The following is a 65,252-nucleotide window of genomic DNA, read 5'->3' on the forward strand; positions in this document are numbered from 1 at the left end:
CAGTCCATAAAGCTTTACCAACATTTAACTTCTGATAACAGCTTCAGTCTGTACAAATATTAGAATTTAATCAGTTGTAGATCTTGACTTGGCTTCATCTTCTGATCTCTCTGATGTCAGGAGTTGTTCTGAGGTAGTTCTTCAACAAACATCTCTCAGCATATCTAAGTTCATCAATCATCCTCCTTTTAGCATCTTTAAGCTCTGCATTATCTTCACCAATTTGAAAAATTGCAGCCCTGAGATTATTAATCTTTGCTTTTCTTATATCCGGATCTAGTCTGATCAAATAAGCTTTATCAGACTCAAGATTGAATTCCACAACCCTGTAACCCAGAAAGGTAGTTATAATTTTAGCAGTGTTGGGCTTCATTTCAACTATATCACCCTTGTGATCTCTGTACTTTGGAACATATGTGCTGTCAGACTTAACAGAATAAAGCCTTTTCTGTCTCTGAATCTGATCCTTCAAATAAGTTTGCAGCACTTCCTGTCAATCTGTCATCCACTTGAAGTAAGAATAGTACATGCTCCAATTCTTCAAAATACTTCAATGGAATGGCATTTTGCCTTATATGATAAACCCTACCATCTGTCATGAAGTACAATAAGATGTGTTCTTTCAAGTAGGTATGGTAAACCATTTGTACAGATTCCAGTTGATTCAATCTCTCAGGAGTTGCTCCAATACCTGGTTCACTCAAGGAAGTTGGATCATTGGTAGTGTTCTGTATTCTTCTTTCATCAGCACTTCCCAATCCAGTTTTATCTCTTACTTCCTTTCCAGTAACTACTCTTGCTTCAAAACCACTTGCAGCAGTCTTCAAAGGTTGAGTCTGTTTTGCTTTAGTGAATCCTGGTAGGAGTGTCTTTGATCTATCTTCTGATATCAAGTTAACTTGAGCTATGTTAGAGGTTACTTGCTTCTTTGGAATATCAGAACTTACTGTCTCTTGACTCTGAACAACTTGAGCCATGTCAGAGGTTGTTTTAAGAACTTTTCTTGAAGTCAGAGCAAGATCATCCTTTTCATCAGTGATTTCTTCATTCTCAGGAGGCACATAAACCTTGATAGGTTCACCAACCTTTTCTTTACCCTTGGATCTTGGATCTATCTGCGGTTGTGATTTATCCAATGTTGCTTCAGTATTTGTCCTTTCTTTTGTCACAATGCCTTTGAGTTTTGGAAGTGTCTTTTTACCAGAAGCTTCAGATTTAGATGTGACCTTCTCTGATTTAAGTCTGGCTTCTTCTTCCATTAAACTCTCCAAGTCCATTCCTGGATTTTCCCGAAGAAATAACTGTCTTGACATTTCTTCATCAAGATCTAAAAGTTCATCAGAACTTATCCTTTTACCAGTAGCAGAACTAATTATTTTCCCAGTATCAGAACTTGTCCTGTAACTTGTGATTTCAGCTTTTCTTGATGAGAAACCTCTACCTTGACTATGACCTCTACCCATTCCAGAGTTTCCTTGATCATCCTTTTCATCATCCTTTCCTTTCAGTGTCTTGGCAGTCTTGCATTTGGACTTAATTACTCTCTCCCCCTTTTTAGCATCAGCAGGTAGTAGAAGAGAGACAAGCAATTCCACTAAGGCTTGGATTTCAGTAAGTTGAGATTGCTGAGAAGCTTGAGTTTTCAGAATATCATTAATCTGAGCTTGTTGTGTCTCTTGAGTCTTCTCAATATAAGCAATCTTGTCAAAGGTAGGTTGGGAGAACTTTTTCTTATCAATCTTTTGAACTTGTTCTTGCTTCATTAGTTCTTCCCTTAAGAGATGTAACTCTGCATGAGTATGTGAATGAAGACCTTGTAAATGTTTAGTACTCAATGCAGTGACTCTAAGCTGTGTTTTGAAATCATCAGTATTTAACATTTCATCAGCTTTTATCAAGTGCTCAGCCAGATTCTGTGCAGAAGGAGCACAGGTGACTGAGTTCCACTCCTTAGTCCACTCATGTCCTGCAGGAGTTTTACTCCAAGGTACCGGTGCTTCTCTTGTAACAAACTTCCTAACAATTTCAGTTTTAAGAACAGTTTGTTGAGGGGCATGTCCTGAAGGACCTGCTTCATCAGCATCTGCAGTCGGAGCAGCATCACCAGTATCACCAGCATTTGCAGTATCAGAACTTACAGAATCAGAATCATCTGATAGAACAACAGTGTGAGTAGCAATGGAGGCTTCAGCATCCTCTAATTGCTGATCTGGTGCTAAGTTCTGATCAACAGCCATATCCTGATGCTCACCTAAATTCTGATCATCAACATCTAGATGCAGAGAAGGTGTAGTAGATAACTCTGGAGTTTGAACAGCATCAGTAACAGGTGTTGTTGATGGATTAGTTGCTATTGGAGCTTCTAAGAGAATTACTTCAGGTACAACCAAGGTCTGGATATCAATATCAGCACTTGTGCCTATATTAACAGGAGATACAGACTTTTGAACAGGAGACACAGATGGTGTGTTGGCCTGGTCAGGAATAGCGTCCTGAGTTGGAGTTGATGGAGAAGTAGTGACTTTAGCAAATTCTTTTTCTTGTGAGATCAGAGATTCCTGATCTCCTTCTTTAGCTGCTGCTTCTTCATCATCTGAAACTGGCCTTTTTTCCCTCTGTTTCTTGTATCTCTTTATAGATATGGATTCATTGGGAGTTTCAGGAAGCCTCTTGAGAAGCCTAGAGCCCCCAATTCCAGAATCCTTCTGAGAAGTCATTTTCTCAGCTTCTTTAACAACAGGTTCTGAAGAAGGAACCTGTTCCTCAGTATCAGATTCATCTCTCAAAGCAATCTTCCTTCTCTATTGAGGTGTTTGAGGAACAGTCTTTGTCCTCTTTGGCTTGGAAGATGAAGGCTTCACAGTAGGTGCTGAGGATGAGGGTTGAACTGTCTATGAAGTGGAGAGATAGGATTTGATATATTGCCTGAGGGTTGGTTGAGTAGAATGAGTAGTATGTTCTGAAGGTTGTTGTGATGTTTGGGAGGTGGTGGTTGGCTGGACATCAGAATAAACAGATCTATAGGAATCAGGATGAGCATTTACTAAGATCTGTTTTACAGACTGAGGAATCTGTAAAGGTCTAACCACTGGTTTCTTAGTGTCAGCATTTACCAGGTCATTAAAGTATCATTTTGCAACCTTAAAAGGTGGAGTTAAGGAACTGATTAAGTGAGGTGCATCAGTACAAAAAGTATATATAAGTTGACAGAATCTAACAAAGTAGACAACATTCCTATCCTCTATCATCCTATCCCCAATAAAACCTATTATAGCCGTTGCAAAATAAAAATGAGTTTGGTTTATGATGGCATACCCGATGTGCTGACTCATTATGGGGATGGCATCAAAATTCGAACACTTGTTCCCAATAGCTTTAGTGATGCAATCGAAGAAGAAACTCCATTCCCTTCTGATATGAGCCCGTTTCAACTGCCCAAGCTTTGCCAAACTCTGTTCATACCCCAAACTGGCCATTAACTCCTGAAGAGCCGATACCTCTGGAATTGAAAAAGTACATCCTTCTGGGAGATGTAGAGCCTTGCGTATTGTACCAGGAGTGACTGCATATGAAGAATCACCCACTTCGAAAACAATACTAGGAGTACCATTTGGACCACCATTATCAAAGTTTCCAGTCCTCCAAAGTGTCAGAACTTGTTGGCTTGAGAATACTGAAGGTTGGGTCAATGCATACCCGATTTCACTGTGTGCAAGAAGGGCTTGCACAAAATGCAATTCAGACGGAGCTTCAGCATTATCAAGAATAACAGCATAATTGTTTGGAACAAATTTAGCTCCATCAATGATTAAATCTTTAGGTGCCATGAAAGTAATCGAGAGGTTTAAGTGCATGTTAGGTGTTTGATAGAATGTTTATATGAAAAACCAACGTTAGACGAAGAAAGAGAGTAAAAGCAAGTAGAGAGAAAAAGTATGAAAGGAAATAAAAGATTAAAAAATCTTCTCTCTGTCTTACTTATACTTTTGAAAGAAAAAAAAATATAACCGTTGGACACCTGTCAGACATGCAGTAAAAACGAATAGTTAATGGGCACGAGAAAACAGTAATCATTACTTACCCACTTGTAGTTTTTCAAGGAAAAACCGTTCCACTTACCCAGTTATTCCATTAATCAAGGTGAAACAGTTTTAATTCAAAATTGAAACTGTTCCCACTTATTTAATTATTTTTCACTGCAACATCAATATTCTGATAAAAAAAAATATCGAGTGAAAATGACCATAATAAATCAGATGAGCAAGTACTGATAAAATAAACTCAGAACTTAAGTTAAACCAGAATTTATATGGTCATCAGAATATGAATATGTATCAGGATTTATCAATACATTACAAAATATCTCAGAGACAAGATCTTGAAACAAAAACAAATTTCATTAATATATCAAGAGAATACATTCATGAAATTTAACTTACATCAGAACTTGTACAAGATTTTCCTAAGCTGCTAAACCTAACGTCAACAGCCTTTGTCCTAACTCAAGAAGCAGGGCAAGGCTGATGATGAAGAAAAATAGGAAGAAGAAAATAAATTATTTCTTCTTCCTACTCTCGACAAACAGAATAGCGAGTCGAATGATTCGCTCTTGCTGGCGGAGAGCTTCCAGCCTTTCCTCCTCCAATCGCTCCAGATGGCGATGGTAGTCCATGTAGAAGAACAGGAGGTGGGTGAGTACCTCCTGGGGAACGGAGTCCCATATCTCATCAGGAATGGCAGTAACGTGCCATTCCTGCTGCCAATCGGCACAGCTCAGCTCCATGTTGAATGTTTCATAGTTCAAAAACATATTGTATCTGACCATGGTGATTTTTTTTATATAAATATTATGAAGGTGAGTTTTTGATAAAAGATTTGATGGGAAGGCTGATGTGAAGTGGTTGCTTATATAGGCAAGAGAATGCCAGGAGACGCAAAGAAATTTAATGCTGACAGGTAGAATTAATTCTACCTCGTCTCCCCAGACTTGGAAAAAGAAAAACATTCATTGGAAAGAGAAAACATGGTTTAATGCGCACAAGATGCAAGTAAAAGTTGACTGTTCATGTACGAGTACCACTATCCCTAACTATAGTGACTATTAATCTTCCACTTCAACATATTCTGGTTTAATCTGAGACTGTTGTCAAATTTTATCCACAAATAAGTCAAGTAAAGAATCAGACTGTAATATCAGAACTTAGACTTATATCAGAACTTAACAGTCATCAGAACATAATTTCTTAACTCGAAAAAGGAATGCCAATTTTAGTAACTCCTCACACAAATTCTGATTTATATTCTTCAGAACTTAATAATCAGAACATGCAATCAGAACTTGTCCTCAGAATTTGTGCAATATGACATAATGACTGTTCATCTAAAACAACATAGATCACCACAGTGATTTTCATCATTCATATGGAGTGGTTAGTGTGTGCAGTAAGCTAAATAACAGACAAGGAGTCAAGTCTGATTCACTTCAGTACATCTTAAAAATAAGGCATAACTAAAACTTTGCTAAAGAGCTGTCATTATTCTGAAACCTACTATTGAATGAATCCATGATTGAGTCCACCTCAACTATTTTGTGCTAATTTTGTGCATCTTTTTAAATTCTATTTTACAGTGGCTTCTCAGTGTAAGTGAGTCACGACTGCTTATCAGAATTTATGCTATTATCAGAGTAGTTCTCCAGTAATCATAGAGTGTGAAAAGTCACCAAGAAAATATTTGATTTGCTTCTCTGATGCATATTACTTAATACCAGCAATGCACTTGGGTCTTCCCTTCCACATTTTTACTCTAGATCTCAAAGGAGTACCTGATTTTTAATCATTGTTTCTCTTTCTTTTTCTTTTGATAAGTGAGGTTTATCAGCACTTAGTACATTCAACAGATTTACTAGCATCAGAACTTAACAGATGAGTAGCATTATTCTAGTTTGTGACTTAGTAATAAGATAGACAAAGTAAACTCAACTAAGCTCAATTATCAGAATTTGCTTGTGTCAATAGATTTCCACATGAAATAATTACTTCTTACATGGGATCCCTTGTTTATTGAAGACTACTAGGTCACCATCTAGCACATTTATCCTCATAGGATTGAATAGTTACCTAAATAGACATATCACTATCAGAGTTTAGAAACATATATCAGACAATAGTCATTACTTAAACACATTTTTCAATTAAGCACAGAATACACAAAGAGATTAAATTCTGTAAATACTGATCATAAAGTCTGATGCATCAGAACAAAACTAAGCAGATTTAGAGAAAGAACCTGAAACCATTCCAAGTTCATTTACCAATCTTGTAAAAGTAGCTTCACAGAATGGTTTTGTGAAGATATCTGCTAGTTGTTGATCTGTTGGAACAAAGTGCAATTCCACTGTACCTTCATCTACATGTTCCCTGATGAAGTGATACCTGATGCTGATGTGTTTTGTCATAGAGTGTTGAACTGGATTACCTGTCATAGCAATAGCACTTTGATTATCACAGTAAATAGGGATTTTGAAATATGTTAACCCATAATCCAGTAACTGATTCTTCATCCAGAGAATCTGTGCACAACAGTTTCCTGCAGCAATATATTCTGCTTCTGCAGTTGATGTGGAAATTGACTTTTGTTTCTTGCTAAACCAAGAAACCAATCTGCCTCCAAGAAATTGGCAGCTTCCACTTGTGCTTTTCCTGTCAATTTTGCAACCTGCAAAATCTGTATCTGAGTAACCTATTAGTTTAAAATCTGATTCTCTAGGATACCATAATCCCAGATCAGCTGTTCCCTTAAGATATTTGAAAATTCTTTTCACAGCTATAAGGTGAGGTTCTCTTGGATCTGCTTGAAATCTTGCACAAAGACAGGTAGCATACATGATATCAGGTCTACTAGCAGTTAGATAGAGTAGAGAGCCAATCATACCTCTGTAATCAGTAATATCTACTGATTTACCAGTATCCTTATCCAGTTTTGTTACAGTGGCCATGGGAGTAGATGCACTTGAACTATCTTGCATTCCAAATTTCTTCAGCAAGTTTCTGGTGTACTTAGTTTGACAAATAAAAGTGCCTTCTTCATTCTGCTTGACTTGAAGGCCCAGAAAATAGCTAAGTTCCCCCATCATACTCATCTGATACCTTGACTGCATCAGTTTGGCAAACTTCTTGCAAAGTCTGTCATTTGTAGACCCAAAAATGATATCATCAACATAAATATGGACCAGAAGTAAGTCTTTTCCATGGTTGAGGTAGAACAGTGTTTTGTCTATTATTCCTCTGTTAAATCCACTTTCTAGAAGAAACTGAGCTAATGTCTCATACCATGCTCTGGGAGCTTGCTTAAGTCCATAAAGTGCTTTATCAAGCCTGTAGACATAATCTGGATGTTTGGAATCTACAAAGCCTGGAGGCTGTTCAACATATACTTCCTCCTCCAATTATCCATTGAGAAAAGCACTTTTCACATCCATTTGAAAGACAGTAAACTTTTTGTGAGCAGCATAAGCCAAAAATATCCTTATGGCTTCTAACCTAGCAATTGGTGCAAATGTTTCATCGTAATCAATTCCCTCTTGTTGAGAATATCCTTTTGCAACCAGCCTTGCCTTATTCCTTGTAATTATGCCATCACTGTCAGTTTTGTTTCTGAATACCCACTTTGTGCCAACAACAGATCTATTCTTTGGTCTTGGCACTAGGGTCCAGACTTTGTTTCTTTCAAATTCATTTAACTTTTCCTGCATTGCTTGCACCCAATCAGCATCTTGAAGAGCTTCTTCCACTTTCTTTGGCTCAGTCTGAGAGAGAAAAGAATTGTAAAGACATTCGTTTGAAGTACCTGTTCTAGTTCTGACACCTGCATCAGGATTTCCAATTATTAAATCAGGTGTATGTGATTTAGTCCACTTCCTTGCAGATGGAAGGTTTTCTCTAGAACTGGATGCTCCCCCATGATCCATGTTGTCTTCATTTTCATTTTCTGATGCTCCCCCTGAAACTATGCTCTCTGAGTTGGATTCTTCAGAATTTAGATTTTCAGAACTATCAGAACTTGGCTTATCAGAATTTGACGAATCAGAACTTGAAGAGCCAGATGTATGTTCTGATACTTCTTGAGATGTGGTATGTTCTTGAGTATGCTCCCCCTGCATAGGTGCATCTTCCTTTGGCGTAGTCACCACAGTTTCAATAACATCAGAGTTTAATCCATCAGAGTTTACAGTATCAGGACTTAGACTGTCAGGATTTTCAGTATCAGAATTTGAGTCTTCATTTTCAAATCTCAGCTGATCATGATCAATAAAATCTTCAAGACCAGTAATATTCTTGTCATCAAAAGAGACATTGATAGATTCCATGACCACTCTTGTTCTCAAATTATAGACTCTGAATGCTTTTGTGGAAAGTGGATATCCAACAAAGATTCCTTCATCAGCTTTTAGATCAAATTTAGATAGCTATTCAGGATGAGTCTTGAGAACAAAACACTTGCATCCAAATACATGAAAGTACTTTAGATTTGGCTTCTTTTTTTTTACCATCTCATATGGTGTTTTTCCTTGCTTGTTAATGAGTGTTGCATTTTGAGTAAAACAAGCAGTCTGCACAGCTTCAGCCCAGAAATAGGTTGGAAGCTTTGCTTCTTCTAGCATTGTATGTGCAGCTTCAATGAGAGTTCTATTCTTCCTTTCAACAACTCCATTTTGCTGTGGAGTTCCAGGAGCAGATATTCCTGTTTAATTCCATGGTTTTTGCAGAACTCTTCCATTATCAAATTCTTGAATTCAGTGCCATTATCACTCCTTATGGTTTTCACAGAATCTTTGACCAATTTATCCAGATGTTTGACATGATCAATCAAGATAGATGCAGTTTCACTTTTTGTGTGCAAGAAATACACCCATGTGTATCTGGTGAACTCATCCACTATGACCAACGCATATTTCTTCTTTGCAATAGATATGATATTCACTGGACCAAATAGATCAACATGTAGTAGATGATAAGGCTCAAGAATTGATGATTCAGACTTGCTCTTGAATGAAGATTTTCTTTGTTTGGCCTTCTGACAAGAATCACAAAGGCCATCAGGAGCAAATACTGACTTTGGAAGTCCTCTCACAAGATCTTTCTTGACTAGTTCATTTATATTGTTGAAATTTAAATGAGAGAGTTTCTTGTGCCAATTCCAGCTTTCTTCAATTGATGCTCTACTCATCAGACAGATTGCAGAACCATCAGTACTTGTTGAAAGCTTAGCTTTATAAATGTTACCACGCTTATATCCTCTTAGAACAACTTTGCCTTTGGATTTACTCACAACTTCACACTGTTCTTCAAAGAAATCAACACGATAACCTCTGTCACATATTTGACTTATACTCAGCAGATTGTGTTTAAGTCCTGAGACCAGAGCTATTTCTTTAATGATGACATTCCCAAGATTAATATTGCCATATCCTAATGTTTTTCCAATGTTGCCATCTCCATAAGAAACACTTAGGCTAGCTTTCTCTACAAAGTCTGATAGCAGGGCTTTATTTCCAGTCATATGTCCTGAACATCCACTGTCCAGAACTAGAATATTTTTCCTGTTGCCCTACAATCACAAAGACCACTAATGATTAGTTTTAAGGACCCATACTTGCTTGGATCCTTTGGCCTCATCAAGTTTGTTAACATTTGCAGCGGATTTAGCATCAGAGTTTATGTTAACATTTTTCTTATCAGAACTTACACTATCAGACTTTGAATCAGAATTTACACTAGAAGGAACAATGGAAACTTTCTTTAAAGAAGGTTTTATTTGATAATAATCATAGTACAAACTATGATATTCTTTACAAGTATAAATGGAATGCCATAAACTACCACAATGAAAACAAGGATTTTGTGGTTTATATCTAACAGACTGACTCTTAACTCCTGATTTTGAAGGTAAGGAGTTTATGTTCTTATTCTTCCTGCAAAAAGAAGCCAGATGGTTAGAACTTCCACAGTTATGACATGTTTTCCTAGGAGCATCAGGAACAGGCTTATAATCATTTCTTTTATTCACACCTTCCTTTCCATTCCTATTTTTCCTAGGTGATTTTACCTTGTTTGCATTCTTAACATCTTTCAGCTTATGCTTAAGTTGCTTCTTAGTCATTAAGCCTATGTTTACTTCAACAGTCTTTTCCTGTTTTAGTTTGTCAGAAGTTAATTCCTCTTTAACTTCTGATTTCTCATTATCAGACTTTACAGTTACAAACTTAACAGGTTTTAATTTTGGCTTTTGCTTAATAACAGACTTAATTTCTACAGTTCCTTTATCATTCTTATCATCTCCATAACCTAAGCCCTCTTTCCAATTTTCACTACTTAGCAAATTTTGAGTTGTTCTGCCAGAGTTAGTCCAAGTCCTGATAATCTCTCTTTCCTTTTCTAACTCAGTTTTTGGAGATTCATTCATTTTTAGCACTTCATCCCTAACATAAAAAGCATCATCTCTATCTTTCTGAGTTTGATGGAACATAACTAACTCTTTTTCTAAGAAATCATTTCTTTTCTTAAAAGCAAGATTTTCAGAAGTTAATCTTTCACATGTTAAAGTTTGATCTCTATAACTAACAAACATGGTTTTAAGATATCTTCTCAACTCATTAATATCATCAGTATGAAAAGCATAAGTAGTCTGAGGTACCTTTATTTCAGCAGCTTCAGAACTGCTCTCAGCACTTTCTTTATCAGCATTTGCCATCAACGCATAGTTCTCCTCACTTTCAGAGTCTGAGGTGTCTTTCCAGCTTTTCTTCTTTGTGATAAGAGCCTTGCCTTTGTCACCCTTTACTTTCTTGCAATCAGGAGATATGTGGCCTTTCTCACCACAGTTATAGCATTTGACATTGGTATAATCTCCTCTATCAGACTTTCCTCCTCTGCCTTCAGATCTTCTGAAATTCTTCTTATCAGAACTTGTGCCTTTCCTGGAAAACTTCTTTCCCTTCCTGAACTTCCTGTATGCAATCTTTGTGATCCCTTTCACCATAAGAGCACACAGCTTCATCATCTCCTCATCAGCATCAGTCTCAGGCAAGCTTTCAGAATCTGAGTCATCATCACTTTTAGAACTTGATGACTCAGTATCAGACTTTGTGACAAGAGCTTTACCCTTGTCTTTCTTTGAGGTAGCTGCTTTGGGGGATTCTTCTTCAGCCTTAAGAGCAACTGTCCCTGACTTTCCTCCTTTCCTCTTGCTTCTTTGTTCCATCTCAAGTTCATGAGTCTTGAGCATTCCATAAATTTCATCAAGAGTTGTTTCATCAAGATTGTAGTTGTCTCTTATTGTTGTTGCCTTCAAATCCCAACATTCAGGAAGAGCTAACAGGAATTTAAGGTTTGAATCTTCAAGATCATACTCCTTATCAACCAATGACAAATCATTCAAGAGTTTGACAAATCTATCATATAAATCAGTCAATGACTCATTAGACTTTGAGTCAAAGTGTTCATACTCTTGAGTGAGTATTGTCTTCCTGTTCTTCTGAATTGTATCAGTTCCCTGACACCTTGTTTCCAGAGCATCTCATATCTCCTTAGCAGTCTTGCAGTTAATTACCCTGTTTGACATTACATTATCAATGGCACTATACAATAAGTGTCGTACCTTAGCATCCTTAGCAATTGATGCGATATCTTCAGCAGTATAATCACTCTTCTCGTTTGGTACGGTCTTTACTACTTCACCTGCAACTGCAACTGCGAGCTTGGTTGGTTTGTGAGGCCCTTCCTTGATTCTATCAAGATATTCTGGATCTGTTGCTTCCAGGAACATGGTCATCCTCACCTTCCATATGGGATATTCAGATGGTCTCAGTATGGGAACTCTGTTGGTCTCATACCGACTTTGAATTTGTGTCTTTGGTGGTTCTTCAGTTTTGGTAGGCTTAGTTGGAGTTTCTGTGTCAGACATGATTGTGTTTGGATCTTTAACTGTATGTGCGTTAATAGATTGGCTCTGATACCACTTGTTAGGTCACACACACTGTAGAGGGGTGAATACAGTGTAAAGTACAATCAAATCGAACTTTAATATCTCAAGTAACAGAAAACAAACTTTATTGAAACAATAAACTTTGTTACATTATAGAACTGTTACCTCTCAGTGATGAACAAATATCACGAGAGCTGCTAGGGTTACTACAAATAATCTCCTCGAATATGATAACACTTATAGTGTAAACCCCATGTCTGTGTTTATATACTACACAGTTACAAGATAATCGCTAATTTATATGGAATATAATTCTGCTTCCTAAAATATATCAATCAAATATCTTTTCTTCCAAGTATTCTATTCTTTATAGAATTCCTTCTTCATGCATATCTCTTCTTATGTTTATCTCGATCTTCTTTCCTTTAATCAGCTACTGTCCTTATCTGAACGTCCTTCAGCACTTAAGTTCTGATATCCATCTTCTGATAATTATCTCCTGATAATATAAGTACTGATATCCTTAAGTCCTGACTTCCAGTAAGTACTGATTTATCCTGTTTAAGTAAGAACTGAAAACTAAACATAAATCATATTAGTCATGACATTATCAAATATATCTAACATAAATTTACCAAAAAAATATTTAGTGTTAGAAAATATTATACAACTATTTTAAATTATTTGAAAAAAGGTTAAAACTATAATGTATTGTACTATTTGATTTAATCCATGTTATGATATCTAAATAAAAAAATAATAATAGTCGATATATTGAAAGAATTAACAAGTTCAAATAATATTTAAAAAAAACATCAAATTAAAAATATTTAATTTTAGAAAAATCATATACAATGTTATCAAGTTACTATAAAAAGAAATATTAGAATCATAAATAAAAGAAACTTCAAAATGATTTGAATGATGATATTAGTACAAATTTATCTTCAGATTCTTGAAAAAAAAACTTCTGAATATCAGTAGTTAGTCTTTACGATTTATGAATTACTTTTATGTCACATCCATGACTGATTCTTTATTGAGTAAAAATAGATTTATGAATTATTTTTATGTCACGTCCATGACTGATTCTCTACTGAGTAAAAATAGATATTCTCTACTGACTAATCCGCCTCCTCCAAGACCTTCGATCTAATACCATTTCACTCTGAAGGTTAAAAAATGCAAATCTAGTGAAAGTAGGTTATCCCAAGTTCTTCTCGGTCTTCTTTCCTTCTCACACCCGGTAACACCAAACCTTCAATTCTCCGGACTGGGGCCGATATACATCTCCTCCTTACATGCCCAAACCAGCGCAGCCTACTTTCCCTTACTTTTTTTATTATAGAAACAACTCGTAGTTGCCTTCTGAAAAAACCAATCGGTAATCTATCTAACAAGGTATGACCACAAATCCAACGCAACATCCTCAATTCCACTACCTCGAGCCGATGTTCTTGAGCTTTCGTTATCGCCCAACATTCCGCCCCATACAATAAAGCTGGTCTAATCGCCACTCGATAAATTCTTCCTTTTAACCTTAAAGGAATTTTTCTATCACGCAGTACTCCTCAAGCCGCCCTCCACTTTAACCATCCAGACTGAATACGATGAGTTACATATGCATCTATCTTACCATCTTTATGAATCATAGATCCCAAATACTTGAACCTTTCTTTCGGAACTAATAAATGCCCTCCAATTCTAACATCAACTCCCTCTTCGACTAAATCACTACCAAAGTTACACCACATGTATACAGTTTTTGAATGACTAACACGCAAGCCTGAAGTCTCCAATGTCACCCTCCATTGTTCTAACTTCTCATTTATCATCGACTTTGTCTCACTAATAATAACTATATCATCCACAAAAAGCATACACCATGAGACAACATCCTGAATTCCTCTAGTGAGCATATCCATAATTATAGCGAATAAAAAAGGACTTAATGTTGATCCTTGATGAAGTCCTATCTTGACCGGAAAATACTGAGTATCTCTAACTGGAGTCCTGACACAAGTCATCACTTGAGAATACATTGCTTGAATTGCCCTCACATATATCCAGGACACGCCTTTACTATCCAAACTTGTCCAGATTACGTTACGCGGAACACTATCATAAGCTTTTTCCAAATCGATAAACACCAAGTGCAAGTCCCTACTACGTTCCCTATATTTCTCCATTAAACGCCTAAGAAGATGAATCGCCTCCGTCGTCGACCTACCAGGCATGAAACCAAATTATTTTCTGACATTATAACCCAGCGTCTAAGCCTAATTTCAATCACTCTCTCCCATAATTTCATAGTATGACTTAAGAGTTTAATACCACGAAAAAAAAACCTCCAAATACAATAAAGAATAATAAAAAAAAAAGAATAAACTGATAATATATATTACTAACACCTCCAAATACAAAATCCATCTATCCCAAAAGTTAATCAACTACTCTAATCCGCCTCCTCCAAGACCTTCGATCTAATACCATTTCACTCCGAAGGTTTAAAAAATGAAAATCTAGTGAAAGTAGGTTATCCCAAGTTCTTATCGGTCTTCCTTTCCTTCTCACACCCGGTAACACCAAACCTTCAATTCTCCGGACTGGGGCAGATATACATCTCCTCCTTACATGACCAAACCAGCGCAACCTACTTTCCCTTACTTTTTTATTATAGAAACAACTCGTAGTTGCCTTTTGAAAAAACCAATCGACAATCTATCTAACAAGGTACGACCATAAATCCAACGCAACATCCTCAATTCTGCTACCTCGAGTCGATGTTCTTGAGCTTTCGTTATCGCCCAACATTCCGCCCCATACAATAAAGCTGGCCTAATCGCAACTCGATAAAATCTTCCTTTTAACCTTAAAGGAATTTTTCTATCACACAGTACTCCTGAAGCCGCCCTCCACTTTAACCATCCAGACTGAATACGATGAGTTACATCTACATCTATCTTACCATCTTTATGAATCATAGATCCGAAATACTTAAATAATTGTAATTTATTTATTAAATAATTATAATTTTTAAATAATCATAAATACATGTTATTTGAGTAATTTACTGAATAACAATTAGATATATACATGACCAAGATATCTAGCATATAAATAAACGAGAACAACAAATTTACTCAAAAATATAATAAATAATAATTTACATATATACATACACATTTGACTTTATCTTTACCAATATTAAAAGATTCAATATTAATGGTATATTTCAGAGTTATTAATATATATACTAGAAGAAGATAAATAAATTCTTTTATGTTCTGAAAATAAGAATGATCAATTATATTTAAGTTTTTTTCAATGTGCTAAAAACTAAATAGATTATGTCAATTTAAATTTATGAATTAACAATTATCTGACATCTTATAAATTTAACTTTGTATAATAGAGAGGATTAAAAGCTAAGTACACGGTCGAGATCAACTTTAGTTAATGAATTAAGAAATTAACAATGATATTAAATCAACATAAACATTGAATTAAAAAAATAACCTTTTTCTTAAAAAATAAACTTATATTAATTATAGTGTAAATTCTACTTTGTTGAATATTACGAGCTGACCACTTTAATTATGCATTACTAATCCTTTTAAATTAAGAAAGATAATTATAAATTAGTAATGACTTTAATAATAAAATATCCCATTCCTCCAGGTTTGTTTGACCAAAACTCATAAAAATTAGTAATGACTTTAGTAATAAAATATCTCATTCCTCCGGGTTTGTTTGACCAAAACTCATAAAATTTACTCGACTCTGCAATATACATATATGTTAATTTTTAGTTTTTTTTTATAAACATTTTGACAATATTTGATAGATTAACTTCAATCTTTTCCTTTTACTACAAATTTGCGACAGAAATAGGAAAATATGTATTATGATTAATGAGATATATTAAAAACGTTATGAGCAGTATTAATGTTTCACATGAAAATCATACACATTGATATATACTCAACTTGTATTTGATATGTTTTAGATGTTATACAATATTATGTGCGATGCACGGGTTCCCGTTAATATTTAAAAATTTTATTTATCCCATCATATTATAATTTTAATATATTTTTATAAATATATAATAATTATAAATTTATAAAAATAATAGGATAACCTGTAGTCGTAATTTAGTAGGATAAGTATATTATATCTAGTAGTTTAAGTAGACTATGTGGGTAGTAGTTTAATAATTTAATTATTTACAGGATATATAATAGGGTAATGGACAAATATAGCCGATTTTTAAACAAAAATTACCAAAATAACCGATCCTGAATAGTTGGCCAATTTTAGTCGACAGATTACGCATATCAAAACGGAGTATTGCGCTATACGCATTTGGGAGTGTAGTAACCTGAATTACGCAATCTCAAGTGAGGTATTACAAAATATATAACAAAAGATACGCATTTGGCACCATAGTATATAAACTTAAATATGCATTTACTTAATGCGTATTACTATTAGTTATAACAAACCTAAGGAACAACCCACGTGAGTTGTGGGTCCAACATCACTTCTTTTAGCACCTGTACTCTTACCTCTTTGCAAGTATCAGCTGACAAACAGAAACACACCACAGAATCCACAGAATCGTCATACACAAAATAGCATTTGTTATTAGATACGCAAGTAGTAGTAATGTATTAAATATTAGCATATACGCATCTGGCAATGACAGGTTGGATCGATCATTATTGGCCAACTTTATGATCTCGGCTATTTTGGTATTATTTAATAAAAAATCAGCTATTTATGTCATTTTTACTATATAATACTATTTATTTATATTTTTTAATAATCCAAATTGGGGAATAACCGTTGAACAAAATTATTGCGAGAGTCAAGGAAAGCTGGTGTCCTGGCTCCCTTCATTGATGTTGTGATACGGCTAATGCCATAAGCATGAGAGAGAGAATCTTTACGTATGAAATTATAATATGGCAAATTCCAATATCGGCATATGGACGTCGTATCACTATGACGTCTTTGCTCCCCTTATGCACACGGCACACTGTATGCCATGGCGCTATAAGTCTATAACAATAATGGGTAAAATAACAGTAATATACTACCAGTAAAGCTAATAATTCCTTCTTCACACAAATGCCTATGCACATGTGTTACATTCAGCAGCAAAAACAAGAATGTTACTCTTTGCAGTAACAATGAGATTCCAACTAGTGCTCTCAGTGGTCCTACTGACTGTACCGTTAGCCTTTGTTTGTTAAAGTTAATGAGTTGTCTCCTGTACCAACATTGATCCTTTCTGCTATATATGCAGCTTGTACCCTTTGTTTTCCATTATCAATCTTACTTGATCAATAAGAAACAATGTTCCCTTCTCCTTTGTGCTCTCTCTTTTCTTACATTTTTTTACATTTATAAAATTGTCATGGTATCAGAGCCAGGTTCCAAAAACTGTGCTTACTCTTGTTGATAATCTTGAATCTTATTTGATTACCTCCTTTCGTCAAAATGGCTCATTCGTATGTTGTCGCCGCTGCCGGAGCTGGAACTACAACAACAACAAACTCAACCGTGAAAGATTCAACATCTTCCACAAGTGTTACAACTATTGATGCAAATCACCCATACTATATTCAGAACTCTGATAACCCAGGTATTCCTCTGGTAACCCAACTTCTTATTGAATAAAACTACCATCAATGGAGTAGATCTGTATCCATTGCCTTGTCTGCAAAAATAAAACTAGGGATGAAAGATGGGTCTCTCACTAAGCCTAGTAATAACACTCCCCATTATGCTTTATGGGTTAGATGTAATGATATGGTTATGTCTTGGTTGTTAAACTCTGTATCAACTGAAATCAGAAATAGTGTTGCCTATTTATCTACTTCCAAACAGATCTGGGAAGACTTAGCCATTAGGTTTTCTCAAATAAATCTATCTAGAATCTTTCAGCTGAGAGAAAACTTGCTTCTATGCATCAGGGTAATATGTCTATTACCTCATACTTTACCAAATACAGAACTCTTATGGTTGAAATTGACACCCTATCTCTTATTCCCAAATGTGTGTGTGCCAATAGTAATTGTGCTTGTGGTAATGTTTCGAAACTTGAAAAAATATGAGGATATGGAAAAATTGAGTCAATTCTTGATGGGTCTGGGAGATCAGTACACAGCTGTGAGAGGGCAACTGCTGATGATGAGGCCAACACCCACTTTGAATAATGTTTTCTCCCTTCTTCTTCAAGAAGAATCTCAAAGGGAGTTTTCATCAAAGTTTCCTCCCATTACTGAAAACATGGCTATGAGTGTGAGGTTTAACAGGATCAAGACTCTCAATATGTCCCCTACTCCACCAAAAAGAAATACTGTTGATGCTAATCTTGTGTGTGAGTTCTGCCAAAATGCAGGGCATCTAAAGGACAAATGTTTCTATCTTCATGGGTATCCTGAGTGGCACAAGCTCTATGGGAATCCAAAACCAAAGTTGAAGAAAATCAAAAACTCTGGGTTCAGATCTGCATCTCAAGTCTCTATTAGAGGAAATGCTAATTATGGCGTAAAAGAACATGGTATGACTACTGCTGAGAGCAACATGGACAGTCTCAATTTGAATGATGCACAATGCCAACAAATTGTGAAGATGCTACAGGAAAAGATGGCACCTGCAAACAACTGGACAGCTACAACTTCAAATTCTCAATTTTCTGGTATATCTCACTACTCTAGCTCTACTGTTATTGCTAATGCTGCTCATCTTATCAATAAATCAGACCCTAATTTGTGGATTCTTGATTCTGGTTCCACAAATCACATTACCTTTCAACTAAACCTAATGCACAATGTTAAACCTCTAAACATTGTCCTTCATCTTCCTAATGGAGAAACTGAAAATATTACTCACATTGGTAGTATAAAATTTTCCTCCAATCTAACTTTGAATGAGGTTCTTTGTGTACCTACGTTTCACTGCAACCTCATTTCCATTGCCAAACTAACTACTCACTCTCCTTGTGTGGTTTCTTTTTCCAATTCTAAATGCTTGATACAGGACCTTACCTTGATGAAGGAGAGAAAGATTGGTTACTGTCATGAGGGTCTTTACAAGCTTATTCAGCCTTTCTCAAGCCTAATACTGATAGTTTTGCTCAAACAAGATCTGTATCAAACTTTAAGTCTAGTGCAGTTTCTTGTAATAAGTCAGATAATCTTTGTTTATGGCATCTTAGGATGGACCACCCTTCTGTAGCTATTTTGCAAAAACTACAGTTTATCAATAGTAAATTTGATCTTTTTCAACCTTGTGATATCTGTCATTTCTCTAAACAAAATAGAATTTCCTTTACAGACAGCACCTCATATAGTAGTCATATTTTTTACCTTATTCATATAGATGTGTGGGGTCCCTATAAATAGGTGACTCACAAAAAGTGCTCTTATTTTTTGACCATTATTGATGACCATTCCAGGGCAACATGGGTCTTCTTGTTTGCTCATAAAACTCAAGTGCCTAACTTAATCAAACACTTTGTTTCTTATGATAAGAACCATTTAAAAACCACTATCAAAATAATAAGAATAGATAATGGTTCAGAATTCATAAATCATATTGTTTCTACATTCTTTTCTATCTCTGGTATTGTTCATCAAACCAGTTGTCCTTACTCTCCCCAGCAAAATGGGCGAGTAGAAAGAAAACACAAACATCTGTTAAACATTGCCAGATCTCTGAAATTTCAGTCTCACATGCCAAACAGTTTTTGGGGTGACTTTATCCTCACAACAGCCCACATTGTTAATCTTCTCCCTGTCAAACACCTCAACTATAAGAGTCATTATGAACTTTTGTTTCAAACTACTCCCTAATATCAACACCTTAAAGTGTTTGGTTGTTTGTGTTATGCTACTGTTACTAGTCCTAGTTCAGATAAGTTCAGTTCCAGGTGCATTAAAGGTGTATTCATAGGTTATCCCTTTGCCAAAAAATGAGTGCTTGATCTGGACACTAGAAAATGTATTGTGTCAAGAGATGTTTGTTTTGTTGAGTCTGAATTTCCATTCAAAACTGACACATCCACTTCATTTGACAAAAACTTTCTTTTTCCTGTCATGAATAATTCAACTTCTGATCATCAAACTCCTAACCTTACTAAACCTATACAACTAAGTACTACCACTGATCATAATACCACTACTGATCATACAAGCCATAGTACCTCTCCTGATGATGAACCTGAAAATGTTATCCCTGACACTGAGACTCATGTCAGACCAACCAAAACTAAACAACTTCCCAGTAAGTTTAAAGACTTTGTTGGCTTGCCTCAGTACAGCACTCATCTCTCTCACTTCACTCCAAATCAAGGTATGAGCTCTATTAACCCATGTCTTTATCCTCTTCAATATTATGACTCTTATGATAAATTCACTCCTACATATAAATCTTATGTTTAAGCTACTTCTCAAGTTTCTGTCCCGTACACAGTTGCTGAAGCTGTTAATAATCCTCACTGGTGCAAAGCAATGAAGGATGAGATTAATGCTTTAGAAAATAACAAAACATGGTCAATTATTCCTTAAATGTCTAACCAACATATTGTGGACTGCAAGTGGATTTTTAAAGTAAAATACAATCCTAATGGGTCAGTTGAAAGGTATAAGGCCAGATTGGTTGCCAAAGGGTTCACTCAAACAGCTGGACTTGACTACTTTGAGACATTTGCCCCTGTGGCAAAGATGGTTACTGTCAGACTTTTCTTGGCCATGGAAGCTCATAAGCAGTGGTCTCTCACTCAGATGGATATTGCAAATGCTTTCTCAATGGAGATCTTAAAGAAACTATTTATATGAAGCTACCTCCTGGATTCAGAACTCTGTCCTCCCAACAACATCCACATTAATCCATTCATATGGTTTGCTTACTCAAGAAATCCATCTTTGGACTCAGACAAGCCCCGAGAGACTGGTATACTAAGTTGTCTTCTGCTCTCCTATCCTTCAGTTTTCATATGTCTCACAGTGATGACAGCCTATTCAAACTAAACAAGGATGAAAGTTTTGTGGTTGTCCTTGTATATGTAGATGATATGCTTATTACAGAATCCTCAACCTCTTTGATCTCTTCTGTTAAAACCTTTCTACATTCTCAATTTCAAATCAAAGATCTTGGACCTCTAAAGTACTTTCTTGGCATTGAAGTTGCTAGGTCCAGTCATGGTTTCTATCTAAATCAGAGAAAGTACACCTTAGATTTATTAAAGGATACATGCCTATCTGCAGCAAAACCGTCAGTAGTTCCTATTGAGCAAAATCATCAACTTCTAAAGAATGAATCTCCTCTCCTGTCTCCAACCAATGTCACTACCTACAGAAAACTGGTAGGAAGGTTAATCTATTTAACCATAACCAGACCTGATCTATCCTACTCAGTTCATGTTCTATCTCAATTCATTGCTTCTCCTAGAACAGATCACCTTCAAGCAGTTTACAAAGTTTCGAGATACCTAAAGCAATCTCCTGGACAAGGAATAATAATCTCAGCCTCTAATACTTTGCAACTTACAGCTTATAGTGATTCTGACTGGGGTGGATGTCCTTCTACTAGACATTCACTCACTGGATTCTGCTTTATGTTAGGATCATCATTAATTTCTTGGAGATGCAAGAAACAGCATACCGTCTCTAGATCTTCTACAGAAGCAGAATACAGAGCTATGGCTGATACATGATGTAAAGTCACTTGGCTACTTGCCATTCTCAAAAATCTTCAACTTCCTCAATTGCTTCCAGTCCCTTTTTATTGTGACAGCAAATCAGCTTTATATATTACAGACAACCCTGTTTTTCATGAAAGAACAAAGCACATATAAATTAACTGTCATCTAGTTCGAGAACGATTGCAGCAAGGAATTATTAACACATTTCATCTTTCTTCTGCTATGTAATCAGCAGACATGTTCACTAAGGCAGTTGGTGCAGCTCAGCTAGCTTATTTTAATTTCAAGTTAAATGTTTGCAACCTTTTCCAACCATCCAACTTGAGGGGGAATGTTACATTCAGTAGTAAAAACAAGACTGTTACTCTTTGCAGTAACAATGAGATTCCAACTAGTGCTCTCAGTGGTCCTAACTGACTGTACCGTTAGCCTTTGTTTGTTAAAATTAATGAGCTGTCTCATGTACCAACATTGATCCTTTATGCTATATATACAGCTTGTACCCTTTGTTTTCCATTATCAATCTTACTTGATCAATAAGAAACAATGTTCCCTTCTCCTTTATGCTCTCCCTTTTCTTACTTTCTTTTATATTTATAAAATTGTCAACAGGTCACCTAAAAGGTGAGCATCTTGCAGAAGCCTATTTTTTGATGTACCTACTGTATATGTTTTGATGCTACTCCACATTATTATAGATAGATGAATTTCGGTCTCTCAGACCAAGCCATAAATTTGGGCTTGCTGGGTTTGGTACGAGAATGATGGAAATTGCTATATTATCTTATGAATAACACCATTCTGCCTATAGGCAAAGCAAAAATCTTTGTAAGTTTTTAGTCCTTCATTTCCCCCTAAAGTATAGTATTTAGGCTCATATTAGTTGTTGCTTCTTTCATCCTCTTAAGGAGGCTATTGAGTATTGGTGAGTCATTCTGTTCTGTCTGCTACCAGGGCCAGTACGTTATTTTGTGCTTTACCTTTTTGCCCAATTGGTAAATCATTGAGAGCTGATATTTTCTTTTTAACCCGAAGTTTAGTTTTCAATCAACAGGTGTACATCATCTGGTATTTAGCTTAGTTCTGTTTCCATTTTATATTGCTCAAGCCTCCACACAATTCCATTCTTTAGAGTTCATATGTTGCACTCTGGTGAAATTTGTAGTTAGAATTGTGACAAGACAGATGGGGTGTTTTGACATTTTGTTATATTATAGTTTACAACTTACAAGTGAAGTGTTTTTCTCTTTTGGGCTTTTGTATTTGATTTACAGGGAAAATATTGCTAGCCATTTGCTGGTATTTTTTATTCATTCCTGAAATTTTTATTGAGTATAATACAGAACTCCATAGAATTGAAGAAATTATGAATTCATTTACTTCCCTTAAAAGACTACGATGAATTATGTAATATTAATATCTAATCTTCTATTAACAATTCAATAGAATTTATGACACATATTTTTACATGTGCAATTATTATATCACAATCACTTAAGCTCCACAACAAGAAGTTTAAATACTCATACACACGTTTATTTTCACTAAAATTTGAATTTTCGACTTCTTATTGAAATCTTTCAAAAATACCGAATATGCTTGAAGAAATCTCAGGTGACAAAGGACAAGTACCATCCACAGGGAACTTTTCAGCAGCATTATATGGGGTCATCTCAACTTACATCAGGAAACCATCTTTCTATCTCTTCTTCAAGTAATTTCTTGAATTACAGGGTAGGGACTTTAGTCGGTGCCTCTAGAGTCCGGTTAGCACCTCCATCATACTCATTATTTGCTGCATCACCGTTACGTATCAACATAGGAAACGTATATAATCAATATAAGCAGTCGGAGGTAACTAATAAAAGTTTTCGAGCATATGGCAATGAGGAGATGCAGAGCATTATGAATAGAAGGCCAGGTGCCACTGATGATCATGTGACAGTGACAAGCACAAATAATAGTGCGTTTATGGGACTTCGGATTGCTAATGATGGAAAATCACTAGTATTTGGCAGTTCAGACAGATCCAAAATTGTTACATCAGAAACTAATTCTCAAGTTTATTGTCAAGAATCTTTTTCTAAGCTATTCCCAAGTTTTAATGTTGAAAATTATGCTCAAGGTCCTTCGGTGCCAGAATTGTCAGATTCCGATACTGGCAATCATTTGGGGGAACCTTCATTGCCTCCCTTTCCAGAATTATATGTCGAAAGCCCTTTTTCACAGCTCGAGATTGTTGAGAATGATCCTTTCACTTTCCTCCCTTAACGAGAAAGGCCTTATGGGACCAACTTGCAGAGTGAAGACATGTATTCCCTCTCTTCAGGGCAGAATAACACTTCACCAGAGCAGCAAAATTATCTACAAACACTGCCCTGAGAGACAGTTGAGAGTGCTAGGATGGATATGAGAAGCCAGATTCATGCCAACAATCATACTATAACTTCTCTATCACCATGGCAACCGAATTCCTACACGACCTCTGATCCACTCAACACAAATCACAGTAGCCAAGAAGATCCTTTACCACCATTACCCTGTGACATGTCATTCAACTTTTATCTGGACTCAACGACTTTAAACCTGATAGCTCAAGTCACGGACGAACAAAGTCTACTACAATCTTTATCATTAGAGTCACAATGGAATGTGAACTCGGATGTTATGCCAGGAAGTAATGATATTTTGGACCAACAAAGTCTTCTTCCTCCATTACCATCCGAAATTCCTTGGAATTTTGATGCAGACTCAGGTCCTTCTCCTTTCATTCCTCAATGAGAAACACCTTATGGGACCAATCTGCAATCTGAAGACATATATTCCTTCTCTTCAGGGCAGAATAGTACTTCACCAGAGCAGCAAAATCATCTACAAATGCTGCCCTGGGAGACACTTGAGAGTGCTGGGAAGGATATGAGTACCCAAATTCATGACAGCAATCATACGACAACTTCTCCATCACCATGGCATCCGAATTCCTTCATGACCTCCTATCCACTCAACACAAATCTCAGTAACCAAGAAGATCCTTACCACCATTACCATCTGACATGCCATTGGACTTTTATCCAGACTCCACGACTCTAAATCTGATACCACCAGTCTCGGACGAACAAAGTCTACTGCCATCTTTATCATTAGAGTCGCAATAGAATATGAACTCGGATGCAATGCCAGGAAGTAATGATATATTGGACCAACAAAGTCTTCTTCCTCCATTACCATCCGAAATTCCTTGGAATCTGAACGCAGACTCAGTTTCCCAACCATATAACGACAATTTCTTCGAAGACAAAAATTTCATGTATCCTTCACTTTCTGAGACACCTCAAGATGCATTTTGTTATAGCCAAAATTTGGTATTGGATCATCTCGGGTCAAATACGGGTCAATTGGAATTGAATTGGGGCAAGAAGATGAATAATTAGGTTTTGGTCTGCATTGTATGAAGCGAAGACGTGCCCTGTATATGTAGGATGCGTCCATAATTGTGTAGGCTGTACTTTGAGTAGTCATGTTAAGAGATGGGGAGGAAGATATTGAAAGGAGGAGGACGCGCCCAAGGCACAGTACACGCCCTGATAAGTAAAAATAATGAGATGAGCTGTATAGGTAATAAGGTTGCCATGCAAGGAGAATATGTGTATTTTATAAGGGGAGGACGCGTCCTGCCTCCTGGAGATGCACACTTTGGGATAGTTGAGCTTGTTCTCATTCAAGATAAAGCAAATAGAGATACTTGGAAGATATAGCAATATGTGGAGTTCGTAGGGTCAGAACGCGCCCAATCGTTCAGGACGCGTCCTATGTGTGAAGAATGCATGATCAAGAGTAAGTTTAAAGCAAGGCAAGCGTGGAAGGAGCAATGGAGGATTATTTTCACTAACTTATTTATTGCAGGTACTCTTTGAGGAATTCCCTCCTTGAGACGGTCAAGGAGGGGGATGTCCGTGAAAAGCTTGAAGGCCTCCTGGGGTATGTCTGATGATTGAAGGCCTCCTCATGTATTCAACGGGTGTCCTCGTTGGGGATGCGGGGTTAACTTTGGTCTGTGCTTTGGGAAATCTATTCTTGTATTCAACGGGTGTCCTCGTTGGAGAACTTTGGAGTCATCCTGCACTTTACACCCAAGAGCTTGGGATCACCTGTCTTACTATCTGGTAGGTTATCCTCATTCGGGGACAGGGACGCGTCTGGCATTTGGGGTAAACCGTGGTTATACCTGCGTTCGTAATTCAAGGGAGATAGCTGTAGCGGAATATTATCCTTACGCAGGGAGATACATTATCCGTGAAGTCCTACGATTACAAACGAGCCTTGGGCCTTCGCGGTTGGGCCTCATAGTTGGACATTCCTAAAGCTAGTGGAAGATGGATTCTGGATCGGGCCTGGGAATAAGAAGTCTAAGCCCATTAGATTTCTTGTTCCCCAAGAACTACGTGGGCTTGATTCCCTAAAAATAGGGATACATAGGCAAATTGTAAGGGGTTGGAAGTGAGAGCCATAAGGAGCCACCACCAACCCTAAGCAATCTCAGCCCCCAATTCATCACAACCACCACACTTCGCTGACTTTTCAGGCGAAGAACCACCATCATAGATCTTGATTCTGGCGACGAACCTCAAACTTTGTTGATACCAAATTCCTCCGTCAACAAATTGGCGCTAGAAGGAGGGGTGCTGATCAAGATCATAATCTCAGGAGGAAGAGATGTCTCATCACGATGAAGGTTCTTTACGCAAGAATTGAAGGAAAGCCACGGAGGAGTTTGCAAACAACGGCCACGAAGGAGATCCGTGAATAACTATTTTCGGCTAGGGGGTCGAAGGAGATTTGAATGTAGTATCCGTGACTACGACGGAGATTCATGGATGATTATTTCCAGCCATAGGGGTTGAAGTTTTCAGCCATGGCCACGAAGGAGTGAAGTTGGATGCGAAATTCGGATTTGATGGGTTAAGCGATTTACTTACACTGTTTGGGCCTTATCTTGAATTCCGTAAGTCAGATTTGGACGATCTTACAGCCTACGCGAAGCTTAGTGAATTCTCTTTAATTCAGAGATGATATGGCTATGAGAATCCAAGTTGAGCAGTCCGGAAACAGAGGAAAACAGCAGCTGCGAATTTTTACCAAAAAATCCTATTTGGTTTAGAAGATTGCAAGAAATCCATTCCATTAAGAAGATTGGGAGAAACCTATTTGGTATAGAAGATTGAAGAATCCTATTCTAATTAGAAGATTGAAGAATTATATTCGATCTGGAAGATTGGAGAATCATGTTCTAATTAGAAGATTGGAGAATCCTATTCCATTTAGAAGATTGGAGTATCCTATTTCAATAAGAAGACTGAACAATCCTATTTGATTTAGAAGATTTGAGAACACTAATCAGATCAGAAGACTTAATCAGGCATAAATCTGAGGACGATCGGGAGGAGAAAACTCCGAGAAGAAGGCATTACTATCATGAGCTAGTCATCGCCTTTAAGACGATCCCTCAAGGAAACACTCAACTAGTTTTGTTGTATTTTTCGTTACTCGTTTCTGGGACTTGTGCAGGAAGAGGATTGGGAAGTAGACTTGGCATGGAGAAAATCCCCACAAACTCTTAGGACGCGCCTTGATTAAGAAATTTGGGGCCCAGACGACATCCAGCAAATTCCAGGAGAATTCATCGACTGGACACGTTCGTCCCTCTAGGACGCGTCCTCCAGGTAACATTCCAAGTTCCATATTAATTGTGTTTATTGCTGGTAGGAAATCTTATCAGGAAAAAATCTCATGAGTTACCAAGCGCTGCGTCACAATATATTAAGGTGCGCCCTCTACATGTGAAACATTCAGTGGAGAATTACCCTCCCAGGGCGCGCCCCCACAAGGGAAAGCCTATGGAAGTTTTCAATGAATATGCCTTGATGATCATATGAGTTATAGTTACTGCTTCAAGAATGGCTCGGCTGGAACCACTTCCTCGTCTTTCAAGACACTCCCTTTCCTTAAGGCGCGCCCTCAAAATAATATTAATGGTGATGTGAAATTTATTGACCACAAGGAGAATCCTAGGACGCGCCTCTTGATTAGAGTAGAGGTATCATGAATCCTAGGACGCGCCCCTTGATTATCAAGGTGAGGCCCCGGGACATGAATGAGCTCCTCCATCTAAGGATCTAATATTATATCCTCAACAGTTATAAGTAAACTCTCCAAGGCTATCTCTCTCAAGGCGCGCCTTCATTAAAATACCCATGTGATCTTCCTCGACATTACATACATGATTTATAAATAAGCAAATGAAGTAAAATGATCTTCCTAGTATGTCGAGAGTTTATTTTCAGCGAACGCGCCCTCACATCCTCAATAATCTGAGTGAGTTTTCAGGACGCGCCCTGAGCATATCTGGCTCATATGTTAAGGCTTCTTCTTTCGATATGATTACCAAGGTCATCTGGTTGTTTTTAGCAAAAAGGTAATGTGGGAGTTGCATTAGTTCAGATGAGGAAGATGAGGCTACAAAGTACTTTTGACAAGGTGCACGCTCGGGGGGTAGGTTACCTCTCATTAGTTCTGTGGTGTTGCATATTGCCACATGAGTAAGGTACATGGCTTTTCCTAAAAATAAGAGAGATGCTTAAGGTCAGAAAAATACTCATGTTTAAGGAAACGCTCAACTTCAAGAAAATGTCTCTGAGAATGAGATGCCCTTTATCAGATGCCTCGTTGGGAGATGTTTCAACAAGAGATAGTTTCTGCATCGCTTGAGCTTTGTTGAAGATAAAAGCCTTCTAAAAATATTGATCTTTGATTTAGTTTTGTTACATGAAGATTCTGTAGAAGACCCTTGTCGAGGTAGATGCTCCTCTTACAGAGGACACGCCCTCCAAGGATGATTTCCCTTGTCGAGGTGGATGCGTCTCTGACAGAGGACACGCCCTCCAAGGATAATTTCTCTTGTCGAGATGGATGCGTCTCTGACAGAGGACGCGCCCTCCAAGGATGATTTCCTTTGTCGAGGTGGATGCGTCTCTGACAGAGGACGCGCCCTCCAAGGATGATTTCCCTTGTCGAGGTGGATGCGCCTCTAACAGAGGACGCGCCCTCCAAGGGTGATTTCCCTTGTCGAGGTGGATGCGTCTCTAACAGAGGACGCGCCCTCCAAGGATGTTACCTTGTCGAGATAAGTCGCTCCTCTTAGAGGGGATGCGCCCTCCAAGGATGAATACCCTTGTCGAGGTGGATGCGTCTCTGACAGATAACGCGCCCTCCAAGGATGATTTCCCTTGTCGAGGTGGATGCATCTCAAACAGAGGACGCGCCCTCCAAAGATGATTTCCCTTGTCGAGGTGGATGCGTCTCTGACAGATGACGCGCCCTCCAAGGATGATTTCCCTTGTCGAGGTGGATGCGTCTTTGACAAGGGACGCGCCCTCCAAGGGTGATTTCCCTTGTCGAGGTGGATGCATCTCTGACAGAGGACGCGCCCTCCAAGGATGTTACCTTATCGAGATAAGTCACTCCTCTTAGAGAGGACGCACCCTCCAAGGATGAAGACCTTGTCGAGATAAGCCGTTCCTCTTAAAGAGGACGCTCCCTCCAAGGATGAAGACCTTGTCGAGATAAGCCGCTCATCTTAGAGAGGACGCGCCCTCCAAGGATGAAGACCTTGTCGAGATATGCCGCTCCTCTTAGAGAGGACACGCCCTCCAAGGATGTTAGTTTGTCGAGGTAGACGCTCCTCTTAGAGAAGACGCGCCTTCCAAGGATGATTCCCCTTATGGAGGTGGACGCTCCTCTCATAGAGGACGCGTCCTCCAAAAATGATATCCTTGTCGACGTGGACGCTCCTCTCATTGAGGATGCGTCCTCTAAGAATGTTAAATTTTTCGAGCAAGACGCTCCTCGTAAAGAGGACGTGCCCTCTAATGATGTTAATTATTTGAGGAAGATGTTACCACTTTAAAGGGCGCGCCCTCTAAAAATAGATGATTGAAGAAGATCGTAAAAGTTTTAACTTTGATTTGAATAAATGAATCACACAATTTGTGGAAAAGATCAGATCAGCGGTTTGGAGTCATGATTTGGAAAGAAGCAAAAAATCAAATATATAATGGTATTGTGTCATCGGTGGAAGGATCACTATCACCAACAAGGCACGTCCTCCTTGCGTCAAAGATTATTTATTACTTGAAGATCAGAAAGCTAGTCTTTTATTCTGGTTGTGCCTTCCCTTAGAGAGAGCCCTCCTATAATGACCTTTCCAGTTTAAGGTGCGTCCATAGGAGACCAATATTGGGATGAAAAAGTTAGAGAAAACTCTCAAATCTTTGTTAAAGGATTATGCTCTTTCAAGGTATGTGAAGTGCACACTTTTGTATAATATCTCTTGTTTCTTACACCGAGTTAGCTCATGTAAGCTTACATATGTGGTGCATAAATGGTAAGCCTCTCTGGAAAAATCAAGGTTAAAGTTGTCAAGAAGAGAAGGAGTATTTATAGGTGAAGGCGGAAAGATATGTTAATGACACTTGTGAATGCGGCAAAGAGTGAGGGCACACCGTCATGGTCAACAAGGATGATAGGATTCCGAAGACGCGGCCTTAATTGAGAATGCGCCCTCGTAGAGGAAGATGCAGAAGACGCATACTCATATGAGTGGAGGATGACACAAATTTTTGCTTGGATGTAGATATTAAAATTCCAATTTTGTTTCCAACTTTATAGGAAATTCGGGGGGTAGTTGTTATAGCCAAAATTTGGTATTGGATCATCTCGGGTCAAATACGGGTCAATTGGAATTGAATTGGGGCAAGAAGATGAATAATTAGGTTTTGGTCTGCATTGTATGAAGCGAAGACGTGCCCTGTATATGTAGGATGCGTCCATGATTGTGTAGGTTATACTTTGGGTTGTCATGTTAAGAGATGGGGAGGAAGATATTGAAAGGAGGAGGACGCGCCCAAGGCACAGGACGCGCCCTGATAAGTAAAAATAATGGGATGAGCTGTATAGGTAATAAGGTTGCCATGCAAGGAGAATATGTGTATTTTATAAGGGGAGGACGCGTCATGCCTCCTGGAGATACACACTTTGGGATAGTTGAGCTTGTTCTTATTCAAGATAAAGCAAATAGAGATACTTGGAATATATAGCAATAAGTGGAGTTCGTAGGGTCAGGACGCGCCCAATCGTTCAGGACGCGTCCTATGTGTGAAGAATGTATGATCAAGAGTAAGTTTAAAGCAAGACAAGTGTGGAAGGAGAAATGGAGGATTATTTTCACTAACGTATTTGTTGCAGGTACTCTTTGAGGAATTCCCTCCTTGAGACGGTCAAGGAGGGGGATTTCCGTGAAAAGCTTGAAGGCCTCCAGGGGTATGCCTGATGATTGAAGGCCTCCTCCTGTATTCAACGGGTGTCCTCGTTGGGGATGCGGGGTTAACTTTGGTGTGTGCTTTGGGAACTCTATTCTTGTATTCAACGGGTGTCCTCGTTGGAGAACTTTGGAGTCATCCTACACTTTGCACCCAAGAGCTTGGGATCACCTGTCCTGCTATCTGGTGGGTTATCCTCATTCGGGGGACAGGGACGCGTCTGGCATTTGGGGTGAACCATGGTTATACCTGTATTCGTAATTCAAGGGAGATAGCTGTAGCGGAATGTTATCCTTGCGCAGGGAGATGCATTATCCGTGAAGTCCTGCGATTACAAACGAGCCTTGAGCCTTCGCGGTTGGGCCTCATAGTTGGACATTCCTAAAGCTAGCGGAACATGGATTCTGGACCGGGCCTGGGAATAAGAAGTCTAAGCCCATTAGATTTCTTGTTTCCCAAGAACTACGTGGGATTGATTCCCTATAAATAGGGATACGTAGGTAAATTGTAAGGGGTTGGAAGCGAGAGCCATAAGGAGCCACCACCAACCCTAAGCAATCTCAGCCCCCAATTCATCACAACCACCACACTCCGCTGACTTTTCAGGCGAAGAACCACCATCGTAGATCTTAATTCTGGCGACGAACCTCAAACTTTATTGATACCAAATTCCTCCGTCAACACATTTCAACAATTGTCTTCGCATTTTAACATGTGGTGAACAATGCTATACTTCAAGTTGTCAAAAGTATTTGTAACAAAATCGAATTTTCGAAAGAAACAGGTATATACAATTTGAATCACATAGTTGAAGAGAAATATATATTCAAATTTTAAGGTTAATTAAATATATTTCTAAGAAATGGTGTTTATTTATAGTTGAATGGATGTCTGAATTCGATTGATAAAAATTTAAACTTTATGTAAATTCAATGTGTACATCTATCAATTTCAAAACTGATAATATTCCAAATTAAATTCTAATCTTTAAAATATATATGTCTAATTAAAATGATTTATCTCCCATAAACTCGTCAGATTTGGCATCAACTCCAATCACCTAACTCCGAATATAAATTGATGTATATTTTAATTTTAAAAAAAATTGACATGATTTCAAAATCAAAAATTTTATTCAAGTTTTTATTATGTCTCTTTAAGGAAGATTGGAACTTCATTAGAGCAATAAAAATATCTACAGACATTTCCCTGGGAAACTCGAGAGTGCTAAGATTGCCCATATTTCTCTAAATTCCTACACGAACAGCCACCACCATATATTATACCGCGATTAGTTTATTTTAACGGACTGCTACTCATAAGACTACCCCTTAAACATCTAGAAAAGAGAATGGTACTGAAAGAGAATGGTACTCAATGCTGAGCATTGATCAGCACTTACCTAGGCATTAGGCAAGAATAGTTAATTAGCGGGATTAAGACAAACTTAGTTGTTTTCGGTCTTCACTCCTTTTTCCAAGGCTTATATCTTATATTTCAATAAATTCTGATTTTTTTTGCTCAAGAGGATGTTGTTAGTATCTATGAGAAATGGCCATTTTAATCAAAATTTAAAATTAAAATGCCCCAAGTCTTACTAGTAAAAAAATAATTCTTACCGTCACACATTAACGCATTTACAACTAGTATTTAAAAAAATTACAAAATTAGTCGGCAGGCTTTTTCGCATGCTGAGCCTGGTGTGGTTTGGTGCCATTTTAAAGACACACAATTTTAATTTGTTTTTCTCGTTTCATTTTTTTACATACAAGAACATCCATAATAATTGCATTTTCGGTTTATCTTTTTTTATATTTTGAAAAAAATACATTGTGAAGTTGCATTTTCAAGATAAAACACATTGTAAAGTTGTGTTTTCAAGAAATACAAGTTCATGTTACGCTTTAACATGATAAAAAAACCATTATTTTGAATTGTGAAACTTTAGTCATTTTACTGCCAAATGTTACATGTAACAGAACGGGTCATCACCCCGTACCTAGTCACATTCCATTGCATGATTTGTTGACAAGCCAGGCGGAAGGTATTATTTAGTCTACTACGGTGCTTGCCATAACTTTACCGAGTTTAGACTTTGAAAAATCTAGGATGACCAGACGAGTCTTCAATATTTCTTGTAAATTATATAAAATTTATTATCGTCGTCTAGTATTAAAATATGTACTCGTGCATAACGCCATTGAACTCATTTTCCCCACTAGTACTTACTAGTTGGTAACCTGTGCGAAGCACTGGCCCGAAATTAAAAATAATACTATCACATTATTATTTGCATAAAACTGAAACTCATAATTGGTGCAAAATTCAGATTTAAATATAATATATAAAATGCTTTTAAAATATGTAGTTAAAAAAATCGAAGTTAAGTGTAACTCTAAAATTTCACCATATAGTTCTATTTATACATGCACCTAATTATTTATTTATATAAATCTGACATGTTAACTTACTAATACGATTATTTTAAAGTAAACCGATGTTTGGATGTTAAGCAACAAATAAAAATTTAAGGAAAAATAAAATTTAGAGAGAGTAAAAGTTAATTTTTGTGAGTTGAGATTTTATTACATAAAATTTTAAAAATAGTTGTATAATTTCTAGTGAGTACCAAGATTTGAGACCTAAACATGGTTTTGCTTATTAGTATAGATAATTGATAACCCGTGCAAAACATTGGACCGAGACTAAAAATATCGAATTAATATTTGTAAAGAATTATTCATAATTCGTGCGAAACACGAATTAAAATTAATATATTAATATCAAATATTAAATTGGTACTTGCAATAAATAGTTATGTATTTAAAAAGAATCGAATCAGTTATGAAATTTTCCCCTATAATTCTACTTTTGCATTGTTTTACTTGATATAAAAAAATCTAACATATTAGTTTTATTTTTGTGAAACGAATTGTATCTCTATCTTATGAACCAAATATCTATTCTTTAGACAATTTAATATTAATTAATATAATTTGATAATTATCTTATAATTAGCCTTTTCAATATAGTTTATTTAATATTACTTAATTATCGATAAAAATTAATTTACAAATTAAATAGATCTTATTAAACTTAATTTAATATTACTAAATATAATCTAAATACTGGCCATAAATTTGTTACTGTTAAAATATGTTTTTTTAATTTAAAGTATATAAACATTGCGATGGACAGTAACAAATATGATCGTTAAATCAATAATTTTGAATTTATAAGTTAATAAATGTTACTAAAGTCATTTGCTATTACTTAATTGTTTTTAAAATAATATTACAGAAAATAAAATTTATAGAGAATAGAAGTCAATTCGTGTTAATAGTTTACTTTGTAGTTAGTAATATTTCAAAATAAAAGTAAATATATTTTATTTTACTTAATTTAATGTAACTTAATAAATTTTTAATATAATTTATAAATAAATAAAGTTTATAGAGAATATAAGTTAATTCGTATTAGTAGTTTGTAGTTTTCCTAAAATTAAAAATAAATATAAGTTATTTTACTTAATTTAACGTAACTTAATAAATTTTTAATATAATTTACAAATTGTTTAAAAAATATTTTTATTTTATAAATTAAAAAGACGATTGGATGAACACTAACTAAAAATAAAATAAAATTTACAAAAAATAGAAGTCGAGTTGTGTTAAAAACAAAGTTGATAGAGAATAGAAGTCAAATTTTGTGTTAAAAACAAAGTTTATAGAGAATAGAAGTTATGTCAGCTGAGTACCAAAATTTGGTATTTTGCACCAAATTATATATGATTTCGCTTATTAATAAAGAGTAAGATAAGCCTAAAAATAATATAAGTATAAAATAATAATTGAATACACTAGATAATTGATCCCTCTCTTTATCATCTAGATACTAGCTGCTATGTGTATGACAACTTTTTTTTTGACAAAATATATATAATAAGAGCATCTCCAAGGGCATTATTTAAACTTGTTAGCTAAATCACTATTAGCTAAATTTTTGTTGTGAGGTTTATGCTCCAGTGGTATTAGATATATTCATTAGCTATATCCAAAATATTATTTTATTTTTAATTTTCAATATAAAATTAAAATTAATTTAAGCTATTTATATTCAATACAATTGAAAATAAAACATGTATTTAAATCAAAAATATTTAATGACAATATTTTTATTTTTTATATATATGAAAACATTTTAAAGTAAATATTATCAAATAAAAAATTATTGCAATTATAAATATAATAACATATTTAAAAATGGAAAAAATAAAATTAACAAACATTACCTATATATAAATATAATTTTTAACTGAAGCATAGTTTATTATAATATAATATTAGAATTTTTATTTTTGGTTAATAATTAAATAATATTTAAAAATTACTTAAGGTAGTATGTTATTTGTTATAAAAAAATATTTATAAAAGAGAATATATGGTAAGATTAGGTTAAGTGTTAGACCATATTTTAAGCATGAAAATAGCATGAACTGAGATGAGCTAACGTGTATTGATTTAGATGATGGGAGTACATTCAATAAATGTAGCGTGCCCTTTTGTCGTCATCTAAAAATATACCTAACAAGAGCTCCCGTTGGAATGATAATTTTTTTACATATTAGGTATATTAGACTGCCACATAGACATTATACCTAACATGATCAGCATTGGAGATGCTCTAATATATAGTTAATGTGAGAGCAAGAAGTCTATGATATCATTAAAATTCCTAATGAATTATTACACACGAATAATAATTTATCTGATTAATATCTAATCTTACATTAACTATTCAAGATATTTTATGACATAAATATTTATGCAGGATCAATAAATATCGTATCAAAATCAATTACTCTGGATACCTCTCTTTATACTCCATGTCGTTATATATATTTCACGCAATTTTGTGGTCTCTTCAAAATTCTGAGTCTTTCTTCTCTTCTTCTTTAATTCTTCAATCTTTCTAGTTGTAGGTTTTAGTTTTTCACATTCACATTTCCTATTTTCCGGTTCTCATATATAGTTTCCTTTCGAGTTCAGATAGTTTCACCGGTACATATTCAATTCTTTCATTTCTCAATACATTTTCTTCAAGATGATTGATATTAGTTGAAATTATGCAGAAATATCGTTTATGCTTGAAAAAATCGCAGGAGTAAAGGGATTATTTGGGCACATCTTAACTTACATCAAATAACTATTTTCCCGTATATAGTTCCGCTCATTCATTATTTTTACTTCGAGAATGTGGCTCATGAACTACAAGGGGTGTGGAAAACCATCAGTAAAGAACTTTTGCGACATTGAACCTGAATTGGTGGACTCGATCGGTTTATTTTTGTGGAACAAGAAGAAAGAGAGGTTATATTCATAACCTCCCAGTTGATAGCACTTTACCGGAGCAGCAAAATTATCTACAAACACTGCCCTGGGAGACACTTGAAAGTGCTGGTATGGATATGAATAGCCAGATTCATGCCAACTATCATATGAAACTTCTCTATCACCATGGCATCCGAATTCCTCCACGGCCTCTGATCCACTCAACAAAAATGTAATTAACCAAGAAGATCCTCTGCCACCATTACCATCTGACATGCCATTGGACTTTCATCCGGACTTCACGACTTTAACCCCGGTACCACAAGTCACGGACGAACAAAATCTACTGCCATCTTTATCAATAGAGTCGCAATGGAATGTGAACTTGGATGCTATGCCAGAAAGTAATGATATTTTGGACCAACAAAGTCTTCTTCTTCCATTACCATCCGAAATTCCTTGGAATCTTGATGCAGAGTCAGTTCCTCAACCATATAATAGCAATTTCTTAGACGAGCAAAATTTCATGTCTCCTTCACTATCTGAGACATCTCAAGATGCAATTCGACAACTGTCTTCACATCTTAACACGTGGTGAACAAAGCTATATCGGTAGGAATTCAATAGCTTTGCCTTTACAGTAGACAAAAATATGTTAAAGTTAGCAATATCGTTACTTAATTTAAGTTACTAGCTGACAACTATCTATCGAATTTAACATTAATATTTTAAGTTCAATACTCTTTATTCGACCAATTGATATTTATAATTATCATAAATTTTGCTTTATAAATTTATTATTGTTGGGAGGAAATATATACAAAACAAAATATATATCAAATAACAAAATATTCATTGTAATCAAATATTTAAACACTTCAATTCTTTTTATTTAGATATATATCGATTTTAATTCAAATTTTAATTGAATTTTGATTTCAGGTCATGAAAAAACAAAATCAAATTTAAATCTATAATGTTAACCGTAAACCAAAACATTGTTCAGCCTATATATATCAAACATAGCTGCATCAAACCAAAATATTGTTCAGCCTGATTTTGGTTCCATCTTCCTAGCTTTTTTTTCTTTTCCATAACCATTGTTCCAAATCCACTGGCAATGTCAATCTTAAAATTTCTAGTATGTCTGCTTTGTTTGTTCTCGTTTCGAACTGTGTCCTCTGATTTTGGTTCCATTGGTGTCAACTATGGTAGAGTGGCTAATGATCTTCCCGATCCTCCTCAAGTTGTAGAGCTTCTTCAATCCAATGGCATTAGCCGTGTGAAAATCTTTGATGCTAATCCTTCTATTATTTCTGCTTTCGCTGATACGAACATAAAGGTTACAATTGCTATGCCTAATCAACTACTCTACGCTGCTGCTAACATAAATTTCACCAACAGATGGCTTCAGGCCAGAATAGTACCATTCTATCCGAGAACCATGACTGAAGCCATCGCTATAGGAAACGAAGTGTTCATGGACCCACAAAACACGCCTTATCTCGTTCCCGCTATGAAAACATGTTTGCTTTACTGCTAAAACTTGGCTCGGCTGTAATAACCAGTATTTTTCTTTATATATATATATATATATATATATATATATATATTAAGTTAATTGTAGTTGTAAAAAAATTAAATATTTATTAAATTGAGTGGATCCATATACATACATATGCAAGATCTTAAAAAAAAAATATTTGAATAATACATTTCTTTATGTTTCAAAATATCTTTAAAACAATTATATATTATTTTATGTGTTTACATGTCTATTTTTACTTGGTCAAAAAAAACAACAACAACACGTTATGCAGAGATAAGATATGAGTCATTTAAAAATAGTGTGTGATAACTAACCGTCGTAATAGGAGGGCACTACCTCAAATTTGTAAATAAATAGACGTGTCTCAACTAGTTTATTTCTTGCACAGCATCTTGTTTCTCAGGTATACCTCATTCTCTCTGTTTTCTTCTACCTTTCTTTTAAAATATGTTTTCTCACTTTTTTTATACTCACTTTAATACATTTAATTTACATGGATGTCAAGTTCTTTCAAATGCTTGCATACTTGCTGATTTAATAATACGTGATTTATACATACTATTAGATATTGATATTTGTTAATTAGTTCATATGTACTTGGTATGTAATTTGTTAAATATTCAAGTACCATGTTTTTAAATTAGTAATTTATCTTAGATAAGATGATTTATGGTAGCAATCTTATGATTTTATTAAATTATGTAGGTGTCTGCAAAGTATAGGTTAATAATTTATGTTGTTATTGAATATAATTATAAATATAATTATATATTCGTGTGCAAGGATATGTTTTATTATAATATTATTGTATATAATATGTTCACTAACCTGCATATTTTATTAATATCATTATTATTATGTATTGTTATCATTATTGCTATTATTAAATATTAACTGATTTGGGTAGTTATAGATAATTTATTAGTGAGTGGTAAAATAAAATGAATTAGTATTGTTTTGACATGTTATTATACTAAATATATTATGTCTAGACTTTAATAATGTGTTTATTAATTTTATATTAGTTAGTGTAAAATTTACACATGTTTTTATTATTTATTTTTCAAAGTGTTATACATCTTGTAAGTTTAATGTGCCTGGTAATGTGTGTATATTTATTTTCATCATTATGTATACATTATTTACGTGTTATTAATGTATTTGGCTTAATTTATATAATATGGTAGAGTTGGTAAATATTTTATTTGATTTGAAAAATGAAAAACTATTATTACTTATTTATTATTTTACACTATCTAAATTATGTTTTAAAATCTTAAAGTTTGTTTTGTTTATAATTTTATGTTGCCACCCTATTACTTTGTTTTATTTTGTTGTCAACTAATTACTCTGTTCTTTTGTAAGCATGTTAGGTACATAATTCTAACATGTATTAATCTGTGACATTGCTGCTTAGCATGATATTTTCAGATTGGATTTAAGGTGTTTGCTTTACTTGTATAAATTAGGTTAATAATTATCTTTGTTTGGTTCACTTAAATATAGGAATTACTTGGAAATATTTTGGACCATCATTAGCCCAGTAAGGTAAGTTAACTCTTCACACTTTATTTTATTTTAAAATCTTTAAATATTTTTGCACTGCTTTTATTTTAAAATTTATGGATCAAGTACCCTGGAAATAAGAATTCCCAGTGAGCTTTGACTTATGAACCAGTTAGTAATTGTGTATAGTTCCGGAACTAGCCTTTGATACCTTACTAGGGAGTGCTACTTATGATGCCTCCGGGAGCGCACACTCTATGATACCTTAGTAAGGGGCGCATTATTGACAGAAATTATGAACTTTTAATACTGTGTCACCAGGTATTTGTGGCCTTAGCGAGCTGTGGAATTTTATATCTTATGTCATATGGATTTTGGAAAATGATTTTTGTTTTATAAAATTATGATACTTGATCCACTAGTGTAGAATTGTTTTCTTGCTGGGCTCTTGGCTCATTACTCACAAATTTTCAGGTACTTAGATTTTGGGACATCTTAAAGGTGGACTTGATTTGAGCTTGATTTGGAATACTATTTTAGTGATTATGTTTGTAATGGAGCTGCGTCTCCCAGGATTTGCTTTATTTTCAGCTTAGATGATTTTATTTCTGTCTCGGATTTTAGAATTTTATGAAAAACTAGAAACTTATTCTTATTATGGATTAAATTTGGAGTTTTAGCTGAATATTTAAGTATAACTATTTTCTAAAAAGTTGGGGTATTACAGTTGGTATCAGAGCCTAGGTTAACTTCCTGTAGACTGCCTTTTAGATGTGACATGTGAGTTGAGAGTTTTAAAATATTAATATTTTGTTGTGGCACTTGTAGATGGCAGATAATGATAATATTTGGGGTTTTGAGGATGAGATATTTGATGAGGATGATCCGGAAGAGGAGTTCATGGAGGATGAAGATGAACAAGAGCAGGAGGTAACGGTCCCTACTACTATGGATGTGGGGGATTCGGCACCAGTTTCTGATTATGATGATTGTGACTCAGTTACTGGACCGGTAGTACCGCGAGGAAGAATTCTTGGGGAGTATATGGATAGTGATACTATTGTTTGGCTGGAGGAGCAGATTGATGAATTGACTATTGAAAGTGGAAATTTGAAGATAGAAAGAGATGTTTTAGCGGAGGAATTTAAGGATGAAAGGAATAAGTCAAGAATTGCACAACAGACCTATAAAAAGAAATTGGATGATATTGTCCAATTCACTAACTCTTATGATCCAAAAACTTTAGAAAAATGGTGTACTGAAACAGGAGTTAGGGAGATTAATAACTTCATATCGGACATACGACTCCAAATGGAAATCACGAATCGACAAATTGAGCGCTTATTTAAGAAAGATTGAGCTTATCATTAGATTGTAGTTCATTTCATATATGCATTTGTTTTGATTGCTTGTATTATTTTAAGAGATTTATTAATAAAGTTTCGAGCATTGATTTTACTTTATCATAAATATTTTACATATTTTTATTAATATCGGGATTGAGTTTTAAATGAATTATGTAGGAACCATGCCTCGTCAGAATACTAACAACGTGATGACTCAATTGGCTGAAACATTGGCAACGTTGGTGGGGAACCAGCAAGGTGGACCTAGGAGCTTGATATCCGAATTTAAGAAATTAAGTCCACCCATTTTTGAAGGATCCACAAATCCTTTGGAAGTAGATAAGTGGCTGCAAGAGATGGAGAAGATTTTTGATTTGTTAGGGAGTACAGACGAACAGAAAGTCAGTTTAGCAAGCTACCAACTCCAAGGGAGTGCCTATGATTGGTGGCTTATGGAGAAAAGGCGTGTTGAAGGTAACGAGGAAGGAGCTGCCCAAGCATACACTTGGGAAACTTTTAAGGAGTCATTTCAGGACAAGTATTTTCCTAAAACGATTCGGGTTAAGTTGGAGCGTGATTTTATAAGGTTGGAGCAAGGAGAAAAGCAAACTGTCTCAGAATATGAAGCTGAATTTGCCCGTTTAGCCAAGTATGCGCCATCTTTGGTTGCAGACGAGGTTAGTAGGGCACGTAGGTTTGAAGAGGGGCTACGAAGTGAGATAAGGAGGCATGTGTCAGCATTTGAACTAAGTAGTTACAAGATGGTGTTGAACAAAGCTTTAGAAGTGGAGAGAGGATTGATGGTAGAGGACGGAAGGAAAGATTTTGAGTCTAAGAAGAGAGCTGAGCCTACAAATGGATTTAACGAGAATGGATCATCGAGGAAGTTCAATAGTCGAGGAAATTTTAATCGACGCGATTCAGGAGCTAAGCTTTCTTGTTCTAGATGTGGAAGGAATCACTTGGATAAGGATTGTCGTTGGAACACTGGAGCCTGCTTTAGTTGTGGGGAGTCTGGGCACAAGATTGCAGAGTGTCCAAAACGCGATACTTCAAAGGACAAGGGCAATAGAAACATTGGCACCCTAGCCGCGCTTGGACCAAACTATGGACGCCTATTTAAGCTTCCTATAGAGCCGAACACAAATTAAGGTACACAATTATTTCTATTCTGTTTGGTTCTTAAATGGATATGTTACGTGACTTTTGGAATTTATATATTTTTATGTATGTTTAAATTTGGGGACCAAATTTTTTTAAGGTGGGTAGAATGTAATAACCAGTATTTTTCTTTATATATATATATATATATGAATTAAGTTAATTGTAGTTGTAAAAAAATTAAATATTTATTAAATTGAGTGGATCCATATACATACATATGCAAGATCGTAAAAAATATATATATATTTGAATAATACATTTCTTTATGTTTCAAAATATCTTTAAAACAATTATATATTATTTTATGTGTTTACATGTCTATTTTTACTTGGTCAAAAAAAAAACAACAACAACACGTTATTCAGAGATAAGATATAGGTCATTTAAAAATAGTGGGTGATAACTAACCGTCATAAGAGGGCACTACTTCAAATTTGTAAATAAATATACGTGTCTCAGCTAGTTTATTTCTTGCACATCATCTTCTTTCTCAGGTATACCTCATTCTCTCTGTTTTCTTCTACCTTTCTTTTAAAATATGTTTTCTCACTTTTTTTATACTCACTTTAATACATTTAATTTACATGGATGTCAAGTTCTTTCAAATGCTTGCATACTTGCTGATTTAATAATTTGTGATTTATACATGCTATTAGATATTGATATTTGTTAATTAGTTCATATGTACTTGGTATGTAATTTGTTAAATATTCAAGTACCATATTTTTAAATTAGTAATTTATCTTAGATAAGATGATTTATGGTAGGAATCTTATGATTTCATTAAATTATGTTGTTATTGAATATAATTATATACTCGTGTGCAGGGATATGTTTTATTGTAATATTATTGTATATAATATGTTCACTAACCTGCATATTTTATTAATATCATTATTATTATGTATTGTTATCATTATTGCTATTATTATATATTAACGGATTTGGGTAGTCATAGATAATTTATTAGTGAGTGGTAAAATAAAATGAATTGGTATTGTTTTGACATGTTATTATACTAAATATATTATGTCTAGACTTTAATAATGTGTTTATTAATTTTATATTAGTTAGTGTAAAATTTACACATGTTTTTATTATTTATTTTTCAAAGTGTTATACATCTTGTAAGTTTAATGTGTCTGGTAATGTGTGTATATTTATTTTCATCATTATGTATACATTATTTACGTGTTATTAATGTATTTGGCTTAATTTATATAATATGGTAGAGTTAGTAAATATTTTATTTGATTTGATGAATGAAAAACTATTATTACTTATTTATTGTTTTACACTATCTAAATTATGTTTTAAAATCTTAAAGTTTGTTTTGTTTATAATTTTATGTTGCCAGCCTATTACTTTGTTTTATTTTGTTGTCAACTAATTACTCTGTTCCATGTTAGATACATAATTCTAACATGTATTAATATGTGACATTGTTGCTTAGCATGATATTTTCATATTGGATTTAAGGTGTTTGCTCTACTTGTATAAATTAGGTTAGTATCTTTGTTTGGTTCACTTAAATATAGGAATTACTTGGAAATATTTTGGACCATCATTAGCCAAGTAAGGTAAGTTAACTCTTCACACTTTATTTTATTTTGAAATCTTAAATATTTTTGCACTGTTTTTATTTTAAAATTTATGGATCAAGTACCTGTTTTAGAAATAAGAATTCCCAGTGAGTTTTGACTTATGAACCAGTTAGTAATTGCGTATAGTTCCGGAACTAGCCTTTGATACCTTACTAGGGAGTGCTACTTATGATGCCTTCGGGAGCGCACACTCTATGATACCTTAGTAAGGGGCGCATTATTGACAGAAATTATGAATTTTGATACTGTGTCACCAGGTACTTGTGGCCTTAGCGAGCTGTGAAATTTTATATCTTATGTCATATGGATTTTGGAAAATGATTTTTGTTTTATAAAATTATGATACTTGATCCACTAGTGTAGAATTATTTTTTTGCTGGGCTCTTGGCTCGTTACTCACAAATTTTCAGGTGCTTGGCTTTTGGGACATCTTAAAGGTAGACTTGATTTGAGCTTGATTTGGAATACTATTTTAGTGATTATGTTTGTAATGGAGCTGCGTCTCACAGGATTTGCTTTATTTTCAGCTTAGATGATTTTAATTCTGTCTCGAATTTTAGAATTTTATGAAAAACTAAAAACTTATTCTTATTATGGATTAAATTTGGAGTTTTAGCTGAATATTTAAGTATAACTATTTTCTAAAAAGTTGGGGTATTACAGTTGGTATCAGAGCATAGGTTAACTTCCTGTAGACTGCCTTTTAGGTGTGACATGTGAGTTGAGAGTTTTAAAATATTAATATTTTGTTGTGGCACTTGTAGATGGCAGATAATGATAATATTTGGGGTTTTGAAGATGAGATATTTGATGAGGATGATCCGGAAGAGGAGTTCATGGAGGATGAAGATGAACAAGAGCAGGAGGTAACAGTCCCTACTACTATTGCTGCATTGTATAACGGAAATCTTGTGCGCAGAGTATTTACAGGCAGTGGCACCCACTTAAGGCCCAACCAAACACTCAATGTCTTTCTATTTGCACTGTTTAACGAAGATCAAAAGAATGGACCTATTTCCGAGAGAAATTATGGTCTTTTTTATCCAAACATGCAAAGAGTGTACGATATTCCTTTGTCCTTGTATGCATTCAATGGTACAGGTCCGGGCGGCGATAATGAACCAGCTCCGAGTGGGCAGTGTAGAAATCCGGGCGACTGCAATCATATGAAATATAGCCACTCAGAACCCAGAGTTAGTCTCAGAATATTTGGGATTCTCCCTTGTTCATTATTATTGTTACTCGGACTTGGCCCTACTATCCATCCAGTTTTACTAACTTCTAATAGAAAAGAAAGAAATTTTTTTTAACAAAAGGAAGGTTTTGGTTATATATATTTTTCGGACCTCAATACATTTAGCGAAGCAGCTGGAGCGTTTAACTCCTGGAACATACAACCAAGTAGAAATCGAGCCTCTCAGAGCAAGAAATTGAACAGTTCGATTATCTGATCGTTTAACAAATACTAGAGACACATCTCTGAACTCAGACATCAATAATTTGCACTCTGAAATTTCTAATCCAAACAAAGAATTCATCACAATGTCACTTTGAATAGCTTGGACAGCCACAAGACTATCAGATTCCACTGTACATTCCCTCTTTTATGAGATTTCCCAAGGCCATGTCTTTCGTCTTTCATTTGTAAATGATAAACAATCAGCAAGAGATTTTTTTTCAACTAGATGCCTCTTAATTATTTTTAAAACTTTACTGTTTTCTTCGGCTTTAGTCATCTCATTATCTATGCGTTATTTTTCTTCTAAAACCTTCTGTCTCAAGTTTTTTACTTGTTTCCTCAGACTTTAATGTCTCTGAAACCAAATTTGATCATAGGACCTCAACCTCAGCCCTTAACCTCCCCAACTGAAGTGAAGCTTCCTCGGCCCTTTTCCTCTCCTTGGCAGCAAGCCTTCGTTCTTCATCAGCACTACTTTTTTCAGTCTTTACTATCTTCTGTGCTTCACTAGCTTTCTGCATCCCTTCTTTTTCTTTTTCCGCTTCAGAATCTGCTCTGTTTCTTTCGTTCTCAAGAAGTTTCTTGAGCTGATACAATTCAGTCTTCTTTTCAGATACTTGTGCTTGAAACAATCATAGTACTTTTGTCTGAATTCGAACTCCATTTTCTGCATCAATTCGATTTGAGACTTCAGAGCAGATATTTCAGCCTTGAAACCAAGTCTAATAGCCAGTTCCTTTTGTTTCTCTTCTGTCTCTTTGTCCGCGTCCATTTTTCCAGCACTACAATTGTCTGCATCATCCGTTTTCCTCTCTCCATAACTTTTTGTCATCTCAGAGTATGGTCTAGGATTCTCTTTTAAAAGAGACTCTTTTAGCCGATTAATTTTGTGTTCCTTTCAGAAATGTGGGGTTTTAGAACAATTATTTCTTTTTCCGCATCTTTAGCTCTGGATGAATCTTGAGCCCCTGAGACAGCATGTTGCTGCAAAAGTGTTACCTGAGTCTCCAATGAAGGCATTTCATTCTCCATTGGAAATCGTACAGACAATTCTTTTATTTTTATCTCTCTTTTAACCCCTGCAAGCGAGTTTTGAGCTGAACAATTCTTATATTCAGAATCTGCTTTGTTCTTAACTTTCTCAAGAAGCTCAGTGACTGTGAGGCGACGCATTTCTGTTTCTCTTTCAAAGACTACCAAGTCCTTGTGCACGTCTTGAGCTCCTGGAACAAGCTGTTTCTGTAATGATGTTATTTGGGACTTCAATGAAGAAATTTCTTCCTCCGCAGAAACTAAGATAGCCGATTCTTCCATTTTCTGGTTGCAATTTCTCCGCCATAGCTAATTCATCCTTCCCTATTTTCCAGGCTTCACCACCTTTATAGATATGCTTCTCTCCTTCACACCCACTTTGCCACCTCCCCCGCCCTCTTTAGGAAGTGAAACTACAATACACAAATTTGGATACTGCATAACATCATTTTAAGAAAAAAAAAATTACAAAAACGAGCTGCTACTCTGCTACTTATGATATTCGAATCAAATATTAGACCTGCAGATTTTTACCATAGATAGATTCCAGTAGATACTATTTTGTAAAAACAATGTATTTTAAGAAAAACCTTCTTCCTTCTGTTTCTGGAATTTTTTTAAAATTATACAACTTTTAGATTATATTGAAGAATCTGGTACAGTAGAGCAAACAAAATCCAAATACAGACGCTTGCAAAGGTTATATATAGATTACACATGCTCCATTGTTTATCAAGTATTCAAGTCTAGTTTATAAGTTAGTCGTCAAAGTATAGGCTTCTGCATTCATCTTGTCTTTTTAGAAATCAAGGTATTCTTTGTCACCTTTGGTATAGATAAACAACATACTTATTTCTATAATGATTGTATTCTTTTCTTCTAAAACTTTATAATTGAAGAGAGTTCGAGTGAACCACTAGATGACGGTGAAGATGAATCTATTGTTCCAAAGAAAAATAGATTCATTTGGACAAGTGAAATGCATCAAAAATTCGTGGATGCCATTGCAGAAATCGGGGAGGACAGTAAGTTCACTTTTTACTATAATTGTTTAGTTCTTACATGTCTTCATTAACTCTCTCTCGCACAAGATTTGCATACATTTTACCTTTTCGGCACCACTGTCTAAAGTACGTCATGGGTTGTTTGATTTATACATCCTTCTGTTTTTCATACTTGTATAGGGGCTTTTCCGAAGAAGATAGTAGAATTGATGAATGAACCGGGACTTACCAGGGAAAATGTTGCTAGCCATTTGCAGGTATTTTTGGTTCATTCCTGATATTTTTATTGAGCAATACAGAACTCCATAGAATTGAAGAAATTATGACTTCATTTACTTCCCTTTAAAGACTACGACGAAATCTGTAATATTAATATCTAATCTTTTATCAACAATCAATAGAATTTATGACACATATTTTTCCATGTGCAATGATTATATCACAATCACTTAAGCTCCATCACAAAAAGTTTAAATACTCATACACAAGTTTGTTTTTGCTGGAATTTGAATTTTCGACTTCTTATTGAAATCTTTCAGAAATACCGAATATGCTTGAAGAAATCCCAGGAGACAAAGAACAAGTACCATCCACAGGGAACTTTTCAGCAGCATTATATGGGGTCATCTCAACTTGCATCAGGGAACAATCTTTCTATATCTTCTACAAGTAATTTCTTGAATTACGGGGTAGGGACTTCAGTCGGTGCCTCTAGAGTCCAGTTAGCACCTCCATCATACTCATTATTTGATGCATCACCTTTACGTATCAACACAGTAAATGTATATAATCAATATAAGCAGCCGGAGGTAACTAATAAAAGTTTTTGAGCATATGGCAATGAGGAGCTGCAGAGCATTATGAATAGAAGGCCAGGTGCCACTGATGATCATGTGACAGTGACAAGCACTAATAATAGTGCGTTCATGGGACTTCGGATTGCTAATGATGGAAAATCACTATTATTTGACAGTTCGGACAGATCCGAAATTGTTACATCAGAAACTAATTCAACGAGAAATGGCTTTTATTGTCAAGAATCTTCTTCTAAGCTATTCCCAAGTTTTAATGTTGAAAATTATGCTCAAAGTCCTTCGCTGCCAGAATTGCCAGATTCCAATACTGGCACTCATTTGGAGGAACCTTCATTGCTTCCCTTGCCAGAATTATATGTCGAAAGCCCTTTTTCACAGCTTATGGGACCAACCTGCAGAGTGAAGACATATATTCCCTCTCTTCAGGGCAGAATAGCACTTCACCAGAGCAGCAAAATCATCTACAAACGCTGCCCTGGGAGACACTTGAGAGTGCTGGGCTGGCAACTTCTCTATCACCCTGGCATCCGAATTCCTTCACGACCTCCTATCCACTCAACACAAATCTCAGTAACCAAGAAGATCCTTTACCACCATTACCATTTGACATGCCATAGGACTTTTATCCGGACTCCACGAATTTAAATCTGATAACACCAGTCTCGGACGAACAAAGTCTACTGCCATCTTTATCATTAGAGTCCCAATGGAATGTGAACTCGGATGCAATGCCAGGAAGTAATGATATATTGGACCAACAAAGTCTTCTTCCTCCATTACCATCCGAAATTCCTTGGAATCTGAACGCAGACTCAGTTCCTCAACCATATAATGACAATTTCTTCGAAGACGAAAATTTCATGTATCCTTCACTATCTGAGACACCTCAAGATGCATTTCAACAACTGTCTTCGCATCTTAACATGTGGTGAACAATCCTATACTTCAAGTTGTCAAAAGTATTTGTAACAGAATCGAATTTTTGAAAGAAACAGGTATATACAATTTGAATCACATAGTGGAAGAGAAATATATAATCAAATTTTAAGGTTAAATATATTCTAAGAAATGGTATTTACTTATAGTTGAATGAATATCTGAATTCGATCGACAAAAATCTATCAACTTTATGTAAATTCAATGTGTACCTCTATCAATTTCAAAACTGATAATATTCCAAATTAAATTTTAATCTTTAAAATATATATGTCCAATTAAAATGATTTATCTCCCATAAACTCGTCAAATTTGGCATCAAAGCCGGTCACCTAACTCCGAATATATTGATTGTATATTTTAATTTTTAAAAAATTTGACAGGATTTCAAAATCAAAAAAATTATTCAAGTTTTCATTATGTCTCTTTAAGGAAGATTGGAACTTCATAAGTGTGGCGCCCTCCAAATCCGGGTCAGAAGTTTGGGGTTCACACCACACACAATATACATACACCTGTATAAGAAATATTATTTATAATGACCCTGCTTCACAAAACCACGGATCGCAACAGGTTAAAGTATGAAAACAAGCCACAACCTTAACTTTTATTACAACGTACCAAATCCCAACTAATTTAACTTACAATTGATAATAAAATCATTGTTACAATCTGACTATCTCTATACCGCATGAAGCTTCTGCTAGCTTGATTCAACTCACTGGAACCTTAGCCCGCACTTTGGACTGAGAAACTTCACTATCATCCACATTATTTTCAACTGTAAAATATATAAAAGAATCGCAAGGGTGAGTTAATTAGCTCAGCAAGTCATAATAGTCATAAATGAGGTTAAACAATGATCAATCGAGATGATTCAAAGGAATCAAGTTGTTTTTCAACTCATCATTAGAATTGGATATTCATTTTAAGTTTTAAAAAAAACCAAGGTTAGGCTGCTGATCAGTCACGCACTAACCCCGAGCACGCACACAGCACTGCTCTAATTACTGGATCCAAGGCACGCATTAACCTAACTTGACCATTGGTATGGTCTGACCACGAATCTGGTCCACATATATAAAAACTATCCAATCCTAAAGCAGTTCAATATGATAAACGATATAATTCAATAAAACAAGTTCATAATCAATGATAGTTAAACACTTGAATAAAAGCATAAGGAAGCTTATGGATATCTCAAGGGGATTTCAGGGTATGTATAAGAAATGGTTTTCGATTTGTACCAACATCCGGTATTAGGTCAGAAATGATTTTTTCAAGGTATAGTTCTTTGATGTTATAAAGAATGGTTGAAGTATAAAAGTTTCTGTGTTTTTAAACAATTTTGTTTCAGTGTTTTGTATTTGGTAGTGATACATTTGGAAAGTAGTATCATATTTGTGTGGTTTGTATCTGAGGATCAGCAAAGGATGGTTTTACAAAGAATAAGGCTTATGGCTCAAGATCAAGAAAGATCAGGGTTCAAGGGTAAATAGTTTGAAGCATATGCATTATAAAACAGGAGTTATGTTTAATGATAGCAATATGTTATAAAACAGTTCGAAAGCATTGGTAATATATCTTGAAGAAGAGTTCAGAAATACTTGCCTTACAAGGCTTTACAACTATTACTGATCAACTCTGAGCCAACTCTGCTGCTCAGGCTCTAACGTCCAACCACTAGATCCCACTGGATTCGACTTCGACACTCAGGTCTTTCTGTTGAAACTCTACTGAGCTCGTCGACTGACCACTATGTTATCTTTAGTCCATCGTCCACTATCAGGTTCCCGACAATAACCTACAGGGTCGAAATACCCTACGTTAGACGTCTAGGTATGCTTGACATATCCTCGATACTAATTCTTACCTAACGATATTTAAATCCGACTCGTAACACATACAGTATTGCAATACAGGCATCAGTTAGGGTTCACATTCTCGAAAATCGATTCGGTGTTTGTTTTCAGAAAGTACGTGTACTTGTTATCGTATGAAATTAGGGTTATTGGTTTTGGCAAAACGTTCCACTACAATGTACAATTCAGGTTTTGTATAAAACTTACGTTTATGTATATACTTATACTTGCTCGACGTCCCGATAATCCCCGGGTATGTTCCCGTATTTTCATAATTCGATTTCCCGAAAATCGGGCAGCGTCTTCTTTGTTTATCGGACTACCCGTCGAATACAATCGACGTTAAACCAACAACAATCAAGTTCACAACAACCACAACCCAAAATCCAACCACCAATTCAAGCCAACAATTAATCCAATCGCAATTCATTCACTAACTTACGTACTTGACTTTAATATAAAAATCAAATTCTCGTTCCAAAAATAATTTTACGAATTGATTTATTTATTTTTAAAATATTAGGACTCAGAATAAACATCACAGTCCACCATCGACTCACCGAAGATCATTGTTGACGGCGGCAAAATATGTCGGTGCCCGAATTATTCGAGTTTCCAATACGAATTTTACCAATTTAAATCTCAAATAATTAAGTTAAATATCCAAATAATCACAAAGTTCATTTGAAATTTTCCACAAAATTAGATTAAATCCGAATTCCAAAAAGTGTGGAACAATCAAATTATACAGAGCCTAAACCAAAAGCAGTGACTTGCAACACATAAAACAACGAAGCGGAAACACGCGCGTGTGCGTTACACGTAGGCCGGCCACCACGCCGGAATACGCACGGCGGCGGCTGGAAGAAGATAACAGGGGATATCAAAACAGGCACAACAGACACACGCTGACATCATACACACGAGCATATATATACACGTATACACCGATTGTCAACACAAATAGAACCAGCCAAGCTAAGGATTCAAGCGGCGGCTCACCGGGCACGGCCGGAAAAATGAAACGGCGGCGAACAGGAACAGCCGAGAGGAGAAACAGAGAAAGAAGGAGAAAAAGGAGATGAACAGAGAGAGAGAGGACAGAGAGTAAAGAAATTGATGCAAAAAGGAATAAAGAAAATGATTTGCTGCTTGTATGGTTTGCACAGGACACGTATCAAGTTTATACAGCAACAACACACAACAAATGTACTGCTGCCACGTATCTGTGATTCAGGACATGTGTCAAATAAATAGACACGTAATTTTTGCGATAATTACGAAGATTTAAAGGTCTCTTTTTGCCCAGAAATTCGAAATTAACGAAACGAGGTGCGAATAAAACAGCCCCCGAAAATTACGAAAATATTTTTAAAATATCATAAGTATCCCGGAGTTTATAAAAACATAAATTTCGTAATTTTAAAATAATTTCTGAAATGCAATTTATACCCGTATTTCTCATTTAACGAACCGAGGTGTACTTAAAACAGATTCAGAAAATCATGAAAATAATCTTAAAATATTACAAATATCCCGAAGTTAATAAAAATATAAATTTTGAAATTTTAAAATGATTTTTAAAATGCACTTTATATCCGCTTTTATTAATGAAGCGAAACAACGAGCGCGTGAAATTAATCCCGAAAATTTCCAAAATAATTTTAAAATTCTCGGAATATTCAAAACTTAAATAAATATGAGTTTCATAATTTTTGAAGAATTTAGAACAAAATATGGATTTTACAAATAAAAGCATTCAGAAAATCATTTAAAGATAAATAATTAATAAAATATTGATTTCTTAATTTTATAAAATCCTAAAAATAATTATTGTAATTATAAAATCATAAAAATAATTTTTGAAACATTCCCAATATTTATGCAAATAAATTTGCACCAAATCCACTTTTGAAAATGAAAACAATCCAATACGACTCCATAATTAATCCCACGAACAACCCGGTATATTATAAATTACACCTATATAATACTCAACCAACACAGAGCGGTCAAAACCAATACACATATTTTTTTAATAATTTCCGTAATAATCACATATTTAAATAATTCAAAAACACACGAGTCGTTATATCCTCCCCCTTAAAAGGATTTTGTCCTCAGAATCTGGTCTAACTAATTAAGTGAGGATATTTGTCAAGCATATCTGACTCAAATTTCTAAGTAGACCCTTCTACTCGAGGGTTCAAACGTACTCACAATAGGTATGCACTCATTTCCAAGGACTTGCCTTTAACGATCAAGAATTTGGGTTGATCACTATATGCAGAACAACTTGGACAAGAGCCTCATTGGCTCCTGATCAATTACTTAATTCAAACCCAATACTTATCACTTTAATATTGACAAGTAAAATACATTAGGTATACACACTAGTGTGACGGTCATATCATTCACGAACAACTTTATATGTATTTATCCATACCTCGAATGGTTCACTAATTTTAGGACTTATCATGTCCCTTCTACTTAGACTTATATAGTTTCTTATAAGACGACACTTTTACTAACACTACTGGTCCTTTTTCTATATTTATATTCTTTCTCAATATAATTTCGCCTTCTTTCTTTGTCTACTCCGAGCTGCTTCAATCAATATCATTACGCTCTTGGTGTGCTGATCTAACTTAGAGTTTGACAACTTTCTTTCTCCCACTTTATTTTAATAGAAATGGAGACCTATACTTGCATTCACATGAAGCTTGGTAAAGTGGCATTCCAAAGTTGACATCGCTGATAAATGATCATTCCAGTGTTTCCTTAAAACTCCACCTCTCAACATATTTTACCTTTCCTGAATCACTTTCGTACCTTGACTCTCTATTCAAGGATGATAGGCGGTACTCGTTTTCAACCTAGTTTCCAAACATTTAAACATCTCTTACTCTTTCCAATTCGTTTACTAACTCCTCGGTGGTCTTATTTACATCCAATCCTTTCTGTCGACATAAGGCATCTGTTACCATACAGCTTTGTTTAGGTAGTCGTTAATGGATTAATTCAGAATCTTTTGTTAACCTCAGTCAAAATTTTATTCTTGAAGACTCAACGTATAGTTGCTTTCCTTCTGATCTTCGGAGAAAAATCTTTGGGCATTCCATACAGGCTTTCTTATTCTTTGAATAACTGAGGATGTTATCAATAAATACAATTTGCTTACCCAAGTACTCCTTATACACCACGTTCCTTAATTCCTTGTAGCCACCTGATACACTTGTCATTTCACATAATATCATCAGAGCTTGCAATGCTCTGAACTCACTTTGATCGTAATCTCTGATATTTTCTCAGGTCAGATCTTAAGTTAATTCTCAATACATAACACACTTCTTAAATTAGGTCTCATAAGTAATCAATTCTTTATAGGGTCTCACTTCTTTTTATTCATTGTTTTGTTAGACTCCCGATAATCAGTACACACTCTTATAATTTCATTCCTTTTCTCCATGAACATCACCGGTACCTTTCACGATTTACTTCTTGTAAAACCATTCCCTGGGTCTGCCTTATCCATTAAGCCTCCAATAATTCACCTTAATTCTTTGACGTGTTCAACACTTTCTAATCCAGTTTAAAATATCCTTCTTATACCTGGTTATCGCTGTTTTTCTTTTATTTCCATATATTTTGGCATCACTTCAATAGAGTATATACTTTATATTATGAATTCCCTGTGGTATCTCATTTCTTAATTCTTCTACTTGTAACTTCCAAGTGCTGGAAGAAAATCTGGAGATATCGTGATCGTTCTCCTGGGCGTATAAATTTCCTTTTTCTAACTACTAACATCGTGATCCCTTATCTTCCCTTGACATCTTATCTTTCCCTTCACAACTTCAACTGAAAGGTTACACTATCCATCTTTCTTCCTTTTGGATTATGAACTTTAGCTTCCAATTCCAACTTTCAGAATTCTATAGTTAATTCCTCTGGTATAGTTTCTATGTCCGTTATTACTTTCCTCTATCTTTGCTTTTCCTCGTGAACACATACTTCAACCTCTTATGGCCCGTATAGATCTTACACCTTTCTCCATACGTATCATGTTTCCCAAATCTTTCAAAACGAATATTATTACTGTTAATCCCAAATTATGGGTAGGATACTTCTGCTCATAAGGTTTCGGTTGTCTGGATGCATATACAATAACTCTATATATTGTGCTGCATCAACACACATCATATTTCCTAATGAGAAGCATCATTATACACTACCAAACCTCCTTGATGCTTTTAAATTGATAAAACAAGTGCTGAAACCATTCTTTCATTTAGCTCCATAAAACTTTCCCTTCATCCTTCTCCTTTTCACAAACTTTTTGCTTTTCCTGGTTAGCTTCGTCCAAGATATTGCAACTTTCACGAAATCTTGCACAAATTTCCAATAGTAACCGACCCATGATAAAATTTCTTACTTTTGTAGGTGCTTCTGGTCTCTTTTTTTTTATTCATAGTAATTTTAACTTCTGCTGAATCTCTTTTGATCTTCTCTACATGGACTATTTATGCTGAGAACTATATTTCATACAACTTCTTTCTTTCCAACTTCCCAGTCATTATTAAATGCTTTGCATGGTCCTCCATTGACTTTAAGTATCACAACTATAGCTTACTCGGATATTCCTTAAAGGTGTTGTCCATCCAGTTCAAATATTACTGATATATTGGTTAATACAAATGACAATACGAGAACAGTACTTAATTCTGAAAATTATCCTTGATACATCCATAGGTTTAATCTTCAATTGGTGAAATACCAAGTCTTAAATCAGTCTTATAAAAGTACTTTGCTTCCTTCGTTTGATCAAACAAATTATTGGGTCAAGGTAACAGATACTTGCTCATGATAGTAAACTTGTTGAGCTCTTGCTAGTCGACGCATAATCACATACTTCCATCTTTCTTATTAACATTTAATACCGGTGCACTTTATAGGGTACGCTAGGTCTAATCGCTTCTTCTTCTAGCATTTATTGTATTTACTTTTCTAACTCCTTCACTTTAACTGGCGCCATTCTGTGCGAGGTCTTGGACACTGGCTTCATTTCAGGTGCTAAATCAGTCACGACTCAATTTCTATATCTGAAGGAAATGTTGATAACTCATCCAAAAACATATCTTGAAACTCCTTAATTGCTATAAAATCTTCAAATTTTGTTTGCTTCTGACTTTTATTTATCTCATGACTACTATAATGCTCACATCTTGATTACCGTAATTATCGTTAACAAATTCTTTACCCTCCTTCTTCCTTTATATCTCATCATATTCTCACTTAACGTCTTTAGGACTATTTCTTCATAACGACGGTTTGTCTGGGCATCATGCTTCCATAGTTAATCCAATCCTTAGAATAATATCAAAACCTCTTATCTTCCATGATATCAATTCTTCACAACTTATTGACAGGAATCTCAATTTCACTATTAGTACTCCATTGTTCAACACTTTCACATTCTTAACTTGTCAATCCTTTGATCCTAATCTTATCAACAAAACCTTGAGAGATAAACAATTAGGTTTCTCTCACATCTTTTAATATTTTAACGCATAAGGTATTCACCCTAATCATCCATGTCATCACGTACGTAATCTGAATAACATATTTCACAAGAAAATCGCAATTTCTCGTTCTCGGAGACGTATTCCTCATTGGAGTATATTTCCTTGACTCTTAGTGGATTCTTCACTGGGGCTAGTGATTTGTAATCCTCGTCATGTGTCCGTGTTTCCTTTCCATGCGTAAGAGGTAGATGGAACTTCGTCCGCTTGATTAAGGATACGTTGATTTCTGCTTGAAAACCTCTTACAAAGAACGACAGTACAACGATGCAAATAGAAGGATTCACAATTCAACAAAATTGAAAGTTGAAAAGAAAGAAGAAACAATGATTTGAATATGAATGAGACAACCACATTGGTACTTAAGATGACCAGTCTTTCATACCATATGGCATACAGCACATGATTAGGTGGCGTCCCACCCGACTCTTCGTCATTCTGACAAAGTGTCTCACCGTAACACTGTTTGTCCCAATCAGAAGGCAAAACTTGATGGGAAGCAAATAAATTTGAAAGGAATGGAATATCCTCCTTTTCGATATCATAGAAAAGAGTTTATTTGAGAAAAGAAGTTCATACATTTTTAAGAATTGAGAAGGAATATACGCTGTAATATTGAAGACAAGAATGATACCATTGGTTAACATCCATATTTCATTTGTATTCACTTTTCGAGCTTGTTCGATCATATCCCGATTGCGTCATATAACAACTTTAGAAAGTCTGCTGAAATGTCGTCACAAACCAAGCATTATAATGAATTCTTACTTGCTAAGTTTTGCATCTTTAACATCGCACTTACACGTATAATACCTTAACAATTCAATCATAATGGTGTTCCTACCAGGTAACTTCGAGATTTCTCTTTTAATTTAGAATAACCACGTACCATTCGACATAACGATCCTTTTGTTAATAATATTATGTTTTGAGAGAGGTCTGGAAATCTTTCCAATCTTATTTGATCACGCTCCGACTTTTATTAAATCAATGAATTCTTCGAACTCTAATAGTCCTAGTAAATTTTATCAAACAATACTTGCACTAGACTGTTAGGAATAATCAACTCCTTCATAGTCATAGGTTACTTCGTTCTCGAAATTAGCAATACTAAGTCTGAAACAGCATCCTTCCAAGTAATCCGGGCTTTCTAACAAACAAGAAACTCAAGTAGTAACTTGACAACCAATGTTTAAAAATCATTTTATTCGAAAAGGCTTTTAGAAATTTATAAAGGGAAATCTTTTTCGAAAACTTGTTTAAAAGTTTGGAAAATCACAAACCTGGTTATCCTTACTATATGAGTTGGTTGTTGTCCTTCCGACCTATAACAAGATACCATATTAAAGAAATAATTACATAAAAATTCATTCACTCCAATCTACCTTTTCTCCTTTATCGGGTCCATTTTCCTTCCTTAATCGACGAAAACTTCAATTGTCGTTGCATGATATCTTATTCGTAGCTTCATATCAAGGCTCCCATACTGGTAATACTCCCGACATTATCGTTGCAGTAGTTAAGTAGAACATGCTATCCGATAGTCAACAAGTCTATTTTATAGAACAAAGTTTACTCGTATCACATCACATTACTACTTTACATATCACATTTATCATATCATCATCATTTAATTTCACAAAAATCCCAGGTTTATGCTTTTCTCTCTTACTCTTTCAAAATTCATCTAGTTCATCCCATACTTATTCACGGGTGGCTTAGTCACTAAGGGCTTCTTTTAACCCGATAGCAGCTATCCTCTGAAACACTTAAATTCTTTCTCTAAACTTCTTCTCACCTTTATTTATATCTCAAGCGCTCACCATTTACTGTAACTCTCGAATCCATCCTCGTAGGTACAATCGCTTCATAGGACAAATTTTTAAACTGGGGGTATAGAACAGGATATAGGGTAAACTGAAGAGATATGCTCACAGCCGAATGTCCAGTGAAATAATAATAAACAGATAGAGGCTCTTGAATAGGTAATCTCATATCAAGAGGCGGAAATTTTTTAGCGTAAAATAGCTTGAAGAAGTGCAGTCGTTATAACAGAAGGTAGTGTCGTTAATACTGGTGGGGGAACAAGGTTCAATTCCAATCTGAGAGAAGATGACGATCCTTGAACGGAAAGCTCCAAATGATCAAATAACACCGGGAAATCAAAATTTGCCATTGCCGTTGTCTGGAATTCACGTCATAAGCTAAGAATCCCGAATCGCAACACAAACCGTGCCGAAGACTTACTATACCATCGCACTCAACCTCACAACGTCTTATCTTTCTATTTCCTACTCCTAATCCTAACCCTCTACGCATTCCCGATAATCTAGGCTTATTTCAGTGACTTATAACCAGTAGCTCTGATACCAACCTGTGGCGCCCTCCAAACCCGGGTCAGAAGTTTGGGGTCCACACCACACACAATATACATACACCTGTATAAGAAATATTATTTATAATGACCCTGCTTCACAAAACCACGGATCGCAACAGGTTAAAGTATGAAAACAAGCCACAACCTTAACTTTTATTACAATGTACCAAATCCCAACTAATTTAACTTACAATTGATAATAAAATCATTCTTACAATCTGACTATCTCTATACCGCATGAAGCTTCTGTTAACTTGATTCAACTCACTGGAACCTTAGCCCGCACTTTGGACTGAGGAACTTCACTATCATCCACATTCTTTTCAACTGTAAAATATATAAAAGAATCGCAAGGGTGAGCTAACTAGCTCAGCAAGTCATAATAGTGATAACTGAGGTTAAACAATGATCAAACGAGATGATTCAAAGGAATCAAGTTGCTTTTTAACTCATCATTAGAATTGGATATTCATTTTAAGTTTTAAAAAAAACCAAGGTTAGGTTGTTGATCAGTCACGCACTAACCCCGAGCAAGCACACAGCACTGCTCTAATTACTGGATCCAGGGCACGCATTGGCCTAACTTGACCATTGGTATGGTCTAACCACGAATCTGGTCCACATATATAAAAACTATCCAATCCTAAAGTAGTTCAATATGATAAACGATATAATTCAATAAAACAAGTTCATAATCAACGATAGTTAAACACTTGAATAAAAGCATAAGGAAGCTTATGGATATCTCAAGGAGATTTCAGGGTATGTATAAGAAATGGTTTTGGATTTGTACCAACATCCGGTATTAGGTCAGAAATGATTTTTTCAAGGTATAGTTCTTTGATGTTATAAAGAATGGTTGAAGTATAAAAGTTTCTGTGTTTTCAAACAACTTTGTTTCAGTGTTTTGTATTTGGTAGTGATATATTTGGAAAGTAGTATCATATTTGTGTGGTTTGTATTTGAGGATCAGCAAAGGATGGTTTTACAAAGAATAAGGCTTATGGCTCAAGATCAAGAAAGATCGGGGCTCAAGGGTAAATATTTGAAGCATATGCATTATAAAATAGGAATTATGTTTAATGATAGCAATATGTTATAAAACAGTTCGAAAACATTGGTAATATATCTTGAAGAAGAGTTCAGAAATACTTGCCTTACAAGGCTTTACAACTATTACTGATCAACTCTGAGCCAACTCTGCTGCTCAGGCTCTAACGTCCAACCACTAGATCCCATTGGATTCGACTTCGACACTCAGGTCTTCTGTTGAAACTCTACTGAGCTCGTCGACTGACCACTATGTTATCTTTAGTCCATCATCCACTATCAGGTTCCCGACTATAACCTACAGGGTCGAAATACCCTACGTTAGACGTCTAGGTATGCTTGACATATCCTCGATACTAATTCTTACCCAACGATATTTAAATCCGACTCGTAACACATATAGTATTGCAATACAGGCATCAGTTAGGGTTCACATTCTCGAAAATCGATTCGGTGTTTGTTTTCAGAAAGTACGTATACTTGTTATCGTATGAAATTAGGGTTATTGGTTTTGGCAAAATGTTCCACTACAATGTACAATTCAGGTTTTGTATAAAACTTACGTTTATGTATATACTTATACTTGCTCGACGTCCCGATAATCCCCGGGTACGTTCCCGTAATTTCGTAATTCGATTTCCCGAAAATCGGGCAGTGTCTCCTTTGTTTATCGGACTACCCGTCGAATACAATCGACGTTAGACCACGACAATCAAGTTCACAACAACCACAACCCAAAATCCAACCACCAATTCAAGCCAACAATTAATCCAATCGCAATTCATTCACTAACTTACGTACTTGACTTTAATATAAAAATCAAATTCTCGTTCCAAAAATAATTTTACGAATTGATTTATTTATTTTTAAAATATTAGGACTCAGAATAAACATCACAGTCCACCGTCGACTCACCGAAGATCATTGTTGATGGCGGCAAAATTTGTCGGTGCCTGAATTATTCGGGTTTCCAATACGAATTTTACCAATTTAAATCTCAAATAATTAAGTTAAATATCCGAATAATCACAAAGTTCATTCGAAATTTTCCACAAAATTAGATTAAATCCGAATTCCAAAAAGTGTGGAACAATCGAATTATACAGAGCCTAAACCAAAAGCAGTGACTTGCAACACATAAAACAACGAAACGGAAACACGCGCGTGTGCGTTACACGCAGGCCGGCCACCACGCCGGAATACGCACGGCGGCGGCTGGAAGAAGATAACAGGGGATATCAAAACAGGCACAATAGACACACGCTGACATCATACACACGAGCATATATATACACGTATACACCGATTGTCAACACAAATAGAACCAGCCAAGCTAAGGATTCAAGCGGCGGCTCACCGGGCACGGCCGGAAAAATGAAACGGCAGCGAACAGGAACAGCCGAGAGGAGAAACAGAGAAAGAAGGAGAAAAAGGAGATGAACAGAGAGAGAGGACAGAGAGTAAAGAAATTGATGCAAAAAGGAATAAAGAAAATGATTTGGTGCTTGTTTGGTTTGCACAGGACACGTATCAAGTTTATACAGCAACAACACACAACAAATGTACTGCTGCCACGTATCTGTGATTCAGGACACGTGTCAAATAAATAGACACGTAATTTTTGCGATAATTACGAAGATTTAAAGGTCTCTTTTTGCCCCGAAATTCGAAATTAACGAAACGAGGTGCGAATAAAACAGCCCCCGAAAATTATGAAAATATTTTTAAAATATCATAAGTATCCCGGAGTTTATAAAAACATAAATTTCGTAATTTTAAAATAATTTCTGAGACGCAATTTATACCCGTATTTCTCATTTAACGAACCGAGGTGTACTTAAAACAGATTCCGAAAATCATGAAAATAATCTTAAAATATTACAAATATCCCAAAGTTAATAAAAATATAAATTTTGAAATTTTAAAATGATTTTTAAAATGCACTTTATATCCGCTTTTATCAATGAAGCGAAACAACGAGCGCGTGAAATTAATCCTGAAAATTTCCAAAATAATTTTAAAATTCTTGGAATATTCCAAACTTAAATAAATATGAGTTTCATAATTTTTGAAGAATTTTAGAATTAAATATGGATTTTACAAATAAAAGCATTCAGAAAATCATTTAAAGATAAATAATTAATAAAATATTGATTTCTTAATTTTATAAAATCCTAAAAATAATTATTGTAATTATAAAATCATAAAAATAATTTTTGAAACATTCCCAATATTTATGCAAATAAATTTGCACCAAATCCACTTTTGAAAATAAAAACAATCCAATACGACTCGATAATTAATCCCACGAACAACCCGGTATATTATAAATTACACCTATATAATACTCAACCAACACAGTGCGGTCAAAACCAATACACATATTTTATTTAATAATTTCCATAATAATCACATATTTGAATAATTCAAAAACACACGAGTCGTTATAATAAGAGCAACAAAAATATCTACAGACATTCCCCTGGGAAACTCGAGAGTGCTAAGATTGCCCAGATTTCTCTATATTCCTACACGAACAGCCACCACCATATACTACACCATGATTAGTGTATTTTGACGGACTGCTACTCATAGAACTACACCTTAAACATCGATAAGAGAACGGTACTCATCAGCATTGATCAACACTTACCTAGGCATTAGGCAAGAATAGTTAATTAACGTGATTAAGACAAACTTAGCTATTTCGGTCATCACTCCTTTTTCCAAGGCTAATATCTTATATTTCAGTAAATTCTATTTTTTTTTTGCTCAAGAGGATGTTGTTAGTATCTACGTGAAATGCCCATTTTAATCAAAATTTAAAATTAAAATGCCCCAAGTTTTACTAGTAAAAAACCAATTCTTACTGTCACACATTAACGCACTTACAACTAGTGTTTAAAAAATTACAAAATTAGTCAGCAGGCTTTTTCGCGTGCTGAGCCTGGTGTCGTTTGGTGCCATTTTAAAGACGCACAATTTCAATTTGCTTTTCTCATTTGATTTTTACATACAAGAACATTTGTAATAATTGCGTTTTTGGTTTATCTTTCTTTTTTTAATTTTTTGAAAAAAACACGTTGTGTAGTTGCGTTTTCAAGAAAAAACATAATGTAAAGTTGCGTTTTCAAGAAATACACCTTCATGTTACGCTTTAACATGATAAAAAGAACCATTTTTCTGAATTGTGAAACTTTAGTCATTTTATTGCCAAATATTACATGTAACAGTTGGGGTCATCACCCTGTACCTAGTCACATTCTATTGCATAATTTATTTACAAGCCGGGCGGAAGGTATTATTTAGTCTACTACAGGGATTGCCATAATTTTACCGAGTTTAGGCTTTGAAAAATCTAGGATGACCGGATGAGTCTTCAATATTTCTTGTAAATTATATAAGATTTAATATCATCGTCTAGTATTAAAATATGTACTCGTGTTGAACTTATTTTCCCCGCTAGTACTTATAAGCTTAAAAATAAGACAAGTATAAGATAATAATTGAATAAACTAAATAATTGATCCCTCTCTTTATCACTGGGATTTGACGATACTACGATACACAAATATGGATACTAGCTGCTACATGTATAACAACTTTTTTTTGACAAAATATGTATGATAATCGCACTGATATGTTAAAAAATGTGAGAGCAAGAAGTCTATGATATCATTAAAATTCCTAATGAATTATTACACACGAGTGATAATCTATCATATTAATATTTAATCTTACATTAACCATTCAAGATATTTTATGACATAAATATTAATACAGGACCAATAAATGTCGTATCAAAATCAATTACTCCGAATACCTCTCTTTATACTCCATGTCGTTATATATATTTCACGCAATTTTGCGGTCTCGTCAAAATTCCGAGTTTTTTTCTCTTTGGCTTCTCTTCTTCCATCTTTCTAGTAGTAGGTTTTAGATTTTCACACTCACATTTCCTATTTTCCAATTCTCATATATATTTTCCTTCCGAGTTCTGATAGTTTCACCGGTACATATTTAATTCTTTCATTTCTCAATGCATTTTCTTCAAGATGACTGATATTAGTTGAAATTATGCAGAAATATCATTTACGCTTGAAAAAAATCGCAGGAGTAAAGGGATTATTTGGGAACATCTTAACTGGCATCAAATAACTATTTTCCCATATATACTTCCACTCATTCCTTATTTTTACTTCGAGAACGTGGCTCATGAACTACGAGGGGTGTGGAAAACCATCAGCAAAGAACTTTACGACATTGAACCTAAATTGGTGGACTCGGTTTATGTGTGTGGAACAAGAAGAAAGAGAGTTGATAGCACTTCACCAGAGCAGCAAAATTATCTACAAACACTGCCCTGGGAGACACTTGAGAGTGCTGGGATGGATATGAGTAGCCAGATTCATTCACAATCATTTGACAACTTCTCTATCACCATGGCATCCTAAATCCTACACAACCTCTGATCCACTCAACACAAATATAATTAACCAAGAAGATCATCTGCCACCATTACCATCTGACATGCCATTGGACTTTTATCCGGACTTCACGACTTTAACCCCGATACCACAAGTCACGAACGAACAAAATCTACTGCCATCTTTATCAATAGAGTCACAATGGAATGTGAACTTGGATGCTATGCTAGGAAGTAATGATATTTTGGACCAACAAAGTCTTCTCCCCCCATTACCATCCGAAATTCCTTGGAATCTTAACGCAGAGTCAGTTCCTCAACCATATAATGGCAATTACTTAGCCGAGCAAAATTTCATTTCTACTTCACTATCTAAGAGATCTCGAGATGCATTTCAATAATTGTCTTCACATCTTAACACGTGGTGAACAAAACTATATCGACAGCATGAGAAATATTCTTATCTGAATTCAATAGCTTTGCCTTTAGAGTAGACAAAAATATGTTAAAGTTAGCAATATCGTTACTTAATTTAAGTTACTAGCTGACAACTATCTATCGAATTTAACATTAATATTTTAATTTCAATACTCTTATTTGACCAATTGAGATTTATATTATCAAAAAAATTGCTTTATAAGTTTACAATTGTTTGGAGGAAATATATAAAAAACCAAATATATATCAAATAACAAAATATACAATGTAATCAAATTTTAACACTTCAATTCTTTTTATTTAGATATATATCGATTTCAATTCAAATTTTAATTGAGTTATGATTTCAGTTCATGAAAAACCAAAATCAAATTCAAATCTATAATGTAAACCATAAACCAAAACATTGTTGAGCCTATATATATATCAAACATAACTGCTTGTTGAAAATGTGAATGGGTTCGATCAAATATTTATATTTTTTTATAAACCAAACACACACTTGTATATATTAATAATAATAAGCTACAACTTTTCTTGGTTATATTGGATTTTAAACGCAGCGGGGGCATGGCAAAATACTTTTACACATATAAAATCCAAATAAAAGCATATAAATCGTGAATAAAAATTCGAGGGATCGAATCTAACCTTTTAAAATAATTCGGAGACAACGATCAGAGATCCTTAGCAGT

General features: G+C 35.1%; 2 protein-coding genes across 2 annotated transcripts; both read left to right on the forward strand.

Moving 5' to 3' along the window:
- The first annotated feature begins 37,527 nt into the window (after positions 1–37,527).
- On the forward strand, positions 37,528–37,950 carry LOC141690114 (glucan endo-1,3-beta-glucosidase 10-like). Its single transcript, XM_074494763.1, has one exon. The coding sequence runs from the start codon at positions 37,528–37,530 to the stop codon at positions 37,948–37,950; it is 423 nt and encodes a 140-aa protein (XP_074350864.1).
- Positions 37,951–40,990: 3,040 nt separating this feature from the next.
- On the forward strand, positions 40,991–41,959 carry LOC141690121 (uncharacterized). Its single transcript, XM_074494773.1, has one exon. The coding sequence runs from the start codon at positions 40,991–40,993 to the stop codon at positions 41,957–41,959; it is 969 nt and encodes a 322-aa protein (XP_074350874.1).
- The last annotated feature ends 23,293 nt before the right edge of the window (positions 41,960–65,252 follow it).

Source organism: Apium graveolens, chromosome 2 (genome assembly GCF_009905375.1).
Source record: "Apium graveolens cultivar Ventura chromosome 2, ASM990537v1, whole genome shotgun sequence".
Lineage (NCBI taxonomy): Eukaryota > Viridiplantae > Streptophyta > Magnoliopsida > Apiales > Apiaceae > Apium > Apium graveolens.

Excerpts from the sequence above, each read along its gene's own strand:
- LOC141690114 (XM_074494763.1), top strand. The coding sequence starts at position 37,528 with ATGTCAATCTTAAAATTTCTAGTATGTCTGCTTTGTTTGTTCTCGTTT.
- LOC141690121 (XM_074494773.1), top strand. The coding sequence starts at position 40,991 with ATGCCTCGTCAGAATACTAACAACGTGATGACTCAATTGGCTGAAACA.